The sequence below is a fragment of the Saccoglossus kowalevskii genome, chromosome 3 (assembly GCF_978046115.1).
Source record: "Saccoglossus kowalevskii chromosome 3, keSacKowa6.1, whole genome shotgun sequence".
In the NCBI taxonomy this organism is placed as follows: Eukaryota; Metazoa; Hemichordata; class Enteropneusta; family Harrimaniidae; genus Saccoglossus; species Saccoglossus kowalevskii.
The window spans coordinates 24,801,046-24,873,134 of NC_140643.1; the positions used below are offsets into that span (position 1 = coordinate 24,801,046).

Here is a 72,089-nt window from a genome sequence, read left to right on the forward strand (position 1 = left end):
ATAACTGATTTTTCCTTGTAAATAGAACGATCAAATATCGATGAATGTCCGGTCCAAAAATTAGTTCCAGATTCCTCAGACATTTTTGATGTTCTGGCGTGAGCCTATCATTGATGTTGAACGTCAGAATAATGGCATCCAGTCCACCACCTTCCATGTTGGCGATTTTGGTACACTTGCTGATTTCTAGAGCCACAGACTTCGGACCACCCTTCCCTCTATTAGTGCTGCCATCGCGTAGAAGTATAGGCGGGGTGTCGATGACGATCAAGTTATTTTCACCGATGTGTGTTCCCCAATCTGTTTCTTGCGTGATAGACACCAATGAACGCCGACTACGGAACCTTTCCACGCCGAGTAGGTTGTTGCCAGTTCGAACTTTTACCGTTTCCTATCATACCGACCAACACCATAGATACGGTGTCTTTCCTCAATGGACTTCTGCTATCGATACTCATGGCTATTATGTAAACCCAGTGGAATTGTTCTAACAGTATACAAAGTCTTAATCAGGCAATGTGTTTACTTGCGACTAGCGTTGGTGAGTTTAAAGGATAATACGTCGTGAATGCAACAAAATTATTACGATACTGTCAGTTATACCTCGTGACCACGACTATACGCAAGCGCCCTGACCTATGCCATATCAAACGACAAAAAGCAAACTATTAACCTTTAAACGTAACATGCAAGTCGTATCCAATAACTCTAATTTATTGGCAGAGGTGCATACAGGACACTGGCATTTAATAGTAAGTTCAAAGACGTTGATAGCGCTATATAGTGTTGGTGTGTATATGATTACATAAAACATTTACTATGATTATACTCGACTGCTGGCGAAACCGAAAATAAGGCATCTGCTCTTTACTCAACTAAAATTCTAGTTTATTCATGACGCACATCTACGGAGAACTAATTTACATATGAACGCTATTGTTTCAAACGACAGTACCAGACAATCTCGTACCACGCATGACATCATCCTTTATTCGGAATCTAGTACTTAGTCCTTGTTTATTTCAAAACATGTTTCAATATATGCAGGACAGATTGACCTTTCGCCTATACTATAAATAGACTTCAGTTTACCCAGGCTAGGTACGTGAAATCAACCAGTAGTTAGAGCAAAGTAACTTAAACAAACGATCATCAAATTAAATTAAATATTAACAATTATATTATATTGTGAGAAGTAAGGCGAATCAAAGGTCTGCAGGTCAATTGCGCCAAAATAGTCAATAATATTTGACAGTAGTGTGACAATACACTGTAACTGCTAACAATAATATTTAACAGTAGTGTGACAATACACCGTAACTGCTAACAATAATATTTAACAGTAGTGTGACAATACACCGTAACTGCTAACAATAATATTTAACAGTAGTGTGACAATACACCGTAACTGGTAACAATAATATTTAACAGTAGTGTGGTAATACACTGTAACTGCTAACAATAATATTTAACAGTAGTGTGACAATACACTGTAACTGGTAACAATAATATTTAACAGTAGTGTGACAATACACCGTAACTGCTAACAATAATATTTAACAGTAGTGTGACAATACACCGTAACTGCTAACAATAATATTTAACAGTAGTGTGACAATACACCGTAACTGGTAACAATAATATTTAACAGTAGTGTGACAATACACTGTAACTGCTAACAATAATATTTAACAGTAGTGTGACAATACACCGTAACTGCTAACAATAATATTTAACAGTAGTGTGACAATACACCGTAACTGCTAACAATAATATTTAACAGTAGTGTGACAATACACCGTAACTGGTAACAATAATATTTAACAGTAGTGTGACAATACACTGTAACTGCTAACAATAATATTTAACAGTAGTGTGACAATACACCGTAACTGCTAACAATAATATTTAACAGTAGTGTGACAATACACCGTAACTGCTAACAATAATATTTAACAGTAGTGTGACAATACACCGTAACTGGTAACAATAATATTTAACAGTAGTGTGACAATACACTGTAACTGCTAACAATAATATGTAACAGTAGTGTGACAATACACTGTAACTGGTAACAATAATATTTAACAGTAGTGTGACAATACACCGTAACTGCTAACAATAATATTTAACAGTAGTGTGACAATACACCGTAACTGCTAACAATAATATTTAACAGTAGTGTGACAATACACCGTAACTGGTAACAATAATATTTAACAGTAGTGTGACAATACACTGTAACTGCTAACAATAATATTTAAAAGTAATGTGACAATACACCGTAACTGGTAACAATAATATTTAACAGTAGTATGGTAACACACTGTAACTGGTAACAATAATATTTAACAGTAGTGTGACAATACACCGTAACTGGTAACAGTAATATTTAACAGTAGTGTGACAATACACCGTAACTGCTAACAATAAGATTTAACAGTAGTGTGACAATACACCGTAACTTGTAACAATAATATTTAACAGTAGTGTGACAATACACCGTAACTGGTAACAGTAATATTTAACAGTAGTGTGACAATACACCGTAACTGCTAACAATAAGATTTAACAGTAGTGTGACAATATACCGTAACTGCTAACAATACTATTTAACAGTAGTGTAACAATACACCGTAACTGGTAACAGTAATATTCAACAGTAGTGTGACAATGCACCATAACTGCTAACAATACTATTTAACAGTAGTGTAACAATACACCGTAACTGGTAACAGTAATATTCAACAGTAGTGTGACAATACACAATAACTGCTAACAATAATATTTAATAGTAGTGTAACAATACACCGTAACTGGTAACAGTAATATTCAACAGTAGTGTGACAATACACCATAACTGCTAACAATAATATTTAATAGTAGTGTAACAATACACCGTAACTGCTAACAGTAATATTTAACAGTAGTGTGACAATACACCGTAACTGCTAACAATAATATTTAACAGTAGTGTGACAATACACCGTAACTGCTAACAGTAATATTTAACAGTAGTGTGACAATACACCATAACTGCTAACAATAATATTTAATAGTAGTGTAACAATACACCGTAACTGCTAACAGTAATATTTAACAGTAGTGTGACAATACACCGTAACTGCTAACAATAATATTTAACAGTAGTGTGATATTACACCGTAACTGCTAACAGTAATATTTAACAGTAGTGTGACAATACACCATAACTGCTAACAATAATATTTAATAGTAGTGTAACAATACACCGTAACTGGTAACAGTAATATTTAACAGTAGTGTGACAATACACCGTAACTGCTAACAATAATATTTAACAGTAGTGTGGCAATACACTGTAACTGCTAACAATAATATTTATCAGTAGTGTGGCAGTACACCGTAACTGCTAACAATAATATTTAACAGTAGTGTGACAATACACCGTAACTGTTATCAATAAGATTTAACAGTAGTGTGACAATACAACGTAACTGCTAACAGTAATATTTAACAGTAGTGTGACAATACACCATAACTGCTAACAATAATATTTAACAGTAGTGTGACAATACACTGTAACTGCTAACAATAATATTTAACAGTAGTGTGACAATACAACGTAACTGCTAACAGTAATATTTAACAGTAGTGCGACAATACACTGTAACTGGTAACAGTAATATTTAACAGTAGTGTTACAATAATACGCTTGCATCATTCACACTAAGCTCTAACCATAAGGCAACAATGCAGTAACAATAATACAACCACAGTATTGCTCAGCAATAGTCTTAAACAATAGTCGGCGTGATAATAAATTCACAGATATGTATCAAGCTTCTCCTTGTAATACATAGTTCTACAACACTACCGATGAGCTTAATAGATGATGTGGATTTCACAGAATCAACGGATAGCGACTACCCAAAGTTAAATCACTACGTGAATATAATTGACATGGGCACTAACATATCGTTGCAATCACTGGATGCAATGTCCGATGCACCTCAATGTTACTTCATAGAACAGAGGTTGTATTGATACATACGATTGACCACCGCTGCTGCTGGCTTCCTATTTGCCGCCGAGTTGTCAGTCCTTGGATTATTACATCACTGGTGTGTTGCCATCTTGGAAATTTCCGACGCGGCAACCCGCTAACTTCAGAGTCGGCGAACGGTCGTTTTGCTGAGAGTTGCTTTCCCCAGACGGGAACCAAACCCTTCACTAAGTGTTCATCTGATACAATTCAGCCGGTTTGAACAACCACAAGCACCTTTTGTATAAACATTTCAAATAAAGTACAGGTAGACATCAGACTTTCACTTCGGACGCATCTCAGTTTTACACGAGAAACTTGTATACTGATCAAGGCGCAACAGTAAGTTGGCACAAATAGTCCAACCATGAATTGTACATACTGAATAGAAGCAAGCATTAGAACGTCTTTCTACAGCTAAACCAAGCAATAAGTATACAATTTTATATAAATAATACCAAGATACCAATAAACTTATAGTTGACTGATAAAAATCCGTTGGCGTATGCATACAACAGTGATCCACTTTCACCGGAAATGGCGGTTAAATGAAAAGTGCGCCACTAAAGACTGACATTGGGCACCATTTGTTTTCATAGCGCTTCTGTAACTGTTCAAATGCATCGAATACAATACACAAAAACAATACTATTTTCAACAGTCTATAATAACATAACATCCTAGTCGGCATCACACAACATTCTAATCGACGTAACATAACATAATAATCAACAAATCATAACATAATAATCGACATAACACGATATGATAAACGACATAAAACTTCATAACAATTAACATAATACTAGTCATGACAATAAAAGGAATACGACATAATAATCGATGTAACATCGAGTGATGTGTGTATCATTCTACAGTTGATGTTTATTGCTCCATGCAAATAGTTTCGAATCTCTGTCGACTTTTCGCTGAGATGCAAAGAGCGAAATATATTGAGAACGTCATATAATCATACGCGCTCGTTTTGTGATAACCATATACGATTTATAATATTGGGATGAAAAACACGCTTCGTATTACGGTTGATCGTATGATCCTTTTCCAAAAGTGCATCGCCACGACTGGCCTCGGGAACACGTGTAGGACGCCAATGAACGCTGTATAAGTGATTTACAAGGACGCAATAGTACACAATGTCAATGAATTGAATGAATAACATATCGGACGCTGTTTGTAGCAGACACTTTTTTTATGCCGGTGAATCACCTTAGCTTTTTTATTGCGAAATATTATAAACAGATCGTACTGTAAAATAAAGGTTCAAGTTACCTCGGCATGGCTTAGCACAGGGTTTCTTTGTATCAAGAGCATTTATACCGGACAACTTCTTGTTACACAATTATTAAGATTATATCTTCTTAGACGGAATTTATTTATGGAATGCGCCCGTGTGTAATCCATTAATTATCTATTTGTGAATTTTCGGGCGTGAATTTTATAATTAGTCAGTTGTCGGACATTGTCGGAAAACGCCTTGGTACAAAGCAGTTGTTGCATCTTTCCGAGATTATTATTTCGAGCCATCGCTGTGATACAACAAATAGCGCCACCAACGTAACATTGACAAATGAATCGGTGGATTCCAGTCTGCGGAAGATCGATTTTAACTCATGTGTACTAATACTACCCTGAACGTCAGCTTCTAGCAAGACTATTAAATATCTGTCATCTGTTACATACTTGTTTATTCAGCACTGCGCCACCATTTACCGACACGGCTGCACATCCCTGATGCCCGCCACATGAGTCATATTTAGTTGCAGGTTTCGCTGTGTTACCGTAAAATACGTTTCAAGCTGTTTATGACCATTTCATCCCGTTTAGCTAACTACCGAGTTAAGGTATGTGGTTTTGTTTTGTGTTTACCCAATCATTTGCTATAAATCCACAATGGTATTGAATTATTATGACGTATAAACATTACTCGTTGCATTGTGAAGCAAATTAATTAATGGTGGCCGTGAATTTCGAAGTCGGTGCAGCGAATTTCGTGAACTTCTTTAAAGAACACTTCCTGTTACTAATCATCCTAATTCTGTTTGCAGAGAAAATGGAGTTGCCGAATCGTCGACAGAAACTGGTACTTCTTGTACTTGGCCTGACCAAGAGCGGTAAAAGCGCAACTGGTAACATCATTCTTGGTGAACACAAGTTTCCATGTGGCCGATCTTATATCTGCACAACCAAAGTTACAGAATATGGAACATGCGGTGTTGAGCGAGAAATCGTATTCATCGACACACCTCCTATTCTGATCCCAGTGATGAGATGACAGCCGAACATGTAATACAAGAGATCGGAAAAGGCATGTCCATGGCGAATGCCGGGAGTTGCGGCATTAACGCCATTATTTTGACACTCAACGCCAGCGACCGACTTAACAAAGAACATGATGCCAGTGTTGAGTGGCTTCGATATTACTTCGGCGATGACAATTTGTCGAAATACGGTATTGTATTAGTCACGAGAAAAGATCAGTTGGACGAAGACGACCTATCAGTCAAAGATCTCTTAATGAAGACGCCACCCTCTGTACGTGGGTTACTAAAGAGAATAGACAACCGCGTGGTAGCGTTCGCTAACAATTCATGTAACAACGATGTCAGACAAACCCAAGTTTCAGAGCTCTTATTTATGGTGGAGAGAATTAGAGAAGAAAAGTGATATCATGAAAAACATAAGAAACTTAAGTTTATCATTGAAAAAGTGTTTCATTGTGTAACTTCGGAGAATTCAGATAGTACTTGGATACTAAGAAACCTACAGATTTCACACTTTATACTCCCAGCCACCATGGTTCAACAAAACACTCATTCACACTCTGTACTCTATTCCCCGGGACGAGGAAACGCATATACGAGGCGATTGCAGAATTGGATAATAATTTGCACAGAAAAAAATATGGATCACAATTAATGCAGAGATAATTATGCAAGAATAAACTATATTCAGATATTGTAGACAAAATTTACAGCAAATTCATCAAGCAAACAAAATATAGCAGAAAACTAAGCGAATAAAATAAATATTGTGCACAGATGCACAACGCAGATGTTCTTATCATCTACGCCTAATTGTATTCCAACAAATTTCTAGCGACCATACCCAATATAGTCTAACACATAGTGACACAATCGCCACAGCCCTGATCTTAAATATTGAACAAGACCGCTGCTAGACTCGTTGATACTCAGGCGACATCGTCTTTCCAGTTGTAACACGTTTTCCTCATTCCCTCTCATGTACAGGAGAGGGTCTGTGTTTTCTTCTCTAATTCTCTCCACCATAAATAAGAGCTCTGAAACTTGGGTTTGGCTGACATCGTTGTCACGAGAATTGTTTGCAAACGCTACCACGCGGTTGTCTATTCTCTTTAGTAACCCACGTACAGAGGGTGGCGTCAACAATAAGAAATCTTTGACTGATAGGTTGTCTTCGTCCAACTGATCTTTTCTCGTGACTAATACGATACCGTATTTCGACAAATTGTCATCGCCGAAGTAATATCGAAGCCACTCAACACTGGCATCATGTTCTTTGTTAAGTCGGGCGCTGGCGTTGAGTGTCAAAATAATGGCGTTAATGCCGCAAATCCCGGCATTCGCCATGGACATGCCTTTTCCGATCTCTTGTATTACATGTTCGGCTGTCATCTCATCACTGGGATCAGAATAGGAGGTGTGTCGATGAATACGATTTCTCGCTCAACACCGCATGTTCCATATTCTGTAACTTTGGTTGTGCAGATATAAGATCGGCCACATGGAAACTTGTGTTCACCAAGAATGATGTTACCAGTTGCGCTTTTACCGCTTTTGGTCAGGCCAAGTACAAGAAGTACCAGTTTCTGTCGACGATTCGGCAACTCCATTTTCTCTGCAAACAGAATTAGGATGATTAGTAACAGGAAGTGTTCTTTAAAGAAGTTCACGAAATTCGCTGGACCGACTTCGAAATTCACGGCCACCATTAATTAATTTGCTTCACAATGCAACGAGTAATGTTTATACGTCATAATAATTCAATACCATTGTGGATTTATAGCAAATGATTGGGTAAACACAAAACAAAACCACATACCTTAACTCGGTAGTTAGCTAAACGGGATAAAATGGTCATAAACAGCTTGAAACGTATTTTACGGTAACACAGCGAAACCTGCAACTAAATATGACTCATGTGGCGGGCATCAGGGATGTGCAGTCGTGTCGGTAAATGGTGGCGCAGTGCTGAATAAACAAGCATGTAACAGATGACAGATATTTAATAGTCTTGCTAGAAGCTGACGTTCAGGGTAGTATTAGTACACATGAGTTAAAATCGATCTTCCGCAGACTGGAATCCACCGATTCATTTGTCAATGTTACGTTGGTGGCGCTATTTGTTGTATCACAGCGATGGCTCGAAATAATAATCTCGGAAAGATGCAACAACTGCTTTGTACCAAGGCGTTTTCTGACAATGTCCGACAACTGACTAATTATAAAATTCACGCCCGAAAATTCACAAATAGATAATTAATGGATTACACACGGGCGCATTCCATAAATAAATTCCGTCTAAGAAGATATAATCTTAATAATTGTGTAACAAGAAGTTGTCCGGTATAAATGCTCTTGATACAAAGAAACCCTGTGCTAAGCCATGCCGAGGTAACTTGAACCTTTATTTTACAGTACGATCTGTTTATAATATTTCGCAATAAAAAAGCTAAGGTGATTCACCGGCATAAAAAAAGTGTCTGCTACAAACAGCGTCCGATATGTTATTCATTCAATTCATTGACATTGTGTACTATTGCGTCCTTGTAAATCACTTATACAGCGTTCATTGGCGTCCTACACGTGTTCCCGAGGCCAGTCGTGGCGATGCACTTTTGGAAAAGGATCATACGATCAACCGTAATACGAAGCGTGTTTTTCATCCCAATATTATAAATCGTATATGGTTATCACAAAACGAGCGCGTATGATTATATGACGTTCTCAATATATTTCGCTCTTTGCATCTCAGCGAAAAGTCGACAGAGATTCGAAACTATTTGCATGGAGCAATAAACATCAACTGTAGAATGATACACACATCACTCGATGTTACATCGATTATTATGTCGTATTCCTTTTATTGTCATGACTAGTATTATGTTAATTGTTATGAAGTTTTATGTCGTTTATCATATCGTGTTATGTCGATTATTATGTTATGATTTGTTGATTATTATGTTATGTTACGTCGATTAGAATGTTGTGTGATGCCGACTAGGATGTTATGTTATTATAGACTGTTGAAAATAGTATTGTTTTTGTGTATTGTATTCGATGCATTTGAACAGTTACTGAAGCGCTATGAAAACAAATGGTGCCCAATCCACGGTCAGTCTTTAGTGGCGCACTTTTCATTTAACCGCCATTTCCGGTGAAAGTGGATCACTGTTGTATGCATACGCCAACGGATTTTTATCAGTCAACTATAAGTTTATTGGTATCTTGGTATTATTTATTTAAAATTGTATACTTAATGCTTGGTTTAGCTGTAGAAAGACGTTCTAATGCTTGCTTCTATTCAGTATGTACAATTCATGGTTGGACTATTTGTGCCAACTTACTGTTGCGCCTTGATCAGTATACAAGTTTCTCGTGTAAAACTGAGATGCGTCCGAAGTGAAAGTCTGATGTCTACTTGTACTTTATTTGAAATGTTTATACAAAAGGTGCTTGTGGTTGTTCAAACCGGCTGAATTGTATCAGATGAACACTTAGTGAAGGGTTTGGTTCCCGTCTGGGGAAAGCAACTCTCAGCAAAACGACCGTTCGCCGACTCTGAAGTTAGCGGGTTGCCGCGTCGGAAATTTCCAAGATGGCAACACACCAGTGATGTAATAATCCAAAGACTGACAACTCGGCGGCAAATAGGAAGCCAGCAGCAGCGGTGGTCAATCGTATGTATCAATACAACCTCTGTTCTATGAAGTAACATTGAGGTGCATCGGACATTGAATCCAGTGATTGCAACGATATGTTAGTGCCCATGTCAATTATATTCACGTAGTGATTTAACTTTGGGTAGTCGCTATCCGTTGATTCTGTGAAATCCACATCATCTATTAAGCTCATCGATAGTGTTGTAGAACTATATATTACAAGGAGAAGCTTGATACATATCTGTGAATTTATTATCACGCCGATTATTGTTTAAGACTATTGCTGAGCAATACTGTGGTTGTATTATTGTTACTGCATTGTTGCCTTATGGTTAGAGCTTAGTGTGAATGATGCAAGCGTATTATTGTAACACTATTGTTAAATATTACTGTTAGCAGTTACAGTGTATTGTCGCACTACTGTTAAATATTACTGTTAGCAGTTACGTTGTATTGTCACACTACTGTTAAATATTATTGTTAGCAGTTACAGTGTATTGTTACACTACTGTTAAATATTATTGTTAGCAGTTACAGTGTATTGTCACACTACTGTTAAATATTACTGTTAGCAGTTACAGTGTATTGTCGCACTACTGTTAAATATTACTGTTAGCAGTTACGTTGTATTGTCACACTACTGTTAAATATTATTGTTAGCAGTTACAGTGTATTGTTACACTACTGTTAAATATTATTGTTAGCAGTTACAGTGTATTGTCACACTACTGTTAAATATTATTGTTAGCAGTTACGGTGTATTGTCACCCTACTGTTAAATATTACTGTTAGCAGTTACGTTGTATTATCACACTACTGTTAAATCTTATTGATTGCAGTTATGGTGTATTGTCACACTACTGTTAAATATTATTGTTAGCAGTTACTGTGTACTGTCACACTACTGTTAAATATTACCGTTAGCAGTTACGGTGTATTGTCACACTACTGTTAAATATTATTGTTAGCAGTTACAGTGTATTATCGTTACACTACTGTTAAACATTACTGTTAAGTGACTATTGTGCATTGCTTAGCTCTACTTGTAAGGAGTACTGTGAATGATAGTTGGTGCATTGCCATTTGTACATTATTGTTAGAACTTTGTTAATCAAAGATTGTTATACATTGTTAAGAATTACATAATTGTCCAGGCTACAAAAATTGGCGCCAAAACGTGGGGCTTGGAATTCTGTTTTGATTTGTGTACACATATTGCTCTGTTCCGGGGTTATAGGCATTTGTGATCTGGCGGTGGACGGCACTGGATCTGCATGGTGCTTATGTTGGCAGACTACCTGCAAACAAGTGTTTCCTTATTTGAAGAGAGTGAATTTCAAGAGTAGCAGTGGTGATTAGTTCAGCATAATAATTAAGGTGAGATTGCTCCTTCACTGTATGTATATATAGTATTATGGCTGAGCACGTGGATGATAGCAGGCCAGAGATAAGTGGGCCAATGGTCACTCCTACAAGTGGTGCAGTTCCAAAGCGTGCAGAGGGGGTCTGGTCAGAGCCAAATGGGGTTCAAGTGACACCTAAGATGTATCGCAGATGTTCTTTTTCACCATCGGGCATGAGCAGTTCCAGATCTCATAGTCAATCTCGGGAAGTAGGTGATAGGCGAAATGGTAGTGATAATGGTTGAGAGACACTCCTCATATTCCCCAGAACCCATCAGCCATGGGAAAGTCCATTGCTGAACCAATATGCAGAGAAGCTAACGCATCATTATACAGGGGACCTCAAAGACCATGCAGTGAGAATGGTGATGAATATTACACTGCTAGGGATAACTTGCATGGCCCATCAAATTACAACTATGATCGAAACATTATGTAATTGCATCCGACGTGGGCTGCAGGCATGTTCCAGTCTCCAAGGTTAGATACATTTTCAGGAGACCCATCTGGAAAAGGGGATGCTGAATTTGAGATATGGAAAGACATGTGGAGGTATTGTTGGAATCAAGAACATACCCTCACAGCATACTTCTGCCAGCAGTAAGACAGTCGTTGAAGGGGCGTGCAGCATGGAAACTTGAAACACTACCACGCGACGCATCCGTAAAACAAAAATCATAAATAAACTTGAGAGCAGTTTTGGTGAGATGGAAAAAGGCTCTGTTTTATTAGAACGCTTTTATCGAGACAGTCGCCAGAAAGAGGGAGAGACTATAGCAGAATTTGCTGACAGACTTGAAAGGAGTATCCATATTGTTAAAAGACGTGGAGGTATTAAAGATTCAGCAGTTGATGAAGCCCTGAGGACTGTATTCTGACAAAATATTCGAGAAGACAGAGTTGTTGATATCACTCGACTAATGAAAGCACTGTGTACTACATTTGAAGAAATGAAGAGGCATGTAATGAGTGCTGAACAGGAGGTGAAAGATAGAACAACAATGAGTAGTATGTATAAAAGGTCAGCTACTGGACCAGACACAGAGGTGATGAAAATGATGAAACTGTGTGTTGAGGGTATGGTAACAGTGACAGAAACCCTGAAGAAACTGGAACTGGAGATTCATCAACAAAACGAACTAACGCAGGTGTGACTCCAAGTGAGATTGATCGCTCACAATCAGATGATGATCACAAGACCAGGTCATGTAGATGCTACAACTGTGGAGTAGAAGGCCACATGGCACGTGAGTGTTCTGAGCCCAAGAAACCCCCATTCGCTGCTACAATTGCAAGGAGGAAGGCCATAAGTCAAATAAATGTCCAAAATCTAAACAAAACACGAAAGAAAGATCTCAGGACCAATCAAGGTCTGCCCAATCAAGAAAGCAAGTCAAGAATGAAAATCGATGTGTCATGGTAGAAACGCGCAGAGAAAATTTAGTTGGAGATCCAGAAGAAGAGAAAATGTTTGTAGAAGGTATAACTTGCTGTTGTCTGGTCGATACAGGTTCACAGGTTACAACCATTTGCAAGAACTTTTATGATCAGCACTTGTCAAAATTCCCAATCCGTGCCATAGAAGAACAGTTAACTGTAACAGGAGCCAAAGGACAGCCAGTGCCTTTCCTTGGGTTTATTGTGGTGCGAATGTCATTCCCTAGACATGTCTTTGGAGATACACAAGAAAGTAAGTATCATTCCTCATTGGTGTTGGGAAATGATGATTATAACAGAGAGGTACCAGTGACGGTGGGAACCAATTTGTTGGGTCTATACAAAGCTAAGCCATATAATAGAGGGAAAGGCAAAGCACGTTATATGCGCATTTCAAAGACTGGATAATTCAGACAAGTTTGTTGGCGTGGTGTCGTGGTGACATTGGTAATGTGCGTGCTATGACGAAACATCCTGTTCAATTGGAACCACAGCATGCTAGAATCATGTGGGGTCGACTAAAAAGGTTCCGTGTGGTGATCAATTTGTTGTGACTGTAGAACCCAGTCCAATGAAAACTGGCGGTGTTGTAATTAAACCGACAACAGCAGTGCTGAAGTGTTTGCAAGGCAAATCTCGAGTGCCAGTCTGTCTCCATAATACGTCCACTAGACGAATCACAATCAGACACGGACAGTTGTTAGCAAGAGCATATACAGTAACATGGATTGGAAAACCTGATGATCTGGATTCAGAATTGTAAAAAAAATTACAGAAATAACCACCAGTGATGCTGGGAGCAACCCGAAAGATATCAATCTATCCCAGGGTCGGAATCACCCATAACCGAAACACAGGTGAAGCAGGTTCATCAGCTACTGGAAGGCAAATCATCTGTCTTTCCTAACCGTGACAACAATTTGGGACATTGTACAGAAGAACAACATCACATTAGGTTAATAAGCAATGAGCTGATCCGAGAGCGACACCGGAGAATCCCACCTGGAATTATGAGGAAGCTCGACAAGTCTTGCATGGTATGTTAGAGAGCAATGTGATCAAAGAAACACATAGCCCTTGGGCTGCACCAGTTGTTCTTGTCCGCAAACGTGACAATAAGCTGAGATTGTGCATTGATTATCGAAAGTTAAATGAGAAAACGATCCGAGATTCTTATCCTCTCCCTCGTATCGAAGAGAGTTTGGATGTCCTTCTTGGTGCTTGATGGTTTTCATCCATTGACCTGAAGGTGGGGTACTGGCAATAGGATATGGCACCCGACGATATTGAGAAGACGGCACTCGTAACCCCACTAGGACATTATGAGTGTCTACATAGCCCTGTCACTTTCCAAAGGTGTATGGAGAAGTGTTTGGGGGACTTAAATTTCAACATTTGTTTAGTATAACTTGACAATAGAATTGTGTTTAGCAAGACCTTTGAGGAACACCTGGAAAGATTGAAGATGGTACTTGTCAGATTGGGAGAGAAAGGGCTTAAGATTAAAGCTAGTAAGTGTCAGTTGTTGCAACAACGGGTTAAATATAGTTTCAGAAGATTGGGTTGGCACAGACCTAGAGAAGACAAGAGCGCTCAAGGAATGGGGAATACCTACAAATGTTAGGGAAGTCCGTAGGTTTTGCTGGGTATTTCCATTGTTTTGTGAAAGGGTATGCTGGAATTGTCAAACCGCTTACTGATTTAACTGCTGGGTTGCCGACAAGACTAAGGAGTAGTAAGAAAGCACAGAAGCTTAAGCTGCCAGAATTCGTGTGGACTGAAGCCTGTCAAACAGCTTTTGATACCATAATTGACAAATTAACTAGTGGCCCGAACTTGGCCTATGCGAATTACACTCAGCCTTTCGAGTTGCATACAGATGCTAAGGGTTGTATTAGGTTGGAACATGGTAAAGACAAGAAGGTGATCATGTATGCTAGTCGTGCACTATCGCGCAGTGAGCAAAATTATCCTGCTCATAAGCTTGAATTTTTGGCCTTAAAATGGGCAGTTACTCAAAAGATGCATGATTATTTGTATGGAAATGAGTTTGTTGTCCTAACAGACAACAATCCCCTTATATATGTAAACACCACTGCCAAATTGGACGCCACTGGCTGCCTTGAGTGCATATACATTCAAGTTGGTTTACAGATCTGGTAAAAAGAACTGAGATTCTGATGGCCTCTCAAGGATGCCTCGCGCTAATGACCAGGATGTTACTGAAGTACAGATGTCAGCTGGGGACATGCAAGCTCACAAAGTTGCTAGTAATCCATGGGTTGAAGCTATGAGCCACGTCATAACTGCTGTGCCTGAATGTCTGGATGAACCTCCAATGTGGCCTGAGAAGCATGCATTGCCTCCAGTGACTATGCAGGAATGGAAGTTCTTGTAGGAATGCGATCATGATATAGAAGATTTAAGATGGTATGCAAAACAAAATGAACGGTCGCGCCCGGAAACCACCAAACATGAGACACCGTCTGTCAGAAAAGGACTGTGGGAATGGAAACGTCCATGTTTTCGGTGGAACGTATTGCATCGTACCAGACTAGATAAAGATGGTAACACTTATTACCAACTAGTTGTACCTTTGGAATACCGTGGTGTGGCATTAAAGGGAACACATGATGATGTTGGCCACCTAGGGAAAGACAGGGTGTTGGAATTATTGCGATCAAGATTTTATTGGCCAGATATGTACCGTGATGTACAACAAAAGATAGAAACCTGTCCAAGATGTAATGCACGAAAACTACACACCGAGTTAAAGCCCTGTTAGTAAATATCAAAACCACACAACCACTGGAGTTGGTATGTATTAATTATCTTTCCATAGAAGACTATAAGAAAGATCACTTTACCCGATATTTTGTTGCTATTGTGGCTACTTCTCAGAAGGCCAAACAGACAACTGATCATTTGTTGAATCACTTTCTAGTCCATTATGGAAAAGTTGCATTCCGATCATGGCAGGGAGTTTGAATCTAAATTAATCAAGCGCCTATGTCAACATGTTGGTGTACAGAAAACGAATAGCTCTTCCTACCACCCACAGGGCAACGGGAAATGTGAACGATTTAGTCGCACCTTGATAGACATATTGGCACTTTTCCTCCAGAGAAAAAGGTTGATTGGAAGAAGTAAGTCGCACCACTTGTACATGCGTACAATTGCACTGAGAATAGTAGCACTGGTTATACTCCATACTTCCTTATGTATGGTGTATGGAAGGCAACCAAGGTTGCCAATTGATATTTACTCAGGTTTACAACCAGAGAAAACAAGTAGCTACAGTGAATATGTTGAGGAAAAGATTAGCCACAGCATACAAGTTAGCTACCGCTATGTCCACACATAAAGCTGAACAGAACAAAAAAAGATATGATTGCGGGGCTAAGGATGCTGTCTTTAGACATGGTGACAGAGTGTTGGTTAATGTGCGTGGAAAACATAAAATCGCGGATCGCTGGGATCCCAAACCTTACTGGGTAGAGAGGAGACTCAATCCCAATGTACCTGTATATGTGGTTGTATCAGAAGGACGATGTGGGACAAAAATCACACTTCACCGTAACTTGTTGTTGCCATGTAGTACACTGCCAATCCCATATCTGACCCACCCAAGAGAAATTCATCGGGTACAGCATCCACGAAGACTAATGATGTTGAGGATGACTCGCATTCAGTCTCTGACTCTGATGAAGAAGTTGATGGTATATTTGTTGCAGAACCGATCATACATGAAACTTATCCTGTGACGGTAAACCAAACTGAACCTCTACAGGTGGAAGACGTATTGAGTATAGAATCTTCTGAAGAAGCCCAGGGAGCAGGAATTCATTATTGGAAACTTCTAGTCCTGTTACAGATGACTCGTCTGATGTTCCTGCTTGGGAGGAAACCTTGCGTTTTGATTTCCCTTGGCCATAGATGAGTCAGTGTCTTCAAATCAGCAGAAGTACACTGAAGTATCAGGAGATGTAGCTGCCAGTAATGCAGATGACATAGAAACAGTTGATAGAAGTGAACGGTCAGCTGATACACCAGAAGACTCGATTGAAAATCCGGAAGTGGATGAGGATGAAATTACAGAAGAAAACTTGATAGAAAGTGATCAGAGTTATTCGCAAAGAAACTGATATCCCAAGACGATCAACACGAACTCGGAGACCCTTACTCTGTTATGGGTATGATCAATACTGTTTTGTGAAGAAGTTTTCACTGAATAAAGACCAGGAGAAATCAAGATAATAATCTTAATCAGGAATAAGAATGAAGAGAAAATAAACAAGATTAGAAACAAGATGGTCATGCATTAGTTGCAATGCATAACTCATGCAGCTCACCCATTAACATCTATATACTGTATCCAGATGAAATTGGAGAGAATTGCAGGAGTGTTCACTGAGGTATTACTTGGAAAACGGCTGTTCACAGAAAATGGTACCGGGAACTGCGCAACTCTGGGTACCAAGCTAACAACATTGATTAGAAACAACTTGCTTATCTTGTGGAAGTGAATATTTGTACCTTCTTTCTAGTGTTTAGTGTGTGACAGATGACGAGGATATATGATCTTTTTTTTCAATAAATTACATATGAGTAAGTATTTAGGGTACATAACACTCGTTTCATACTTGATAGACATATGTTATGAAGTAGGATTTGAATGAATTTGTTGAAGGATTGTATGAATATAATCAGTGGAGTGTATCAGTATGCGATATGTGCGTGAAAGTACTAATCGGGACAGCCGTTCCCTTCTTTTCTCCTTATTGTTGCAGGAGATACTACATGAGCTGCCTTGTTGTGAACTCATACTGGACAAGACTGACTAATGTAACTTGGCATCTATGTGGCAACAGTCGCTGGCATCCTGCCGTGGTGCAAGTGATGTGGCTGCTAGGTCAGGGCTTAATGTGACACAGTATTTCATGTGAACTGGAACTGAGTTACTTGGTTTACCCACATTGAAGGTGACGCATGTAAGGATGGTACTGTTTTGATGAACTATTTGTATTGTTATCCAATGGTCACAAATTTTTATGTGGTGTTATGGCTGAGACAGCCTTCTCTGTCCCAGGAGAGAGATATAGACTGTTAAACATAGTGTTATTTTTGTGTATTGTATTTGATGCATTTGAACAGTTACAGAAGCGCTATGAAAACAAATAGTGCCCAATGTCAGTCTTTAGTGGCGCACTTTTCATTTAACCGCCATTTCCGGTGAAAGTTGATCACCGTTGTATGCATCCGCCAACGGATTTTTATCAGTCAACTATAAATTAATTGGTATCTTGGTATTATTTATTTAAAATTATATACTTAATGTTTGGTTTAGCTGTAGAAAGACGTTCTAATGCTTGCTTCTATTCAGTATGTACAATTCATGGTTGCACTATTTATGCCAACTTACTGTTGCGCCTTGATCAGTATACAAGTTTCTCGTGTAAAACTGAGATGCGTCTAAAGTGAAAGTCTGATGTCTACCTGTACTTTATTTGAAATGTTTATACAAAAAGTGCTTGTGGTTGTTCAAACCGGCTGAATTGTATCAGATGAACACTTAGTGAAGGGTTTGGTTCCCGTCTGGGGAAAGCAACTCTCAGCAGAATGACTGTTTGCCGACTCTGAAGTTAGCGGGTTGCCGCGTCGGTAATTCCCAAGATAGCAACACACCAGTGATGTAATAATCCAAGGACTGACAACTCGCCGGCAAATAGGGAGTCAGCAACAGCGGTGGTCAATCGCATATATCATTACAACATCTGTTCTATGAAGTAACATTGAAGTGCATCGGACATCGCATCCAGTGATTGCAACGATATGTTAGTGCCCATATCAATTTTATTCACGTAGTGATTTAACTTTGGGTAGTCGCTATCCGTTGATTCTGCAAAATCCACATCATCTATTATGCTCATCGTCAGTGTTGTAGAACTATATATTACAAGGAGAGGCTTGATATATATCTGTGAATGTATTGTTATGCCGACTATTGTTAAAGTATATTGCTGAGCAATACTGTGGGTGTATTATTGTCAATGTATTGTTGCCTTATGGATAGAGCTTAGTGTGAATGATGCAAGCGTATTATTGTAAAACTACTGTTAAATATTCCTGTTAGCAGTTACAGTGTATTGTCACACTACTGTTAAATATTACTGTTAGCAGTTACAGTGTATTGTCACACTACTGTTGAATATTATTGTTAGCAGTTACGGTGTATTGTCACACTACTGTTAAATATTACTGTTAGCAGTTACAGTGTATTGCCACACTACTGTTAAATATTATTGTTAGCAGTTACGGTGTATTGTCACACTACTGTTAAATATTACTGTTAGCAGTTACGTTATATTGTCACACTACTGTTAAATATTATTGTTACCAGTTACAGTGTATTGCCACACTACTGTTAAATATTATTGTTACCAGTTACGGTGTATTGTCGCACTACTGTTAAATATTATTGTTACCAGTTACGGTGTATTGTCACACTACTGTTAAATACTATTGTTAGCAGTTACAGTGTATTGCCACACTACTGTTAAATATTAGTGTTAGCAGTTACGGTGTATTGTCAAAATACTGTTAAATATTACTGATACCAGTTACGGTGTATTGTCACACTACTGTTAAATATTATTGTTAGCAGTTATGGTGTATTGTCACACTACTGTTAAATATTATTGTTACCAGTTACGGTGTATTGTCACACTACTGTTAAATATTACTGTTAGCAGTTACAGTGTATTGTCACACTACTGTTAAATATTACTGTTAGCAGTTACGTTATATTGTCACACTACTGTTAAATATTATTGTTAGCAGTTACAGTGTATTGCCACACTACTGTTAAATATTATTGTTACCAGTTACGGTGTATTGTCACACTACTGTTAAATATTATTGTTAGCAGTTACGATGTATTGTCACACTACTGTTAAATATTATTGTTACCAGTTACAGTGTATTGCCACACTACTGTTAAATATTATTGTTAGCAGTTACGGTGTATTGCCATACTACTGTTAAATATTACTGTTACCAGTTACGGTGTATTGTCATACTACTGTTAAATATTACTGTTACCAGTAACGGTGTATTGTCACACTACTGTTAAATATTATTGTTAGCAGTTACAGTGTATTGCCACACTATTGTTAAATATTATTGTTAGCAGTTACGGTGTATTGTCACACTACTGTTAAATATTATTGTTAGCAGTTACGGTGTATTGTCACACTACTGTTAAATATTATTGTTACCAGTTACGGTGTATTGTCACACTACTGTTAAATATTACTGTTAGCAGTTACAGTGTATTGTCACACTACTGTTAACTATTACTGTTAGCTGTTACGTTATATTGTCACACTACTGTTAAATATTATTGTTAGCAGTTACAGTGTATTGCCACACTACTGTTAAATATTATTGTTACCAGTTACGGTGCATTGTCGCACTACTGTTAAATATTATTGTTACCAGTTACGGTGTATTGTCACACTACTGTTAAATACTATTGTTAGCAGTTACAGTGTATTGCCACACTACTGTTAAATATTATTGTTACCAGTTACGGTGTATTGTCACACTACTGTTAAATATTACTGTTACCAGTTACGGTGTATTGTCACACTACTGTTAAATATTAGTGTTAGCAGTTACGGTGTATTGTCACACTACTGTTAAATATTACTGATACCAGTTACGGTGTATTGTCACACTACTGTTAAATATTATTGTTAGAAGTTATGGTGTATTTTCACACTACTGTTAAATATTTTTGTTAGCAGTTACGGTGTATTGTCACACTACTTTTAAATATTATTGTTACCAGTTACGGTGTATTGTCACACTACTGTTAAATATTACTGTTAGCAGTTACAGTGTATTGTCACACTACTGTTAAATATTACTGTTAGCAGTTACGTTATATTGTCACACTACTGTTAAATATTATTGTTAGCAGTTACAGTGTATTGCCACACTACTGTTAAATATTATTGTTACCAGTTACGGTGTATTGTCACACTACTGTTAAATATTATTGTTAGCAGTTACGGTGTATTGTCACACTACTGTTAAATATTATTGTTAGCAGTTACAGTGTATTGCCACACTACTGTTAAATATTACTGTTAGCAGTTACAGTGTATTGCCACACTACTGTTAAATATTATTGTTAGCAGTTACGGTGTATTGTCACACTACTGTTAAATATTACTGTTAGCAGTTACGTTATATTGTCACACTACTGTTAAATATTATTGTTACCAGTTACAGTGTATTGCCACACTACTGTTAAATATTATTGTTACCAGTTACGGTGTATTGTCGCACTACTGTTAAATATTATTGTTAGCAGTTATGGTGTATTGTCACACTACTGTTAAATATTATTGTTACCAGTTACGGTGTATTGTCACACTACTATTAAATATTACTGTTAGCAGTTACAGTGTATTGTCACACTACTGTTAAATATTACTGTTAGCAGTTACGTTATATTGTCACACTACTGTTAAATATTATTGTTAGCAGTTACAGTGTATTGCCACACTACTGTTAAATATTATTGTTACCAGTTACGGTGTATTGTCGCACTACTGTTAAATATTATTGTTACCAGTTACGGTGTATTGTCACACTACTGTTAAATATTATTGTTAGCAGTTACAGTGTATTGTCATACTACTGTTAAATATTATTGTTAGCAGTTACGGTGTATTGTCACACTACTGTTAAATATTATTGTTAGCAGTTACAGTGTATTGCCACACTACTGTTAAATATTATTGTTAGCAGTTACGGTGTATTGTCATACTACTGTTAAATATTACTGTAACCAGTTACGGTGTATTGTCATACTACTGTTAAATATTACTGTTACCAGTAACGGTGTATTGTCACACTACTGTTAAATATTATTGTTAGCAGTTACAGTGTATTGCCACACTATTGTTAAATATTATTGTTAGCAGTTACGGTGTATTGTCACACTACTGTTAAATATTATTGTTAGCAGTTACGGTGTATTGTCACACTACTGTTAAATATTATTGTTACCAGTTACGGTGTATTGTCACACTATTGTTAAATATTACTGTTAGTAGTTACAGTGTATTGTCACACTACTGTTAAATATTACTGTTAGCAGTTACGTTATATTGTCACACTACTGTTAAATATTATTGTTAGCAGTTACAGTGTATTGCCACACTACTGTTAAATATTATTGTTACCAGTTACGGTGTATTGTCGCACTACTGTTAAATATTATTGTTACCAGTTACGGTGTATTGTCACACTACTGTTAAATACTATTGTTAGCAGTTACAGTGTATTGCCACACTACTGTTAAATATTATTGTTACCAGTTACGGTGTATTGCCACACTACTGTTAAATATTATTGTTAGCAGTTACAGTGTATTGTCATACTACTGTTAAATATTATTGTTAGCAGTTACGGTGTATTGTCACACTACTGTTAAATATTATTGTTAGCAGTTACAGTGTATTGCCACACTACTGTTAAATATTATTGTTAGCAGTTACGGTGTATTGTCATACTACTGTTAAATATTACTGTAACCAGTTACGGTGTATTGTCATACTACTGTTAAATATTACTGTTACCAGTAACGGTGTATTGTCACACTACTGTTAAATATTATTGTTAGCAGTTACAGTGTATTGCCACACTATTGTTAAATATTATTGTTAGCAGTTACGGTGTATTGTCACACTACTGTTAAATATTATTGTTAGCAGTTACGGTGTATTGTCACACTACTGTTAAATATTATTGTTACCAGTTACGGTGTATTGTCACACTACTGTTAACTATTACTGTTAGCAGTTACAGTGTATTGTCACACTACTGTTAAATATTACTGTTAGCAGTTACGTTATATTGTCACACTACTGTTAAATATTATTGTTAGCAGTTACAGTGTATTGCCACACTACTGTTAAATATTATTGTTACCAGTTACGGTGTATTGTCGCACTACTGTTAAATATTATTGTTACCAGTTACGGTGTATTGTCACACTACTGTTAAATACTATTGTTAGCAGTTACAGTGTATTGCCACACTACTGTTAAATATTATTGTTACCAGTTACGGTGTATTGCCACACTACTGTTAAATATTACTGTTAGCAGTTACGTTATATTGTCACACTACTGTTAAATATTATTGTTAGCAGTTACAGTGTATTGCCACACTACTGTTAAATATTATTGTTACCAGTTACGGTGTATTGTCACACTACTGTTAAATACTATTGTTAGCAGTTACAGTGTATTGTCACACTACTGTTAAATACTATTGTTAGCAGTTACAGTGTATTGCCACACTACTGTTAAATATTAGTGTTAGCAGTTACGGTGTATTGTCACACTACTGTTAAATATTACTGATACCAGTTACGGTGTATTGTCACACTACTGTTAAATATTATTGTTAGCAGTTATGGTGTATTGTCACACTACTGTTAAATATTATTGTTAGCAGTTACGGTGTATTGTCACACTACTGTTAAATATTATTGTTACCAGTTACGGTGTATTGTCACACTACTGTTAAATATTACTGTTAGCAGTTACAGTGTATTGTCACACTACTGTTAAATATTACTGTTAGCAGTTACGTTATATTGTCACACTACTGTTAAATATTATTGTTAGCAGTTACAGTGTATTGCCACACTACTGTTAAATATTATTGTTACCAGTTACGGTGTATTGTCACACTACTGTTAACTATTATTGTTAGCAGTTACGGTGTATTGTCACACTGCTGTTAAATATTATTGTTAGCAGTTACAGTGTATTGCCACACTACTGTTAAATATTATTGTTAGCAGTTACGATGTATTGTCATACTACTGTTAAATATTACTGTTACCAGTTACGGTGTATTGTCACACTACTGTTAAATATTATTGTTAGCACTTACGGTGTATTGTCACACTACTGTTAAATATTATTGTTAGCAGTTACAGTGTATTGCCACACTACTGTTAAATATTATTGTTAGCAGTTACGGTGTATTGTCATACTACTGTTAAATATTACTGTTACCAGTTACGGTGTATTGTCATACTACTGTTAAATATTACTGTTACCAGTTACGGTGTATTGTCACACTACTGTTAAATATTATTGTTAGCAGCTACAGTGTATTGCCACACTATTGTTAAATATTATTGTTAGCAGTTACGGTGTATTATCGTTACACTACTGTTAAACATTACTGTTAAGTGACTATGGTGCATTGCTTAGCTCTACTTGTAAGGAGTACTGTGCATGATAATTGGTGCATTACCATTAGTACATTATTGTTAGAACTATTGTTAATCAGAGATTGTTAACATTGTAAAGAATTACATAATTGTTAAATTTTATTGTTTGACTTACTGATTTACTTTCACTGTAATGATCAGTAATAGTTGTTAGCTAGGGATTATTAGTACGTATCAATGATCCATTCGTGCACGTGCATTAGTTAGGAAATAATTCTCTATTATTTTGGATATATCAAGTTATGACACTTAATGAGAGGATTGTAACTTCATTTATTGAGTATTGAATAAAAGTTCATGTTGTCTTTAAACAGATACCTGTGTCTGTGTTGTAATGTTGTTATCTGATATGTAAATATCGTATTTGTTCCTGCCATCTGGCGCATGCATGAGTCATGGTGATTGCTATAAATAAATCACTTGTACTTTAGCATTGAAACGGGTTGTATCTAGTCTTACTTGCTCCCCATTACCCAGGCATTGTTATACGGAGTTGTCAATACGTTATATTGGCGACGACTGATTCAGGAACTCATGGCGTCCGAAAGCATCCCTCACTATGAACCATTCCAAGTCCACGAGAAACCTAGCACCTGTGGAAAAAGGTGGGAGGAATGGTTGGAAGGATTTCAAATCATGATGGTCGCGTGTGACATCACGAGCACTAAGAGACAACGAGCTCTACTTATCCACTACGCGGGGAAAGAAGTACGACGTGAAATCAAAGCACTCCCAGACATCGGCGAAGAAGACGATGTCAAGAAACTCATCAAAACTCTCAACAAACGTTTTGCTCCAAAACGAACGAAAGCGTACGAAAAACACATGTTTCGTCAAGCAAAGCAAAAAGATGGTGAGTCGACGGATCAGTACCACGCCCGGTTACAACTTCTTGTGCCAAACTGCAATTATGCCAACCCTGACGAGGAAGTTTGCACACAAATCATTGAACACTGTACGTCGCAAAGACTAAGACGGCGAGCATTGAGAGAAGACATGAAGCTAGAAGACTTGTTAAACTTTGCCAGAACGATGGAAGTCTCTGAGTCACAGGCTGCGGACATCGAGGGCAACCTGCATGCGTCAACAGTCAACGCAATTAGCCGAGGCTTCAAGTCTAAACATAATAAACGTGGAAAACCAAAACGGGTGACTGTCAATGAATCGCGATCAACCTCTTGATTATGCTACCTTTGTGGAGGCGATTATCCTCATGACAGACCGTGCCCGGCAAAATGCAAGAAATGTAAATCATGCGGGAAAGATGGACATTTTGCCGAAGTTTGCAGATCCAAACCAAACAAGGAAAGAGACCGCAAACCAATACGATCTATAAGGCGAGTGGACGCTGACACATATTCGAGTAGTGAGTCCAGCCAAGACACCGACCAAGCGAAATACGTATTCGGTATACGCACGGAAACTATTCACGCAACCAGGGCAAAGTTTCCAACAGCTGACATCACAATTCACGGTAAGGAAATTAAATTCTTGATTGATACTGGTGCAGCGATCAACATAATGGATGAAAGTGACTTTGAAAAGCTTAACGGGAAAGTCAAGTTGAGACGGACTTATACAAAAGTATTTCCATACAAGAGTCAATATCCAATCGAAACCCTAGGCGAATTCCGGACAGACATCAAATGTAAAACGAATAATGGAAGAAAATCGCTATCGAATATATTAATTCATGTCGTCAAGCGCAATGGTAATTTCGGTGAATCGCTACTAAGTTTTCAGACAGCAGAAGATTTGGGACTCGTACAAATAATTAAACAAGTCATGGGACAGACCGCAACAGACAAGCTAGTAAGCGAATACAATGATTTATTCACAGGCCTAGGCAAAATGACAGATTTCCAAGTAAAGCTACACATAGACGAGACTGTTCAGCCCGTAGCCCAACCGCATCGTCGCATTCCGTTTCATATTCGCAAAAAAGTCGAAAAGAAAATTGCAGAAATGGAAGCCGCCGACATAATCGAAAAGGTCGACGAAGCAACACCAACACCTGTGCATCTATTTTGGGTTTTGTGCATTTTTCTGTTTTCTTAATTCTCGTGACATATTCTTACAGTTGTCCACTTTTTTAAGCGAAATATACATATTGTTCTATAATGATTTTGCTACTAGTATGGATATGTAAAGAAATAAAAAACACTGATTGATTTTAATAGAATTGTCAGAAAGAAAGTTTAGGTTTATTGTTTTTTTTCTGTAATAATACACGTTTGCCCATTATACTGTGTTTTCACCATATTATTCTTATTGTGCTCTACCACACTATAAAATCAAAATTTGATGATCCACAATTTAAAATAATAGGCGGCTTTTTATCAGTCTTTGCCAAGTTCCATTGAGAGCATACTTATAATGTGAAAATATAACCTAACTATTATTGATCGACAAAGGATTATATTAATTAGACAGCCAGTACTAAAAAATATTGACCTTAAAATTGAGATTACAATCCACCCAGCTTATTTTGAAATTATCTCTTGCTAATTTGTTATATACATTCATTTTTACTTATACATGTCTAGTCAGAGTTATAGCTAGACAGAAAAGCCTCTGTGTAGAGAAAGAAATGGTTTTCGATCTATAGGGCCAGTAGAGAATGAAATGTTTTTCGACCGGAAACCCTCTGCTATAGGGCCATTAGAGAATGAAATGTTTTTCGACCGAAAACCCTCTGCTACAGGGCCTTGAGAGCATGAAATGGTTTTCGCTCGAAAACCTTTCGCTATAGGGCCAGTAGAGAACGAAATGTTTTTCGATTGAAACCCCTCTGCTACAGGGCCATGAGAGAAAGAAATGTTTTTCGATCAAAACCCCTCTGCTATAGGGCCGGTAGAGAATGAAATGTTTTTCGACCGAAAATCCTCTGCTATAAGGCCATGAGAGCATGAAATGGTTTTCGCTCAAAAACCTTTTGCTATAGGGCCATGAGAGAATGAAATGTTTTTCGACCGAAAACCCTCTGCTATAGGGCCAGTAGAGAACGAAATGGTTTTCGATTGAAACCCCTCTGCTACAGGGCCATTGAAGAATGAAAAGTTTTTGGTCAAAAACCCACTGGCATTAGACACGGTTTTTAACAAAACACTCCAGATATGAGGGCGTGAGACAATTATCATTCTTTATGGACTGGATGCAGCTTTTGTGGCCCATGGTTGTGTGGCAGAAGCGCCCAAGCTTGCGAGGGCACGTAACAGAGCAGCAAAAGCAGTATCTAGTCTATAAAGGTTTCACACTATATAACTTTTATGTGCATTTACAATTTTACCACGACATGACCTTCAAACACACAACGTAATTTAGAATGACAAGTTTTGTTTTGAATGATGAAAGCTGGGCATGCTGGGCCAGGCACGACACAGGAAAATATTGTCTAGATGTGAGAGCCCACTTCCTTTAGCGTTACAAGGTCTGGCAATACAAGGTATATGATAAGGAATGTTTTTGATTTCTCTGGTATAAAGCTCAACTAAAGGCCACATAAAACAAGTAAATAATTGCAAGACTGTATATTAAAATAGCAAAATAGTTTATTGTAACAGATTACAATTCGTAGCAAGGGAAAAGCCATCAAACTAACAATAAAATTACAAGCAGCCTGTCAGCAGAGATAGCTCCGCTGTTAGCAATGCACATTGCAATTAAAGAACAGAAGATATCATTAGAAAATGAACAATGTGTATAGTATCAAACCAATCAAACTTGCTGTTCAAAAGAAAACAGGAATTCAAAAATATCACTTTTCACCAAAAATTACAAAAATATTCATTAAAATTAGATAATTGAAGATATCATCACGAAATGAACGAATCTGAGCAATGTCCACATGTAGTACCTATATGTAAAATATTAAAGCAATTGGACTTGCGTCTTTTTAAAAGAAGTCGAAAATATCACTTTTTACCAAAAATATTCACCCAAATTAGAGAATTGAAGATATCATCATAAAATGAACAAATCTACTAGTACATATACACCAAGTATCAAGTATCAGATGCCGATGGACAATCACTCATATGATAAGCTCTGCTCGACAAAGTCGACAATGAAGCTAAAAAATCACCAGCTGCATCAAACACGAACGTGACACTATGAGATGCTGTCATGGATTAAGTAGACTATTTTGATGAACCTCTGTTTTGAGCAAACAAGTGTCATAAATAACATATCGGTAATATGAATAGATTTAGATTTATGCATATGAAGTTTGTTTTTTTAATTAAAACAGTCAAAAAAGTGAAACATTGACACAGATGCCCGACAATCACTCATAATAAGTTCCGCTTGACAAAGTCGACAGCGTAACTAATAAAACATGACCATGCCTATTTTGAATCAATGGTTCATTCCGGGTCAGTGGTGCGATTATCTTCCATTTCCTCTTTAAACACCGACATAATCCTTGCCACCATGTGGTCATGCATAGTGTCGTTCTTCTCAATGGCAATAGTGTTCCTTCCACATTGCAGCGCTGCAATAGATGCAGTTCCTGAAATGTATAATTTAACAGATTTGGTTTAGCCACATTAGATAGATATGGCGATGAGGTTTAGTGTGTAATATTCCTGAAAATTAAAATAATGATGAATAAATATACATTTTCACACAATTTTGGTACAAGCATGATGTGCAGTCTTTGACTCCTTAAAGTTTGTTAAGTTGACAACGACGGACAATCAGTAATATGAACAGCTCTGCTGTGTCAACACGGCCATTTTGAATCAAATTACTAAACAATTCCATATGTCTCCAACATATAAAGTACTGAGCACATGCAACAAACGAGAGCATAATAGCAGAGGGTTTTCGATAGAAAAATTGTCATCCTCTAATGCCCTATACCAGAGGGTTTTCGACCGAAAACCATTTCATCCTCTAATGCTCTATACCAGAGGGTTTTCGACCGAAAACCATTTCATCCTCTAATGCCCTATACCAGAGGGTTTTCGACCGAAAACCATTTCATCCTCTAATGCCCTATACCAGAGGGTTTTCGACCGAAAACCATTTCATCCTCTAATGCCCCATACCAGAGGGTTTTCGATTGAAAACCATTTCATCCTCTAATGCCCTACACCAGAGGGTTTTCGATCGAAAACCTTTTCATCCTCTAATGCCCCATACCAGAGGGTTTTCGATTGAAAACCATTTCATCCTCTAATGCTCCATACCAGAGGGTTTTCGATTGAAAACCTTTTCATCCTCTAATGCCCTATACCAGAGGGTTTTCGATCGAAAACCATTTCATCCTCTAATGCCCTATACCAGAGGGTTTTCGATCGAAAACCTTTTCATCCTCTAATGCCCTATACCAGAGGGTTTTCGATCAAAAACCATTTCATCCTCTAATGCTCCATACCAGAGGGTTTTCGATTGAAAACCTTTTCATCCTCTAATGCCCTATACCAGAGGGTTTTCGATCGAAAACCTTTTCATCCTCTAATGCTCCATACCAGAGGGTTTTCGATCGAAAACCATTTCATCCTCTAATGCCCCATACCAGAGGGTTTTCGATTGAAAACCTTTTCATCCTCTAATGCCCTATACCAGAGGGTTTTCGACCGAAAACCATTTCATCCTCTAATGCTCTATACCAGAGGGTTTTCGACCGAAAACCATTTCATCCTCTAATGCCCCATACCAGAGGGTTTTCGATCGAAAACCATTTCATCCTCTAATGCCCTATACCAGAGGGTTTTCGACCGAAAACCATTTCATCCTCTAATGCCCCATACCAGAGGGTTTTCGATTGAAAACCTTTTCATCCTCTAATGCCCTATACCAGAGGGTTTTCGACCGAAAACCATTTCATCCTCTAATGCTCTATACCAGAGGGTTTTCGATCGAAAACCATTTCATCCTCTAATGAATGCCCTATACCAGAAGGTTTTCGATTGAAAACCTTTTCATCCACTCCTGGCATTATACCAGAGGGTTTTCGACCGAAAACCTTTTTATTCTCTCATGGATATATAAGAGGGTTTTCGATCAAAAACAATGTCATTCTCTCATGGTCCTATACCAGAAGGTTTTCGATTGAAAACCTTTTCATCCACTCCTGGCATTATACCAGAGGGTTTTCGATTGAAAACCTTTTCATCCTCTAATGCCCTATACCAGAGGGTTTTCGACCGAAAACCATTTCATCCTCTAATGCTCTATACCAGAGGGTTTTCGATCGAAAGCCATTTCATCCTCTAATGCCCTATACCAGAAGGTTTTCGATTGAAAACCTTTTCATCCACTCCTGGCATTATACCAGAGGGTTTTCGACCGAAAACCTTTTTATTCTCTCATGGATATATAAGAGGGTTTTCGATCAAAAACAATGTCATTCTCTCATGGTCCTATACCAGAAGGTTTTCGATTGAAAACCTTTTCATCCACTCCTGGCATTATACCAGAGGGTTTTCGATTGAAAACAATTTCATCCTCTAATGCTCCATACCAGAAGGTTTTCGATTGAAAACCATTTCATCCTCTAATGCCCTATACCAGAGGGTTTTCGATCGAAAACCATTTCATCCTCTAATGCCCTATACCCGAAGGTTTTCGATTGAAAACCTTTTCATCCACTCCTGGCATTATACCAGAGGGTTTTCGACCGAAAACCTTTTTATTCTCTCATGGATATATAAGAGGGTTTTCGATCAAAAACAATGTCATTCTCTCATGGTCCTATACCAGAAGGTTTTCGATTGAAAACCTTTTCATCCACTCCTGGCATTATACCAGAGGGTTTTCGATTGAAAACAATTTCATCCTCTCATGGTTCTATACCAGAGGATTTTCGATCGAAAACTATTTTAAACTCTCATGATCCTTACCACAGGCTTTTTTTAGAAAAAAAAAACATTCCATAGCCCATGGCCCTTCACAAATAAGATTTTGAATGAAAAAAAAACACACTTAGTTAGTTTGGCAAGTAAAGGGACTTCATTTCAAATTACATCATATTAATTAATCAATCTTTCATTCCGATATACATATTTACTCTTTTGAGGAGGGAAAAATACTTATTTCAATAGCAGAGGAACAGAAATTACCAAACACTATTTTATATCAATATTTTGCATGGCTGGCAATATCTAGTTCTCAAAGTCATTTTATTTAATAATAAAACATTCTAAAGACTAAATGCACAAAACCCAAAATAGATGCATGGGTGTTCACCATGGATATCGCCAATTGTTGTTGTTCTTAAACCAAAGAATCCAGACGACATACGGATATGTATTGACATGAGACGCGCGACACATCATGCCGACGACTGATGAAATCATTCAAGATCTGAACAACTCCACAGTGTTTTCCAAACTTGATCTGAATCAAGGCTATCATCAACTTGAGCTAACACCGGAATCGAGGTACATTACTACGTTTAGTACACACGTTGGTCTACGCCGTTATAAGCGACTCAATTTTGGAATATCATCGGCATCAGAAATATTCCAAAACGCTATTAGACAAGCAATCGAGGGTATACCAGGCGCAAAGAACATTAGCGATTATATACTCATACATGGCAAAACGCAGGAAGACAATCAAAACAGTCTGAAAGCTGTATTCCAATGACTACGCGAAAGAAAACTTACTCTAAACAAACGAAAATGTGAATTCAAGAAATCAAATCTCATATTCTACAGTCATCGATTTTCAGCGGAAGGTATGTCACCAGACCCAGATAAAGTCGCGGCTGTCAAGAATGCCGAAGCCCCAAATGCAAACAAATGCAACTGAGGTAAGAAGTTTACTCGGTATGGTATTTCTCACGATTTATACCCGACCTAGCGACTATTACGCAACCCCTTCGATTATTAACCATAAAAGACGCGGTATGGGAATGGTCGAGCACTCATCGTAATGTGCTCGAGACGATCAAAGATCGATTAACATGCAATTCATTCATAGCATACTTTGATCCGAATAAAGACACTGAAATCGTAGTAGACGCAAGCCCTGTTGGTCTAGGAGCAATGCTCACTCAGAAAAATGGTGATGAAGACGCACCACGAGTTCTGAGTTACGCGAGCAGATCACTTACTCCAGTCGAACAGAGATGTTCTCAGACAGAACGCGAGGCGTTAGCTGTTGTACGGGCTTGTGAGCATTATCATTTATACGTATAGGGCAAACCTGTAACCATAGTAACCGATCACAAACCGCTTGAACGTCTCTACAACAATCCAAACGCTAAACCGCCAGCCAGAATCGAGAGATGGGCTCTACGGTTACAAGATCGTGTATAGGCTGGGAAAAGACAATCCAGCTGATTACATGTCGAGACACCCGAACACGAAAAGCACGCCAAACAGAAGACAAGAGAAAGTCACTGAAATATATATTAACTTCATCGCTGGTCATGCAGCACCCACGGCGCTAACCTTGGATGAAATCAAAGAAGAAACGCAATCTGATCCTACACTGCAAGCCGTAACCATGGCGATTAAAACTGGTAGATGGTACGACCACACGAATTCTTCAGACATCGATTCTACAGACATCGACCGAATTTCTTTCGAAATGCTGCGAAAAGAAAGAGAATCACTAACACTGGTGTCAACTCAAGATCTAATTTTACGCGGATCACGAATTATCATTCCGAAATCGTTACAAGAGCGGACAGTTAGTCTTGCCCACGAAGGACACCAGGGTGTAGTCAAAACGAAAAGATTACTGAGAGAAAAAGTTTATTTTCCCAACATTGACAAGCTGGTTGAAAATAAAATCAAAACCTGCTTAGCCTGTCAAGCCGCCACACCACAAAATAGGCGCGAACCGTTACAAATGATGTCACTTCCTGACTATGCATGGCAACACGTGTCGATGGACTTCTGTGGGCCGTTCCCCAGCGGGGATTATTTACTCGTGATAATAGATAACTATTCCAGATTTGTTGTTGTTGAAATAATACGATCTACTTCATCGCGAATCGTAATTCCGATACTCGACAAAGTATTCTCGGAATATGGTATCCCTGAAATCGCAACATCGGACAATGGACCGCCGTTCCAGGGCCACGATTTTAGAGACTTTGCAAGACATCTTGGTTTTAAACACCGTAAAGTTACTCCCCTATGGCCACAGGCAAACGGACAGGCGGAACGAATGATCAGAACGCTAGGAAAAGCCATCCGCACAGCGCAAGTTGAAGGGAAGTCGTGGAAACACGAAATGTACACATTTCTGAGAAATTATCGTGCGACACCACACAGCTCTACTGGTATATGCCCAGCTACAGAGGTATTTCAACGTCCAATAAACATAAAATTGCCGACTTTCAATACTTCTAAGAAGCGGGGGGAAATACAACTTCAAAACAAAAGATGAAGAAATATGCGGATAAGAGCCGAAATGCGAAAAAGTCGGAAATAAGTGTCGGTGATTCCGTTCTCGTTAAAAACACAAAGAGAGGAAAACTGGAAACGTCGTTTCTCGCCAAGCCATATGAGGTCACAGAAAGGAAGTATGATAAAAGCTAAACGCGGTGCACACAATATTACGCGCAATTCGTCATTCTTCAAATTAATACCTGAAGTTGAAATTGATCACCGTGTCAGCGATCGAGATACTGCCAACTCTGGGGATGAAGAGGAAATTTCTCCTGTACCAATGTTATCCCCCGGGACACCACGATCGCCCATCGCTGATGATAAACCTCTAACACCAGAAAGGAGATACCCGACTAGACAACGCAATCCTCCAAAATACTTGGGATGGGAAAAATGAAATAAAGTAACAGTCATATAGTATAGATAATTAGCATCATAGGAAGTACTTAACTCATTGTGATGGAGCAGAATAAGCCTCCAGACTTAGTATATCGAGAAAGGAAAAGTCTATCCTTTTCTCATAGTTAGTTTTGTTGTTTTAAACTTTGTATTCTTTCAAACATTTTTACAGTCTAGTTAGCAAGCAACCACGAGTTGAGTTTTGGAACAATGCAGACTGTAGATACTGAAATGCGAAACATGTTGAACTTTTATTAAGATAAAGAGAGATGTAATGTTGTTATCTGATATGTAAACATCGTATTTGTTCCTGCCATCTGGCGCATGAGTCATGGTCATTTCTATAAATAAATCACTTGTACTTTAGCATTGAAACGGGTTGTATCTAGTCTTACTTGCTCCCCATTACCCAGACATTGTTATACGGGGCTGTCAATACGTTACAAGTGTGTTTGTTGTTCTCCCCTAAGACTGTTACTTGTACTGGGTAGGTAGACCAACCACGAATTCCTTGAACCCAGTGGAAATTGCGTAGTCAACTAGTTCGGAAACTGTATTTATTTTGTGTATGGACTCGTGCCGGGTGAGTCCAGGCTACATTATGTTGATTATTGTGTCGTGTTATGTCGATTGTTATGTTCGATTATTAGTATCCTGTTTGCTCGCTGTCACCTTACAACAAAATGCATTTCATAACGTGAAACGATAAATTCGACAATAGTCTAACGATTTCTGCCGAGTCAAGCTGTACCAGTGTAGAACTCCTGGTTACTATTTATACATAAATTGTGGCGATTAGTAAGTCGTGTTATGTCGAATTATGGCGATTATTATTGTCACAGTGTAAGACCTGATGATTGATGTTGAGAGAGATACACACAGAACTCAAACTGGTCAGGAGTTTCTTTCACTGCTAAAATGGGGTAGACAAGACAATAGTACAGGAAATGAAATGAAATACACATACACAAACATATCTAGTTAAAGCTATTGGCTTTAATACTTCTCAAAATACTTAAAATAAACAAAGCACAGAATAATAAAATGAGTCAATTCACTAAAATAGGGGATTGCTTGGGGAAGTGTGCATTGGTGATAACTCAATCACAGTTCTAGGATGCAGAAATTGATAACAGTCAATGGCTTGTGCAACACAACAACGAAGAAATACAGGAGTCTTGCTTGCAGGGGAATGCTGTTATTCTGTAGGGCACCGTAGATAGCCGTAGATAGCCGTAGATCGCCGAGCAGTTCATACATGTCTCACAGAATGACGATTGAAGCCTGTATCACTTGTCTCACACTATCGCAGTAGCAACGCATAGAGTACTCAGTTGAAATGGTGGTCCCCAACTGTCCTCAGTCTAGCCTATTTCTAGGGAATAAATGGCCCAGTTTCAGGTACACTACCTGGGTATCCACAGAAGCCAATCAGAATGTAGTCTTGTCAGCAGCTGTCTCGCAATGACATGTAGGCACTCAATGTATGTAAATCACAATCACACAAGCACAGTTATCCTTCCCGTCAATCCCTTTATGCCAGTTATCACATGGCAATCCACACAGTTTATTCCCATGATTCCATGCTCACTCCTATTTGCAGGGTTTCAGGTAATATATAAACACATATAGTAAAGGATGCCGACAATTATGTCATGTTATGTCTTGCAATAGCGATTATTATGTCGAGTTATATCGACTGTTATTAAATTAAATCTTGTTATGTCGATTGTTTTGTCGTGTTATGGAGATTATAACATGGTGATATGTCAATTATATCTTGTGTTCTGTCAATTATTGTGTCTTGTTATGTCGGTTATTATGTCAATTATAATGTCGCGTTACATAGATTATGATGTTCTTTTATGTCGACTGTTTTGTCGTGTCATGTCAATTGTTATGTCGAATGTATGTCGTGTTATTTGTGTTTGTATTATGTCATTTTTGTGTCACGTTACATCGATTATGATGTTCTTTTATGTTGATTGTTTTGTCGTGTTATGGCGAATATTGAGTCTTGTTATGTCGATTGTTTTGTCGTGTTATGTCAATTATTATGTTGATTGTATGTCGTGTTATGTTTGATTTTGTATAATGTCAATTAATATGTTGCGTTACACCATTAGTTTACATTATTAGTTTCTTGTTTGCCAACAGTTACTTTATAATAAAGTGTGTTTCATTTTGTGAGACACTAAATTCAATACTTAACAGTCGATTACCGTCGAATAAAGGCGTACCAGTATTGGATCCCACGATTTTCTATTTATAAATCAATTATAAACCATTGTCTCAATACAAACTATCCCCCTGTATTGTGTTATTCACAATACTGACTTCAACATGGCTGAACATATCACTGTCGAAAAGATGCAACAGATGCTTTGCAACAAAGAGCTGTCTATGAGAGAGCGTTTTCGTGGAATGTCCACCCTGCGTGATATAGGCGGCAAGGAAGCCATAGATAGTTTGCTAACATGTCTAGACGACCCATCAGCACTGCTAAAACACGAGGCAGTATTTTGTATTGGACAGATACAAGACCCATACGCCATACCATATCTGATCAATGTACTGGAAGACACAAGTCAAGAACCAATAGTGCGACATGAAGCAGGTAAGAATTTTCACCAATCGCTCGTGTTTTACTGTAACAGTATCTGTTTTAGAATTTGATTATTATTTTCTCAACGTCTACTCAGCTACTTTTTGATATCACTCAACTCCTTTTCCGACCTACGTTAAAACAATACGGGACTTCAAATAAAATTATGACAATTCATTTTCCCATGATATAATAACTGTTTGTGCTCAATAACAATGCTTAATTCAAACTAAGTCTATTATTATATCAAGTTGCAAATAAAATATGTTGTTGTTTTTTTACTACAGCTGAAGCTCTTGGTGCTATTGGTTCCAAGGAAGTGCTTAATATACTTGAAAAGTATAGATTTGATCCAGTGATCGAGGTGATAAGTAGAAGTTTCTATAATACGTATGTTTTTCTGCATGTTTGAAAACAAAATGGCCGCCATAATATTACAATAAGTCGGCTTAGAATGACATTTCTGTAGTAGTACCAGTATATGTACAATATTTGAATGTATAATCTACATATTTGTGAAGAGATGCAATGAAATGTTGGAACCGCCCTCTCGAGAATACACGTCGCATAAATTAGTGAGATACGTTTGGAGTTAACAACATAAAGGAGTTTCATAATGATTAGAACTTTCGATATACTAGTAGTTACGGAAATTCCACTTGAACAAACTTGAATTGCTACCCCTGACAATATGGTGAGTATATTGTGGTTTATAAGAATGAGATTTGTTTACATCCCCTGTACATAAAAGGCAGTTTAATCATCTGTCACAAAAGCTGGGAGCTATAGATTACCCGACTATTGAAGTTTCGAGTGTTTGATTAATAATAAAGATAATAATTCTGAAATAATATACTTGAAAAGTATAGATTTGATCCAGTGATAGAAGCGAGTTTCCGTAATATGTATGGTTCGTCACAAGTTTAGAAACAAAATGGCCGTCATGATATTATGTTAAGGTAGAGATGCAGTTTACCTGACAGGTATTTTAATTAGTTAATTAGGAAACCAAGATAACCTCCCTTGTCCACAAAACTATATATTTTTGGAAAGCTTATTGTATGAATTTTAAAGTTTTGTTAGTATTTTATTTTTATTGACACTGTAGTTTGAAATATGCACAAAAATGTGCTTTATTTGGACAAAAGTGATTTAAAAAGAATTAGCTGCTAAACCATGCTTCTGTTTTCTGTCAAAATTGGTTTACGGGTACATCTGTTTACTATAAAGAAAGAGCCGTCTTGAAAACTGTCTACCAGTTGTCAATTTTGTAGGGCAGCAGCTCAAATTTCACTACTTCAAGTTTATGCATAAATTAACTCCCAGGCTAGTTGTCTGTACGATTGCTGTAACACTATTCAACTAAAAACAATGCCCCAACGGCGTTTTGAAGATAAACACATTATCAATAATTTGTGAAAATTTCAAAACAAAAAGTCAAAGCGTCTAGGAGCTATTTTTTTTAAAGTTCTGGAATGTGCACTAAAAAGAAGCTGAGATAATTGCTAATTTGCATAACAATTCACACAGTAAGAAGTTTGCTAATGCTCATAATTAAAATGGCTGTTACAGTTTCAAATTTAAATTTAATATCGTTTTGTAAAAAGTTAAATACAGTGCATAATATGGAGATCTCGTCATTTCTTTTTTTCACCATGTTTTTTTTATATTATTTATGTACAGCCTTGCTAAATCTTGCTAAGCATTCAAAGGAGATAATTTTGCACCTATTATCTATATTTTAAAATCGTTTTTTGAGTATGTTCAACTATTCACAATTCTAAACAATTTCAACAGTCTATAGCCAAGACTTTTTGGATAATAAAAAAAGCAAAAAAAAAGTTTCACTCCAAAGTGCCCACGAACCTGCATCTCTACCTTAAATCGGCTTTGATTGAAATTTCTCTAGTAGTACCAGTCATTGTAGAGTAATTGAATGTATAATCTACTTATTTCGATAGAAATACAATGAGAAATAGAGTCACCCTCCCGAGAGTACATGCTCGCACAGATTACTAGTAGTGATATACGTTTAGCGGGTAAAAATAAAAGAGTTTCAAAATTAGAAATTTCGCCATAGCAGCTAAAATCTCATTTGAGCAATTTCGCTACCCCTGACAATGTGGACAGTATAGTGTGGTTTTTGAAAAGGATTTGTTTTTACATCCCATAAAAACATAAAACATCCCAGGTAGTTTGATCATCTGTCCCCAAAACTGTAAAATATTGATGAAACTGTAAAATATTAATCATGAAAGACAGAACAAAGACTCAAGATTTCCTAGTGTAACCTAATAGCTTGAATGCGCGACAGTCAGACGCATATTAAAACATTTAATTTTGTATTTAAATTAGTAAGCCGAATAAAGGATTTGAGCGAATCAACTAATTGGTCATACAGACTCAGTTAGACGAAACAACGACATAACATCAACTAAATATACTATTGCGGAAAGCACATGTTAATTCGTCTACAATCTACTTTGTTCAGTCCCACACGTTTGCCACTAAAATCGTTTACGCATAACATTTTACTGAATCTTAGATTGCTGAGACCTGTCAATTGGCACTGGCAAGAATCAACTGGTTGAATACTAATAAACATATTCAAGTCGAGAATCCATACAAAAGTGTTGATCCTGCTCCAGCATCAGATGACGACAATGTTGAGTCATTGAAAAGCACATTGCTGGACGAGTCGTTACCATTGTTTGATCGATATAGAGCTATGTTTGCATTAAGGAATAAGACAAGTGAAGAATCAGTCCTGGCACTTGCCGAAGGTATGTATTGTCTTGATAGATGTATTATTTGTAATGCGCTACAGCACAACAATCTTTTCTGGATTTGTTAGTGTTACGCAAATAGAACAGTTATGTATCAGTATATATTTGAGAGACTAGTTACTATGGCAATGCTGACAACGAGGCTGATGATGTACTCAGACACACATATCTCGTGAAAATAAAAATGGTCTACTTTTATATTATATAACAGTACGTTTTCTGTACGAAAGCACAAACAATATTGATAACCTGTTTATCATATATATTCTCTAGGTATGAAAGCCAGTAGCATACTTCTGCGACACGAATTGGCGTTTATACTTGGGCAAATGAGAAACAAGGCTGGCGACGCACTTGGAAGGAAGGCCGATGACACGATAGTTACAGTGTTGACTGACGCGTTGAAGAATTCTACCGAGAGTTCAGTCGTTCGCCACGAATGTGCGACTGCTCTGGGAGAAATGGATAAAAATGATTGTATGCAGGTCTTGAAAGAATATTTGCATGACGAAGAGGCTGTTGTCAGTGAAAGCTGTCAGCTTTCATTGGATATGTATGCTCAATCTTTACTTAGCAAGTAATAGGAATGAATCCAATGCAACGGATATTATTAAGAACCACTAAACATTCCCATGCATAGGAAACTAAAACTACACACACTCGCCCTAATAGATGAGATAGATAGTCAACTGGATTATTTTTTGTTTCAGTCCATGTAATGGATAACTTGGTTTATTGATCGTTATTTGTTTTATTACCGCTCACCTGATAATTACACACAGTATAATTGATAAGGTAAATTAAATTGGGTATAATGGTTGAACACTCTTATTCAATTGTGAACACGTTATTGCATTTCTCACATGTCCCCGTGGCATTATATCAACTAAAATGTATTATTTATAAAGTATTGCAAGGTATAGTTGTCTGTTAATCTCAAGAACAATTGTGTTTAAAGTTGTTTGTTATTGTTCTTATGTTCTCAAGATATTTTTATAGATCATAATATCTAATTGTTGTTTATCGGGTTATAGGTATGCTTGAGTAACATTAAATAGTTCTTATCTTCAATAATGGTTTGCACACAGTTTGAATCTAACTTTAATTTGTAGAATAACAAATCCCAGCTTCCCATTACAATGTACATGTTTCCAATTGTGAAATAAGCGCAGTAGTGTTTCCTCTTTCTCAACACATGAGGTATTTTTTTCTTCTTCCATTATTGGTACAATTTAAAACCAGTGGTGTTGAAGTTTATTTATGATTGTTATGAAGGGTAAGCAACAGTCAATTTATGTAATTAATAAAGCTGTGAATAAAGTTTCTAATTCGGGAAATGGAGTAGTCATTATTAATAGATTTTTGGGATGTGGCAAATTATTTAGTATAATTGTATCAAAATGTATATGCTGTAAAGGCACTTCAAAATCATCCGTAATATCCTTTTTTGATTCTGTCGTACGCGTGTTTTTCGCCTGTGTCAATTTACCAATAATACGTTTGGTTTGTATTGTGTTCCAATATATCTATTTTTGACAAAGACTGTGTGAGTAATAAGACCAAAATGCTCGAATTCTGTGAAAGAGAAACTCGTTAAAAACGTTTTTTAAGCCACTATTTTGGTATTTGCCACTATTTTGGTACCGTGTCAATAATGAGCGGCCTAGGAGGTGGCAGTAAAGCCTATTGAATACTACTAATGAGCAAGCGGACAATAACTACTTCGACAATAAAGACCGCCACTAGTAACCAAATTACTTGCAGCTTATTTGGACATTGGTGGATTGTAAAAGTATCAACGTTTAGCATGAAAATAAAATAAACTAAAGGTGTGTTCCAAATTAAATGTTTCTTGAAAATGGATTTGATGACAAAAATTCTTTAACACAAATTATACTTCACCATAGGAATAGTACCAAAATAGTAGCAAATATGATTTAATTGGTGGGAACTGCTATACTTCACAATAGGGATGGTACCAAAATAGTAGCACATATAATTTAGTTGTCGGGAATTGCTATACTTCACTATAGGGATGGTACCAAAATAGTAGCACATATAATTTAGTTGTTGGGAACTGCTATACTTCACTATAGGAATGGCACCAACATAGTCGCACATATAATTTAGTTGTCGGGAACTGTTATACTTCACTATAGGGATGGTACCAAAATAGTAGCACATATAATTTAGTTGGCGGGAACTGCTATTATACTTTACTACAGGGATGGTACCAAAATAGTGGCAAATATAAATTAGTTGTCGGGAACTTCGGGAACTGTTATACTTCACTATAGGGATGGCACCAAAATAGTAGCACATATATTTTAGTTGGCAGGAACTGCTATACTTCACTATAGGGATGGTACCAAAATAGTAGCACATATAATTTTGTTGTCGGGACTGTTATACTTCACTATAGGGATGGTACCAAAATAGTAGCACATATAATTTAGTTGGCAGGAACTGTTATACTTCACTATAGGGATGGTACCAAAATAGTAGCACATATAATTTAGTTGGCAGGAACTGTTATACTTTACTATAGGGATGGTACCAAAATAGTAGCACATATAATTTAGTTGTCGAAAACAGTTATACTTCACTATAGGGATGGTACCAAAATAGTAGCACATATAATTTTGTTGTCGTGGACTGCTATACTTCACTATGGGGATGGTACCAAAATAGTAGCACATATAATTTAGTTGTCGGAAACTGCTATACTTTACTATAGGGATAGTACCAAAATAGTATTATTCTGTGGACGGGGTCTGTTATTATTCGATATAGGATTGGAACCAAAATAGTGGCATGTATTATTCTGTTGTCGGGATCTGTTAACATTCGATATAAGAATGGTACAAAATAGTGGCATGTATTATTCTGTTGTCTGTATCTGTTATTATTCGATATAGGAATGGTACAAAAATAGTGGCATGCAATATTCTGTTGTCGGGATCTGTTATTATTCGATATAGGAATGGTACAAAAATAGTGGCATGTATTATTCTGTTGTCGGGATCTGTTATTATTCGATATAGGAATGGTACAAAAATAGTGGCATGTATTATTATGTTGTCGGGATCTGTTATTATTCGATATAGGAATGGTACAAAAATAGTGGCATGTAATATTCTGTTGTCGGGATCTGTTATTATTCGATATAGGAATGGTACAAAAATAGTGGCATGTATTATTCTGTTGTCGGGATCTGTTATTATTCGATATAGGATTGGTACAAAAATAGTGGCATGTAATATTCTGTTGTCGGGATCTGTTATTATTCGATATAGGAATGGTACAAAAATAGTGGCATGTATTATTCTGTTGTTGGGATCTGTTATTATTCGATATAGGAATGGTACAAAAATAGTGGCATGTATTATTCTGTTGTCGGGATCTGTTATTATTCGATATAGGAATGGTACAAAAATAGTGGCATGTATTATTCTGTTGTCGGTATCTGTTATTATTCGATATATGATTGGTACAAAAATAGTGGCATGTATTATTCTGTTGTCGGGATCTGTTATTATTCGATATAGGAATGGTACAAAAATAGTGGCATGTATTATTCTGTTGTCGTGATCTGCTATTATTTAATATACGATTGGTACGAAAATAGTGGCATGTATTATTCTCTTTCAATATACGAAAGGTTCCAACATAGGAGTGTGCATTCTTTTGTTGTCACATGACCCCTAACAATTTTTAATTCCCTTTGTTAATGTACTGATCATTGCATTATCAGATTCCCGGGGAATTATTCGAAATTTTGTATAGTGAAGCCATACCTACCTTGCCAAAACCAATGTATTGTATGCATGTTCAATGGGTACAAAGTATACCCTGGTGGTGGCTGAACTGCGGGAGTTCAAGCCCATTAGTGACCCTCAAGTAAATCCCAAAATGGGGAAAGGGGCGCAGCTAAATAATTATCTATTCAAAATTACAGGCACATATATGAACATATAAACTGAAAAACGAGATTGGAATGTGAAACACGGCATTGCGCGTTGTGTTGGCCACACTGTTTCTAATCCCTGCCAGGTGGGCTTCAGCTCAATTTCCCACTCTTTATCTCCTCCACTAGCTGGCTAGTTTGTGGGATTTGTCCACCCATGTTTTGTAATATATGCTAATACAGTTGTGTTGTCGCAATGGATGGGAACTGTTTTATTCTATACTTCATCTAGAAAGCAATCTAGTGCCCTCCCAACATATTAGGTATGTTTATGTGGAGCTGTGCTTTGCAAGGGAGCCACTCCCCATTCTATTTTCAAGGCGTCCATGACCAGTGTTATAGCCGCAGTTGATGAAGCAATCTGTTATCTCCGTCTTATGTTGGTTAAGTCCATCCACTTGATGGCAGTCAAGCTTTGTGGGGTCCATGATATTTCTCATGTGGCGATCCACACAACTGGAGTGTGTGGACCTGGACGAGCATACCTTTGAGAGCTGTTTGAGGCACAAGGCCTCTCATAGATGAAGCCATTTCCAAAAAGCTCAATAATTGTCTGAGCTGTGCGTGCATGCAAAAAGTGTGGCTGCCGGGTCTCTCAACCTGAAACACTCCCAAGAATACATTCCCGGAAATACTAAATGTGGGATATGATTGTTTGAAGGATGTGTGCTAAAATTACTGCTCTTGTATCAACCAGATATTGATAAAATGGATTCACATTGTTGGCCTGCTGTGCAGCCACAAAACTGGCACTGCCATTAATTTTGGGAAAAAAAACTGTGAGGCTACAATGGGCAAACATTGAACTAATATCTTGAATCAAATGTTTGAGTGATATCTGGAAATCCCCTGATGTACACAGCAGTGTACCTCTGCTGGGGTCACCATCACATAAAATGCTCTGAGAGAATATACTGATTCAGTTGGCTTGGGTCCATATTGTTCTTTATTGTTCACCAAAAATATGGGGGAATAACAGGCACTGCACTTCTGCCATTTGCCAATAATTCTCTCACTTCCTGGAAAATCATGCCTACCATTACTCGTGGCAGAGCCATTGACACTGGTGATGGAGTCAACTGAAGCTTTTTGGCCAACTTGATCTTGTAGCTGTGCTTGACTTCTGAAAGGTCCTACAGGGTCATTGTGGTAGTTTGCTACGGTAACCGAACAATTTAACGTCACAGGAAATAAGGGTTGGGAAACAAAATGAATCCTTTAATTCATACCACTGAAAACACCTGACCCCAACCACATCCACCTCAACGATCATTTCCTTGGTTGATATGTTTGTTCCTGTATTCCCCTCGACCAGACTGTCATTATTGGGCATTCTGACCCTATGAATGAGATTATTGTTCGTGTGTATCTGTCTTCAGTTTATCATATTTAGAACACATATTATATTGGTGCATCTATGCCTAGCATCATTGGTTCTGGCAATATGTTTGACTGCTGCCTCTGTTGAGGCCCTCAAAATGGCAAACTACCTAGGCAGAACTGGGCTAAACTAATTCCTTATATTTGGTCCCATTGAATCAAAATAGTTTTGCAGGCCCCTGTTCAGTGAATATCCTTTTACCATAAATACAACATTCTGGGTGATGTTAGCCATGTAAAAAAAGGGACACGTTACGATCAGCAAATTCTTGTATTGTCCATTGAGTGCCAGCTTAAAGCCAGAGACTGCAGCAAGCACTTGGTAAATCAGAAAAATGCAACTTATGTGGAAATTAAAATTTATTTAACATGGTGCCCAAGGTTAGACATTCTTCCTTGCAAAAGAATGGTACATCTGGGCCCACCAACAGTACTGGATCATATGATACAGGGTCCCCTTTAAAATCTGGTTTGTCACCAGAAATACAGTACTGATGTTCCCACTTGTAATCAAATGGTGCTTTGGCGTGGTGTGGAATTTGCAACCCTACCTAATATCCCTGCCCTCTGCTCGACGAATGAATCAACAGCAGGTGGAAGTGGTATAACAGTGGATCTACACTGAGGTTATTGTACCATCTCAGTCACCTCATATACTTATCTATCCCAAGAATTTTTCTATTTGGGCTACATTTTTTGAGTAGACTTGACTCATCAGAAAATATAGAACTAAACTAAAGGGCACTGGACCCCACACATGATCAATTTTATTGTCATATTGAATGATCCCATGTTTAAACCAAATTTGAAAGAATCCCATACACACGACCAAGATCTGGTTTCAGGACAATGTATATATCGGTACATACATATTGATATATACCGGTATATCACAAGATGTTTGATGCATGTGTACAGTTAGAATGTTAGCAGTCCTGGCATGTTAACGATGCAGCTTGAGATGTACGCTTGTACACACACACAAAGATCAATCCCAATCAGTTCCCATTTTTGAACAAAACAATGTGACATAACAACCCACTATGTATGATGCTCATATCAAGTTTGTTGTAATCTGCCTTTACACAGCTGGGAAATTTGTGTGACCATGCCAACCACAATTAGTGTACACCATGAACCTAGGTCAAACTGTAAGCCCCTAATTTGTGCTACACATGAACAGTTGTTTTTAAATTATTAGACATAAATCATAGAGATCAAAGCTTTATGCTTCAATCAAGTTTAAATTTTTAAAGCAAACATTTTGTAGAATATAAACACAACACAATGTGGTATTGCAAGAAGCAGAAATAATATATTTTTGTCTTGTAGTTGTACAAACTATATTATTTGCCCAATTAAAGAATCTAACACTGCAATTTCAAATATTATAGAATTTTCCATAGTACTGAGCAATTTAATATATAGCATGTTTGAAAATAAACAATGCACCATCTTACTTATCATCTCACTCATTTGGAAAATATTGAGAGTTCAAATATTATAATTGTTGACAATATGCATAATGCTGACATGATCACATGCTTTACTACAAAGTGACCAACACTGACAAGGGTCCAGAAGAGAAACGTTATTTCTAAATTAAGTATAAATTTATAATCACACTTTAATTCTTGTTGTTATACTGTATGGTACCTTTGTAATACAGTTTTATAATATTTTTGTTATTATCATTATAACAAAATACACCATAGAGTCACAAAATAATCAGAAAACTGAAAAAGTGGTATACAAATACAATTACTAAAAAGTCATAAATCATTGTTACAGGTACTGAAGCCATTGATACCATATTCTTTCATTTCTCTGTATAGTATTTCCAAGTTTCCTACAATAATAAAAAAAAAATTGTTAAAATATCCATCAAAATACAAAGCTTGTATGTTATGCTAATTTATCCCAGTATAGGGCCTAAGGGTTATCGGTAACAAGTCTTCCATTAGTAGTTAGTGTAGTGAGTCAGGTCAGGGAATTAATATTAATACCGGTAGTACCCAGTTCTAATTATAGGTAACAAATGACTCATTGGTCATTAGTGCAGTGAGTTAGGTCAGGTTCTCTGGGATTAATAAAACCCAGTCCTCATTAACAAATGCCAGAACAGAGCCCCAGGGATTAATAATACCCAGTATTAGTATAAGTAACAAAAGTCTGATTTGTACATGAAGTTAGTGCAGGGAGTCAGGTTAGGTTCCCTGGGTATAATAATGTCCAGTCCTAGATATAGGTAACAAAAGTCCCATTGGTAGATAGTGCAGTGAGTTAGGTCAGGTTCTCTGGGTATAATAATGCCTAGTCCTAGATATAGGTAACAAAAGTCCCATTGCTAGTTAATGCAGTGAGTTAGGTCAGGTTCCCTGGGTATAATAATGCTCAGTCCTAGATATAGGTAACAAAAGTCCCATTGGTAGATAGTGCAGTGAGTTAGGTCAGGTTCTCTGGGTATAATAATGCCTAGTCCTAGATATAGGTAACAAAAGTCCCATTGCTAGTTAATGCAGTGAGTTAGGTCAGGTTCCCTGGGTATAATAATGCCTAGTCCTAGATATAGGTAACAAAAGTCCCATTGCTAGTTAGTGCAGTGAGTTAGGTCAGGTTCCCTGTGTATAATAAAGCCTAGTCCTAGATATAGGTAACAAAAGTCCCATTGCTAGTTAATGCAGTGAGTTTGGTCAGGTTCCCTGTGTATAATAATGTCCAGTCCTAGATATAGGTAACGAAAGTCCCATTGCTAGTTAGTGCAGTGAGTTAGGTCAGGTTCCCTGTGGATAATAATGCCTAGTCCTAGATATAGGTAACAAAAGTCCCATTGCTAGTTAGTGCAGTGAGTTAGGTCAGGTTCCCTGTGTATAATAATGCCTAGTCCTAGATATAGGTAACAAAAGTCCCATTGCTAGTTAGTGCAGTGAGTTAGGTCAGGTTCCCTGTGTATAATAATGCCTAGTCCTCATTATAGGTAACGAAAGTCCCATTGCTAGTTAATGCAGTGAGTTAGGTCAGGTTCCCTGGGTATAATAATGCCTAGTCCTAGATATAGGTAACGAAAGTCCCATTGCTAGTTAATGCAGTGAGTTAGGTCAGGTTCCCTGGGTATAATAATGCCTAGTCCTAGATATAGGTAACAAAAGTCCCATTGCTAGTTAGTGCAGTGGGTTAGGTCAGGTTCCCTGTGCATAATAATGCCTGATCCTAGATATAGGTAACAAAAGTCCCATTGCTAGTTAGTGCAGTGAGTCAGATCAGGTTCCCTCGGTATAATAATGCCCAGTCATAGATATAGGTAACAAAAGTTCCATTGCTAGTTAGTGCAGTGAGTCAGATCAGGTTCCCTCGGTATAATAATGCGCAGTCATAGATATAGGTAACAAAAGTTCCATTGCTAGTTAGTGCAGTGAGTCAGATCAGGTTCCCTCGGTATAATAATGCCTAGTCCTAGATATAGGTAACAAAAGTCCCATTGCTAGTTAGTGCAGTGAGTCAGATCAGGTTCCCTCGGTATAATAATGCCCAGTCATAGATATAGGTAACAAAAGTTCCATTGCTAGTTAGTGCAGTGAGTCAGATCAGGTTCCCTCGGTATAATAATGCCTAGTCCTAGATATAGGTAACAAAAGTTCCATTGCTAGTTAATGCAGTGAGTTAGGTCAGGTTCCCTCGGTATAATAATGCCTAGTCCTAGATATAGGTAACAAAAGTTCCATTGCTAGTTAATGCAGTGAGTTAGGTCAGGTTCCCTGGGTATAATAATGCCCAGTATTAGTTATAAGTAACAAAAGTTTCATTGCTAGTTAGTGCAGTGACTTAGGTCAGGTTTTCTGGGAATAATAATACCCAGTCCTGGTTATAGATAACAATTGACCCATTGGTAGTTAGTGCACCGAGTCAAGTTAGGTCCTCTGAAACTAATATACCCAGTTCTAGTTATGTGTCCCATTGGTCATCAGTGCAATGATTATGGCCATGGCCTCAGGATTAATACATGTAAAACCCAGTTCTAGTTATAGATAACAAATGTCTCATTGCTTGTTAGTGTAGTGATTCAGGTCAGGGCCTCAGGATTAAAAAAATTCAGTCCAAGTTCAGTGTTCTCCCCAAACCCCAAGTCAAACACTGTATCTAATTTGCATAATTTTCCCATTGAATATTGTGAAACAATAACTGTGTTAGTATAAAATTAGTTAAAAAACTATCTACAATTAATTAAAGACGAGACAGTCTGATATTTTATATCATTTTACTCCATTGTCTTTTATGTATTTATCAAGTCAAATAAAGTTTGAAATAGAACAGCAAAACAAGCAGCCTATCGGCTGAGATAGCTCCGCTGTTAGCAAGGCACATTTCAATTAAAGAACTGAGGATATCATATAAGAAAATGAACAATATGTATGGTATTGTATAGCAATCGGACTTGCTGTTTCAACAAGAATTCAAAAATATCACTTTTTACTAAAAATGACAAAAATATTCATCAAAATTAGATAATTGAAGATATCATCATGAAATGAACAAATCTGAGGGAGGTTTACCTGAGGTACATATATGTATAGTATCAAAGCAATCAGACTTGCGGTTTTTAACAAGAAGTCGAAAATATCACCTTTTATCAAAAATTACAAAAATATTGACTAAAATTAGAAAATTAAAGATATCATCACAAAATGAACAAATCTGAGAGAGGTCCATATGTAGTACTTATATATATATAATAGCAAAGCAATCAGACTTGCTGTTTTCAACAAGAAGTCGAAAATATCACTTTTTACCAAAAACTACACAAATATTCATCAAAACTAGAGAATTAAAGATATCATCACAAAATGAACAAATCTGAGAGAGGTCCAGGTGTAGTACTTATACATGTAATATCAAAGCAATTGGACTTGCGGTTTTAAACAAGAAGTCGAAAATATCACTTTTTACCAAAAATATTCACCAAAATTAGAGAATTTAAGATATCATTATGAAATGAACAAATCTGAGAGAGATCCACATATAGTACCTATATATGTAATATCAAAGCAATCGGAATAGCGGTTTTTAACAAGAAGTCGAAAATATCACTTTTTACCAAAAATAACAAAAATATTCACCAAAATTAGAGAATTTTAGGTTTTGACAGTCTGCTATGCACCATTCCACTAATGCCTAGCTGTGTCGACTTTGTCGACAGTGGAGCTAAAATGCAATAGAAATAGTTAATATGTTATAGCCAGTCAGTAAATATATTGTTATCCATGGAGATAACTGTTTATCATTATTTCGTGTCAACAAGTACAGTCAGTTTTAGTGCCCATGTCACTGTCGGTTCATGAGACATTAGGGCAAACATTTTGTTGTTGTGAGATTGCGAGTTATCAAAATAGGATGAAAATAATAAATCAATAATGACAAAATTTCAAACTAAAGTCAACGATTTTTCATTGATCTATACCTTATGTGTAATGCTATGATCACCCTAACCTTGTCAGCTGAACCGTAACATTCTTGCATTGAACAAATTTAGAATGTTTTGTTAATTAAAATCAGGGTTTTTTCTTGAAAAAAACTGCAAGAGGGAGCACTGCAATTCAGCGGCACCACCAAGTAGGGGAGATGGGGTTTTCCCTATCAGGGTGTGGAACATTCTCTGGCTTCCTTTGGACCAACATTTCTGTCAGACAGGTCAAAGTTGAAGACTGAAGCCACTTGTGATCCCTTGTCATTCAGAATTTTGTGGTTGCCAGAAAATCTGCCCCCTAGGGTAAGGGGCACATGGCCATGGCATGAGGGCGATGCACCCCTGTTTCTTGTTTAAAAAAATTCCTGAAAATGATTCATTGGCGATTATCTTAGAACCACTAATAAGCAGACTGGCAATCCAGGTATTTCTTTTGATCTAACGTGTGTCTCGAGTTAATGTTTTAATCTTAGAAAGAACTGGGGATGATAAAAAAAAATGTCCACAAAGTCATGTGATAACATACGACTTTGTGAGGAACTATGGTGTTTCAACAGGAAGTGATGCAAAAGGTCAGACCGAAGTTTCATATTTTATCTTACATTTTGCCCTGATGTATCATATTTTTCCAGAGTTTTTTTAATACATGATCAGCGAAATACAGTGACATAATACCAGCTCTGTTGTAGACATGGCGACGTCAACTATCCTAGAAAAATCGACTAACTATCAGAAAAAATATTAAGGTAAAAGTCGTTCATTTTTCTTTATTATACATTCAAGAACATTACTATAAAGATGGTTTATACATTCAAATAATCATTACTTTCCTAAAATATGGTCAATTTTGGCTATAAAATATATTATTTGGCAAATCAACTTAAAACTCAACTCGCCATTCGGCAAAATTTGGCAAAGCATGAGCCACCAGCGTAGCCGAGACACACAATCGTTAGGCAGATGGACACCTCCAAACAACAGTGTTGCCAGTCAGTTTTTTTTCTTTGGCGACGCCTGCAGTTGAATAATTTTTGCTTCGATTTATGTACAGTTTTATTTTCAATGGGACCTAATTTCACTTGTTTTTTTTTGAATTAAAGTACAAACTGCAAATAATAGCAGCAGTGTACCAAATCAGTATATTTTCCGGACATATGCAGCATTTGTGATTTGTGAGACTTGTTTTGTCACATTGTTGCTGTTACGTGCAATGGGCAAATTATTAATATTCTAGTATTTGATTTGGATTTAGAGGGGCCACACCCTTGAAAGAACATCTCACAGGGTCACATCACTGTACCATTACGCTTTAGAGGTGTGGAGAGAACACTGTTGTTATACATGTAGGTAAAAATGTCCAATTTGTTGTTAGTGCAGTGAGTCAGGTTAGGTTCTAGGGGAATAATAATACCTTATTATTAGTTTTATAGTTAGTGCAGTGAGTCGGGTCAGGTCGTCTTCGATTACCAGGTAATAATACCTAGTCCTACCGGTCACTGGTAGTATACCGTAGTGGTTGTCGCATCAGACTCATGATTTGTAGACCCAAGTTCAAATCCTACTAAGGCTGAACACGGAAAGCCCAATTCCACTGGCCAAGATTTATTCACTAACGAATGCGACTTTGGGGGAACTTTGATTAAGGTCGGATAGTGCATTAAATTGCCATTTGATAGGAAAATGGCCGCACAGCCCTGTCATGTAGTCCCAAACTTGAATATTGACTTCTGTGGCAAAAATGCACTATGTGTCAGCACTTGCAATTTGCACATAAAAAAAGTCAGGAGAGTCAACAGTGAAATTTAATGTCCGGAACTGTTGCCTGGCACAAAAAAATTATTAAAAATAATAATAATACCTAGTCCTAATTATGAGTAACAAATGTCTTATTGGTTGTTAGTGCAGTGAGTCAGGTTAGGTTCTGAGGGAATAATTATACCTTATTATTTGTTTCATAGTTAAGACAGTGATTCATAATATCCAGTTTCAGTTATACATGTACATGTATAGGGTAGGGAAGAAATGTGTTATATACATGTATAGGGAAGAACTGTGTTAACTCCATATTTGATTTTGCAAAAAGTTGTGAGATAGAAAATTGAACTGTAGATGGCATTTGGGGGGCTCACATCTTTTCCATAGAGCCCTCCGTTAAAATAAGCTTTTTACCTCTCCTGTTTTCAAGCAACGTGCAAGTTATTTTTAAAAATTTTATGGTTATATTGTTCAGTTCAATTTTCAATCCCACAATTCTTTGCAAAATCCAATATTGAGTTAACACATTTCTTCTCTATAGGAAGCCATTATCCCATTGATCATTAGTGCAGTGAGTCAGGACAACGTTGTTAGATACAAATAGATTGAATGGTAAACTTTTGATTTTCAAAGGATTTTTTTTAGTAATATTATTTATTCACTTATGGAACATGTATAAATGATTGTTTAAACATTCATCTATCACAGCAAGTATTTGGAAATGAAATTAAGAAAGCATTTCTGTGAATTCGTGGCGTCCCAAAATTCAGTAGGAATTACAAGTGGTTACTCACATTCTGGAGCTACATTTGTATCCACAATGCACCAATAATAAAGATGGTTTTTGTATTGTAAAACTTACTAAACAAATTAAAATGTAATACAAAGATTGAAATAACCATGAATGGTTGTTATTAGTGAGATTAATAACAAGTGTATAATGAGATTAATAACAAAATTGTATGTCTTTTCTAAATGACTATAGTATTGCCTAGGCTGTTTTATAGTTGTGGAATCATAGCCCTATGTTGCCGACCGCATTATTTACGTGACTGACTCTGGCCGGCCCATAGGGCTATGGGGCCTTGTGCGACTGAATACCGGTTAAAATCCACATGCCAAATTTGGTCGTCGCGAAAATCACATTTTAAGACCTTCGAAAGTACTCACTATGTTTATTTACTTCCAAACAATGACCAGAACCTATTTGCACTGTGAAATGATGACGGTGGTCATAAAAAAATGACTTTATTTACCGTCCACTGAGTCGCAGAAAAATAACAAGACGAAAGACGCCATTTTGTATTCCAGGGTTTATAGCAAATTATGCGAGACCTATAATTTTGTACCACGTGACCGAAATCAGTAGATAAATTGCGTTTATGCAACTAGTTTCTATTATTAAACAAAAATCATACAATTATAAATACTGTATGTGATTGCTTTCTTGGAACAATTAGAATAACAGGAAGAGTGATTTTTATTCTTCCACCACTGTATCACATGACCGCCAAACGAGATTACATTTATTCTGTGCTAGGGAGTGTGGGATGTCAATGGCTGCCGTTTTCTCGTAATTTGCTTGGTTTCCGCGGTAATTGTAAAATATCACAAATTATTGCTTATTTATAAACACAAATTGCAAACAAAAGTTTGTATGTTATTCATCCAGCAATCACAATAAAGGTACGTCACACCATAGTAATCGAAAGCAAAAGCGATTTAATTTACGTATGCCAGATTTCTGTTATTAAACTGTGATAGATCCCGTAGCTCTATGTTCGACGTACAACTACAAAATTAAAAAAAAGACGTTCAAATGAAATTGTTAGGGCAAAATTCGATTGTAGGTCGCACCAAAGAGCTACGGAACCGCAGCTAGCTGTTTTATTGACTATTGACACACCTTTGTCATTTACGCAAGTGTATAATATATTATACAAATTGTTCTATCTCGTCATGTTATAGAGAAAAAATATGATAAAATAAGAAAGTGACTGACATGTTTTATACAAGAATATCATTCAGGTTATGGGTATAAATTACTAATATCAAGACCTCATTAATTACTTAAATCTTGCGTATTAAAACATTTTAATTTCAAGAAAATAAATAGCTGCTAAAATATAAAAATTTCCAGAATGGATGCTACAACTTGACAACACCAGCGAATTCTGTCATCATATACGGAATATTTTACAGAAATGCATCTCAAATGGAAGAAACACAAAACGGAAAATTAGCATATCGCTCGGTGGCTCTGTTGTTGTCCGCCTGCTCAACGTCCGCATATAGATTATTTAAATTCAAGCTGGACATGTACATGAAGTTTAAACTATCACTTTCTGGATCAGATGAACTATATACATGTCTATAAATTACTGTTTTGAGAAATCGATGCACATTCGAAATTGGAATTGAACACAACATGATGATGATGATAGAATCAAATGGACGACTCGAGACGCCGCAGCAGTCTGAGCAGGCACACTAAACAAGTCATAGTGCGATAGCTATCTAGTAAATATCAATATTAGTATTGAATCGTCATATACTTACCTAGCAGCTTCGCCGAACAGTTTCGATACACTAACAGCATTTCAATCGGCGACGGATATGCTATGCAATTGATTTTTAAAAGTACGACAGTTGAATTGAGCTCCGCGATATGGCTGTTAGGACAGCCGATTGTAATACCCCCTAAGTTAGCGTCACTGTGTCTGCGTCAAAAAGATGACAATTCGGTCTGAAAAGATGCGCAAGTAAAGAAAACTTAAATTAAACAGAACAAATTACTCCAAATTATACACAAACTGTCCAGAATTATTCAGAATTATGAGATTTATTGACTTGTGAAGAAAAATAATAACAAAGAGCAAGAGAACGTTGGTTTTAATTTTCGCGGGTACCAAAATAGTGGCAAATACCAAAATAGTGGCTTAACAAACGTTCTTAATTTTCATCATCTCCTCTCCATTTAGCCTTATTATTCACCCAGTATTCGTCCCCCCCCCAATTGAAATGGTCTCATTTTTCAGGGCATGCCTCAATATTTTTATTAAACTGGTAATATTTTATTAACACCATAAAGAAAGCTGACATTTCTGTAAATTACTAAATTATAACATTTATAAAGTTATAATAGAAAAAAGTGCAATACTATTAATAATGAAAATAATATTATTGTTATATGACACGAAGAAACTCTTGAATAAGTTTTTTTTTCTATAATTAATATACCATAATTCTTATATTGAAATATTCTTTATATTTTTCTGATTAATAATTGTTGACTTATAGACAGCAAATGCCGCTACAGAAATTATTTGATTTAGTGTCACGAATGTCAAACATTAAATCATGTTTATGTTGTATGTCGTGATGGTGGCGTTTTGTGTTTGTCTTACGGCGATAGATAGGCAATGTTGTTTTTGGCGATAGATAATTGTTAAATATAGAGTGGCAAGATGTTTCTTTTAGTCAGCACTAGGGAAGCGGACTTTGATAGAACCCGATCTGAACGTTCATGTGATCAAATGTGGATGTCCGATCTTGTAGGTACCACAGTAAGCCATTGAATAATATTGCATCATGGGAGTTTGTGATCTATTCTGGAGGACGTCGGTTCGCCGTTGCTGGCAGTATAAATTTTTTACGTGTCTACTAATCACGCGTTTGCAAGTAACGTTAGAACAATACACTGTTTATTGTCATACAAATTAATGTATTGTGATCTACGGAATGTGAATCATAAAGATAATTCTATTGGCCAATTCCGGCCTACTGCAGTTAACTAGTGGGGAAACTCGCCAGTGAATGACATTCCCGATTTTGGTTCTGAACTGGATGTGCCTTCTAATTTATGTTACTGGCTACGGAGGTGTACTGCGGTGCAAGGGAATCCACCCGGACCACTCTCCTTCTACAAGTTACGAATATTGGACAGATAAACTCTGTAATTGATTGGTATCGTGCTCGACTGAGTGTGCAGCGTGTATTAGACCCGTTTTCATCTACTTTGAAGAAACTGTACGTAGGTAGGGCTGTGTCCGATCGCCAGTATATTATTTGCGTCCGTTGTTTGTTATGTATGTTTGTCTCTTAGTTTTATGCATGCATGCAAGATTCTATGTTAGACAATTATTTACATTATCGATTTAGGCATTTCCCCGTAATAGTATAACGTAATCCACTACCCATTTATAGAGGGTTTGGCATTTCTTGCCTACCCTTTTCCCGTCTGGAAATATTACAATATTATTACTGAATTATATTTCTAGTGTTATATTTTTGTGTAACAAAACAACGTGTACCCCACTACCCCTTATAACGGGTCAGGCATTTCCTGCCCATCTTTTAGGTGTGTGGAATAAAGTACGTTGTTTAACCCTTACTCATGTAGCGTGTACTTGTTGTTTATGTCGCATATAAATTATACAACTGTCTTAAGTTTCGAATTATTAAAATACCCAGTTCACAGGGGTGTTATGGGTGTCATTTGTTTGGGACAATTTGAAACCTTAGCTCAACCCAACTAGCACCCTGTGACATTTAGTGTTTCTGATTCTTAACCAACAGTGTCTACACCAAATAAAATGATTGGTAATTTTAATGGAATGTTCTGGTTTATAGCAAAATGTAATGCCCCCCCCCCCACTCACTGCTTCCCAAAATATGTGTGCACAAGAGCATTATACATAGTGCTGGCTGTCATCTCTGACTTTATAAGTATCACACAGTGATGTACTAGAAATCTTCCATTTACAAAGATTGTACGCATGTGGAATCTTGTCGTACAGTAACATGTAATTAAATTGAGCGATCTTTTTGCATGGCATTTTCTTAATTTTGATATTCCAAAATTTATTCCAAATTAACTGGGCATATAATACTCTTTACATGGCTTTGGCCCCAATTTCAGCATTAAAGTCACTCATGTTTTTCATTATATCATGCCAATGCTCGGTATTGCTTTCTTTAATGAAAAGTACTGTGTAATCCACTTTGTTTTATTTGGGAGCTTATTATTTAAAAGGTAGTTTTGATCTAAGAACTTGCCTTTTGGGAATAAATCAGCTGTACTTATGAAACCAACCTCAATCCATTTCTTGTAATATAAACACCCTCCATTGTCTGTTAACTGGTGATTCCCCCAAATTATTTGTTCATTTAATGGAGTCGGTTTCATACATTCAACATGTAGTTTATATTCATACCAGCTATTAAGTACATTCTCTGGTAAAAACTTAATTAATTATTTAACATTACTCTTTTTAAATTTAATCTGAAGATAATATCATTCCCCCAAACTCACTGAAAAAATCTCAGTCCAGGCAACACCCTTTCCTGCAATTATTCTTTGAACCCATGTACATTGCAATGCTGTTATCGTTGCTTTAATATCAATCATTTGTATCCCCATTCTCTATCTTATTAATCACAATTCCACGATTAACTTTCCCCCTTTTTCTACCCCACGAAAAATCGTAAGACAATTTTTTAACTTTGGCTATGACATGTCTGGGAATAACAATCACTGATACTGTGTATGTAATTAAAGAGATTATTAATGTTTTTAGAACAATTATTCTACCAAATACTGTTAAAAAGAATTTCCTTTCAGTTCCTAAATATATGCCAAGTGCCTTTATTGGCGAATTTGGCCAGGATATAATACCCAAGTCCCTCCTCTTTTTCCACTTGCCGATCTTGAGTCCCTCCAATTTGTGTTTACTCTATTTTAACCCAGCATATTTGCCATACTCGTCAATTAAATTGAGCAGACTCGTAACATATTTGTCTGTTCTTATGTAAATTTGGGTATCATCCGCCAACTGGCTAATCTTTTTTCCTGTTATATTTTCCCATTACTCACTTTAATTCCTTTAATATTTTTAACAATCTGAGATAAAACTTCGGCAACGATTAAAAACAACAGAGCTGACAGGGGACATTCCTGACAAATTCCTCGTTTAACCTCGAAAAGGACAGATCCATCCAGTTTTTATCCATCCAAGGAAAGATTGTCCAAATCCGAAGTTTTTAAGACTTGCTAACAGGAAATTGTTTTCTACCGAATCAAACGCCTTATAAAAGTCAAGAAATAAAATAGCGCCCTCTTTCTTCTTTTTCTCACCAACTCTATGACATTCTCTATAAGTCGCACATTTTGCCCAATGTAGCGCCTCTTCATGTAACCGACTTGGTCGTTGTTAATTATTAGAGGCAATACCTTTTTAAGTCGACTGGCATGCACAGTAGATAGTATTTTATAATCCTGATTCAATAAAGATATTGGCCTCCGGTTTTGCAGGTCGCTTCTCGGTCCTTTCTTATGAATAATTGTAATTAATGTAATTAACTATCATTCAACGCGTCGACTACTAAATGTTTTAGCTCCTCCCAAAACGTACGGTAAAATTCAACCGGAAGACCGTCTAATCCTGGAGTTTTATTTGTTTTCATATTACCAATTGCCTTTCTACACTTTTCTTCGGTTATAAGCCCCTCACATTTATCCGCCTCTTTCTGTTTTAGTTTATTTTCTAACTCCGTATCTTTTACTTGTTTTGAATTATATAAAGCGTTATAAACCTTCACTTCCTCTTTTAATATTTGTTCTTGATCAGTAATAATATTATTGCCTAATTTCAATCTATTAAGATGTTTTGACTTGAAGCCTTTCTTCTCCAATCCCAAGAAATATTTGGTATGTCTTTCTCCTTCCTCGTACTATTTGACCCTTGACCTTACTTGTGTACCACATATTTTGGTTATGTAGATTGTCTAATTCTGCTTTATAGACTGTGTGCTGTTTTTTTTTCTAATTCTTTATTATTCTTCTACTTATCTAGTTGTAGTTCTGATTGTTTAATCTTTTCTTCCAGAATTCTATACTTTTCCCGCATATTTATGGCTTTACTCTTTGGATACTTTATTGATGTTTCTTTAATTTTTATCTTAACTACTACATCCAAAAAGATATGGTTGTCATTGATATTTTTATATTCATTTATAGTGACATTTATTAATTTTTTGATTATTTCTTTGTAATTATTGTCTTCCAGTAAACCAGTGTTTAATTTCCAATATCCCGCCCCTCTCGAGCAATTATTTAAATTGAGTTTTAGTGAAATGGCGTTATGATCTGCTTTGATGGCAGGTCTGATATCGGTGGGTGGACTGTACGTTTGATAACATGTGTGCTGAAATTAACCAGAAATCTAGCCTGCAAGCAATACCTAGCATAGTGTTTTTTGTATTAATTTCCCTCCTAATATCAAGTAATTTCAGCGACTTTATCATGCCATATAATTTATTTGGTTTGGTTTCATTATATTATTGCGGCGATTCGATCGCTTATCAATGTCGGAATCAAGCACACAGTTATAATCCCCACCCAAAAAGGTATCTTATCGGTGTGTTCTTTCTGTGCTGATATATGCGGGTTTTCATCGTAAATTACTACCCGCTTTCCACGAAGGTTTAAGCATTCGATTGATAAAATCAAGCGATCTGAACTGTCTTTGACGTACAAACGCCATAGCCTACGTATTCTCTGTATACCAGTTATATCGGTTTAAACAACTCCGAACACGACATATTTAACGCTCCTTCCGTAACCACAGCAACATGTTTTAGGAAAACTGGTTTAACCTCATCACTGTTGTCACTGCTATTGGTCTCTCTCCCACTTAACGCTGCTGTATACCTCTTTCTTGCGTAATTCTGGCTGGACGTCATTGATATGCTAATGACTGTAAGCGCTGATTTCACTCTCAAACTTTCAACAAAGTGAAACTTTTTTCACTCTTCTTTTTAACTTTCTCACTTTCGTTATTCCACTCAGCTTCTCTCCCAGTCTGACGACTACAACTGTCTCTTACATTGTGATGTTCTCGCTACCGATCACGATTATTTCACCAACGATTATATTAAATTATTCAACACGAAGCAAAAGTTCTATTTCGTAGTACAGCCTCGCTTTCACTCCTTGGCATGCCTCAATATTTGAATATCCCTAGAAAGTTTAAATGTTCAAATACGAATATGATTCTTATATTTCTTTGTTGATATGTTCAGTATGACCTCTGTGTCATCCATTAATTTATTGAGCTGATGTTTTATATTACTCTTTTCTAATTGCAGTAAATTTGTTTTCACAATAGTCTAATTATTATTATCATTTTTATATTATATTAGGGGTTCTCTTGTAATTTTAAGCTCACTATTTATTATATTATATATTTCTTATAATCATCACTTTCATTCGAAAAAAACCGTTAAAATTAACCGTGATTATATATGCTTCACCATTAAACAACAGACATTAAATGAACAGTATAATGGCTCTACAATCACTCAACTTGTATTTTAAAAACTGATTCGTATTTAAGACAGCATGATGCTATATTTTTATTAGCTCCTCTGTCGACTTTGTCGAGCGGAGCTTATCATATGAGTGATTGTCCGTCGTCGTCCGTGTCAATGTTTTACTTTTTCGATTTCTTCTTGAAAACTACAAGCCTGAACCTCTCTCAGATTTGTTCATTTCATGATCATATCTTCAATTATCTAATTTTGGTGAATATTTTGTCATTTTTGGTAAAAAGTGATATTGATATTACATATATAGGTACTACATGTGGATCTCTCTCAGATTTGTTCATTTTGTAATGATATCTTTAGTTCTCTAATTTTAATGAATATTTTTGTCATTTTTGGTAAAAAGTGATATTTTCAACTTCTTGTTAAAAACCGCAAGTCCAATTGCTTTGATATTACATATATAGGTACTACATGTGGACTGCTCTCAGATTTGTTCATTTTGTAATGATATCTTTAATTCTCTAATTTTGGTGAATATTTTTGTCATTTTTGGTAAAAAGTGATATTTTCGACTTCTTGTTAAAAACCGCAAGTCCAATTGCTTTGATATTACACATATAGGTACTACATGTGGACCTTTCTCAGATTTATTCATTTTGTAATGATATCTTTAATTCTCTAATTTTGGTGAATATTTTTGTCATTTTTGGTAAAAAGTGATATTTTCTTCTTGTTAAAAACCACAATCATTTATGGTGAAAAATGATATTTTTGAATTCTTGTTGAAAACAGCAAGTTCCATTGCATTGATACTATGCATATTGTTCATTTTCTAATGATATCTTCTGTTCTTTAATTGAAATGTGCATTGCTAACAGCGGAGCTATCTCAGCCGAGAGGCTGCTTGTTTTGTTATTGTCATAAGGTTATTAACAATATTTCTCTAACATGCGTAAGAGCCTTTACTATACGCACATTGGCAAGTTAAATTGGGCAACGCCAACCTCTTGTTTGGGTTATTACTGTCACTGTGTAAGGCCTCCTTGTTGATGTTGCGAGGGACACCCACAGAACTCAAACTGGGCAGGGGTTTCTTTCACTGCTAGAATGGGGTAGACATCACAATAGTACTGGAAATGAAATACACACACACACCAAAATATCAAGTTAAAGCTCCTGGCTTTAATACTTTTTCAAAATAATTACAAGAAAAAGCACGGAATAATACAATGAATAAATTCACTAAAATGGGGGATTGCCTAGTGAAGTGTGCATTGGTGATAACTCAATCACAGTTACAGGATGCAGAAATTGTTGACAGTCAATGGATTCTGCAACACATCAACGAAGAGATACAGGAGTCTTGCTTGCAGAGGAACGCTGTTATCCTAGAGGGCACCGTAGATAGCAGTAGATCGCAAAGCAGTTCATACAAGTCTCACAGAATGACGATTGAAACCTGTATCACTTGTCTCACAATATCCCAGCAGCAACACAAAGAGTACTCGGTTGAAACAGTGGTCCCCAACTGTCCTCAGTCTAGCCTATTTATACCCGGGTTCCGCAGGAGCCAATCAGAAAGTAGTCTTGTCAGCAGCTGTCGCGCAATGACATGCAGGCACTCTCTTAGGCAGGCAGGCAGGCAAGTCGGTAGATTGTGAACATCCTTAGTTATGTAAATCAAAAGCACGTACGCACAAGCACAATTATCCTTCCTGGCAATCACCTTAATGGCAGTTATCACGCGGCAATCCACACAGTTTATTCTCATGATTCCATGCTCACTTCTATTTGCAGGGTTTCAGGTAATATAAAACACATAGAGTAAAGGATGTCGACAATTATGTCATGTTATGTCTAGTTATAACGATTATTATGTCGAGTTATATCGACTGTTATTAAATTAAATCTTGTTATGTCGATTGTTTTGTCGTGTTGTGTCGTTTATTATGGTCGATTATCAGTTACTTGTTTGCCAACAGTCACTTTACAATATAAAAAGTATTTCTTTTTGTGAGACACTAAATTCAACATTTAACAGTCTCAGGATTACCGTCGAATAAAGCCGTACCAGTATTGAATCCCACGTTTTCTATTTTTACACAAATGATACACCATCGTCTCAATACAAACTACCCCCTGTAATGTGTTATTCACAATACTGACTCCAACATGGCTGAAAATATCACTGTCGAAAAGTTGCAACAATTGCTTTGCAACAAGGAGCTGTCTATGACAGAGCGTTTTCAGGGAATGTTCAGCTAGCGTGATCGAGGCGGCGAGAAAGTCACATATAGTTTGCTCACGTGCTTAGACGACTCATCAGCACATCTAAAACACGAGGCAATATTTTGTATTGACAGATACAAGACTCATACGCCATACTATATCAATGTCCAGGAAGACGCATGTCAAGAACCAATAGTGCGACATGAAGCAGGTAAGAATTTTCACCAATCGCTCGTGCTTTACTGCAACAGTATCTGTTAAAGTTTCCGACCTGCTTTTAAACAATACAGGACTTCAAAGTGAAATTATAATAATTTATTTTTCCATGTTAGTTCGTCTACAATCTACTTTCTTCAGTCTCACACGTTTGCCATTAAAATCGTTTAAGTATATCATTTTACTGAATCTTAGATTGCTGAGACCTGTCAATTAGCACTGGCAAGAATCAACTGGTTGAATAGTAATAAACATATTTAAGTCGAGATTCCATACAAAAGTGTTGATCCAGCCCCAGCATCAGATGATGACAATATTGAGTCATTGAAAGGCACATTGCTGAATGAGTCTTTACCATTGTTTGATCAATATAGAACAATGTTTGCATTAAGGAACAAGACAAGCGAAGAATCAGTCCTGCGCCACAGCACAACAATTTCTGTATTTTGTAGTGTTACACAAAAAAAATAGTGTCAGTATATGTTTGAGAGACTTGTTACTATGGCAATGCTGACAACGAGACTGATGACGTACTCGGCCACACATATCTCGTGAAAATAAAAATGATCTACTTTTATATTATATATTATATTCTGTACGAAAACACAAACAATATTGATAACCCGTTTATCATATCTATCCGCTAGGTTTGAAAGCCAGTAGCAAACTGCCACGACATGAATTGGCGTTTACACTTGGGCAAATGAGAAACGAGGCTGGTGACGCACTTGGAAGGAATGCTCATAACATGATATTTATAGTGTTGACTGACGCGTTGAAAAATTCTAACGAGAGTCCAATCGATCGCCACGAATGTGCGACTGCTCTGGGAGAAATTGATAAAAAGGATTGTATGCAGGTCTTGGAAGAATATTTGCATGACGACGAGGCTGGTGTCATTGGAAGTTGTCAGCTTTCATTGGATATGTATGCTCACTCATTACTTAGCAAGTAAAAGGAATGAATCCAATGCATTAAGAACCACTAAACATTCCCATGCATAGACAAATTAAACACACTCGCCCAAATACAATAAGATATTGGATACTGGATTATTTGTTGTTCCAGTCCATGTAATGGATTACATGGTTTATGAATGGTTAGTTATCAACGCTTACCTAATAATTAACACACATAGTATAGTTGATAAGGTAAATGAAATTGCGTATGTGAAGAAGTGAACAAAGTATCGAACATGTCTCTGTGGCATTGAATTAACCGAAAATTAGTATCTATGCAGTATTGCAAGGTATAGTTTTTTTGTCAATCTTAAGAGCAATGGTGTTTAAGGTTGATTGTTATTTTTCTTACATATTTGTGTAGATCATAATATCTAATTGTTGTTCATCGAGTTTGGCATATACTTGCATGTAACATTGAATAGTTCTTATCTTCAATAATAGTTTGCACACAGTTTGAATCTAACTTTAGTTTGTAGAATAACAAATCCCAGGTTTCCATTACAATGTACATTTTTCTAATTGTAGAATACGAGTAGTAGTGTTTTTCATAGTTCTCTTGTAATTTTAAGCTCACTATTTATTTTATTTTATTTTATAGTTCATGTAATCATCATTTTTATTCGGTAAAAAAACGTTAAAATTAACTTTGATTATATAAGCTTCATCATTAAACAACAAACATTAAATGAACAGTATAATGTCTCTCCAATCACTCAACTTGTATTTTGAAAACTAATTGGTATTTTAGACAGCATGATGCTATATTTGCATTTTGTAATCAGTCACCGGTCATACAATAGTCTAATTAACCTTTTATTATTTCAGGTATTAGCTCTTTTTTATCAAAATTCCTGATTACCAAAAATACAAGGTCTTCATTGATGATTTGAACATTACATTATATGATTCCCCAAGTTCTATTAGCGTCGTGTTGTTCCGGCATAATTAAGAGTGTTACTTCACTTTAAGCTGAATGGTCGATACAAGTGGACCAAGGCATGGAATAATTTTAATTGCATTTTATTTTAAAACATATCACATCTGTTTTCATTTCATTGATATCGAGAAAATTGACAAAACATACATGAACATGCATGATATACATGCTAGTAATGCGATACGAATTAGGGCACATGTCTTGAATAACGATATTATAAAAGAAAGAAAAAAAAATATACAATCTGGTTACTTGTTATTAAAGTTATATTGTTTCTAGTATACCGCACATTTTGTACTTAACAGTTACAGTGCTAAAAAGTATCACAGCAATTACAAAAAAAAAATCATCTGTGTATAAACATACATAAAATGAACAACGTGTGTTTATATCGCGTTAACACTCCCATGATATTTTATTTCATTGAACAAAAAGAAACAATAAATAAGAGACAAGAGTCCAGAGAATGTATGCAAGTCTAACCGCGACCAACATTAACGTATGCTTGTTATGCACGTATGCAAGTAATAATGCACATTGGAGGCGTACAAGTAGGCAAACATACAATGAAATACAGTGACGTTTGAATATATATATACATGTATGACATACCTACATTATCTATAATTATATCGAGTGTAATAATACGACGACCTGCCCTGCCAGTTTAGTTATAATATTGTCTGGCGACTATATTGTTGCTAGGCTACCATGATCGTATTATAAAAGCTAGACTGCTCCACGACCATCATTATATGATAGTTATACTGTCCCAGACCAACGTATTATGATAGTCGGACTGTCCCAGACCATCGTATTATAATAGTCAGACTGCCCCAGACCATCGTATTATAATAGCTTGGTTGTCCCAGACCAACGTATTATAATAGTCGGACTGTCCCAGACCATCGTATTATAATAGTCGGACTGTCCCAGACCAACGTATTATAATAGTCGGACTGTCCCAGACCAACGTATTATGATAGTCGGACTGTCCCAGACCATCGTATTATAATAGTCAGACTGCCCCAGACCATCGTATTATAATAGCTTGGTTGTCCCAGACCAACGTATTATAATAGTCGGACTGTCCCAGACCATCGTATTATAATAGTCAGACTGCCCCAGACCAACGTATTATAATAGTCAGACTGCCCCAGACCATCGTATTATAATAGCTTGGTTGTCCCAGACCAACGTATTATAATAGTCGGACTGTCCCAGACCAACGTATTATGATAGTCGGACTGTCCCAGACCATCGTATTATAATAGTCAGACTGCCCCAGACCAACGTATTATAATAGTCAGACTGCCCCAGACCATCGTATTATAATAGCTTGGTTGTCCCAGACCAACGTATTATAATAGCTTGGTTGTCCCAGACCATCGTATTATAATAGCTTCACTGTCCCGGACCATCTCATCTCAGTCGTTGTATGTAGGCCAATACTTGCATAAACAGACAATAATTTTGACCGCGTTCACTAGCTATTCCCATAAACAAGAAGAATGCAGAATGTAATGTAAAAATTTAGTTGAGTTGAATTCACGAGCATACACGTGAATACAGAATGTACATTACGTACAGTCACATACAATCATTGAATCAAATAATTAAATCAGAAATCAATGAAAAATAATTTATTGCACGTGTTTAGAACATCGTATTTTTGTTTCAAACAAAATCTTTGAATTTTGTTTCCTCTTTTTGCTTTCTATCTTTACTCTTTCCCTTTCTGTTCCTCTATCGTGTATCTGTAGCTATTCCACTAATATTGTGATTTCTAATAAAATAAAAAGGTGGAAATGTTTAAAGTACTGTGAATACTTGACATACGAAAGTTAGTCCATCATGTAAAATAACCATAAGTTGTTTTCATATGCAAACCATGATTTGTAATTTCCCATATCGTTTGACCCAATTTAATTTGAAAATAGGTCAAAATCTTGGGGCTTTAAAATAACCAATGACATGAAATAACATGTGATCTGCGACCAGCATTGATAAAATTTATGATATCGATCAAAACAAAATCTCTTACAGATAATTTAATTTATTTTAAGATAAGTGGCACGTATATTATGCAGGTCACAAAATGCAACGTGTTTTAGGTGTATACAAGTCAAATCTGTACAAACCGAGTAACGAAGGAAGATGGGTGCCGTATGCGGCGAATTATCTGAATCATAACAATAGGTGATAGAGACGTCATAAAACAAATTGTAATCAGAGTATTAACGTTGCTACTGGTGTCGTTCCTCGCATATTACTGGGTTCTTCCGCCGAAATGCGATTGTTGACGGATTAATCGACAAACAGGGCCCTTCAAGGTGACAACAGGGAAAAATGTTCTGGGATTCAGACATTCTTCGAAAGTTAGTGAGCCTTCTCCTTTAATATGCGAACATGGTAGTGCATATTCAGCGCCAACGGCTATATAAAAGGTTACCTGGCGGCCAATTTTACCAGTGTCGTTTGTGACTATTCCGACTACAGAAAACACAGTGTTAACACAATTAGTCAATTAGGAATGACAAGGAAATTTGCAATGTTTTAGGATGCAAGTTTGTGTCTTCTTTTCTTCAGCTGTTGTTGTTACTACGCTACGACCAAAAATACTACAGAAAAGCTATTGGCAATCTGTTGAATATTCCGTATGTATAAAATATTGAGATGCAGATTTCTTGTACATTTTTACGAACAAAATGTCCACAAAAACACCACTCTTGAATGAACGTGGAGTCGAAAACATGGAGTCACTAAACGTAAAACGACCTTCAGATTTCTTTCACTTACGAAATTGGCCGTCAAAAGCCTCCTTAGACAAACATTATTACGTCAAATGCACAACCATATTTGCATATATTTAAGTATTAAGATGATATAGAGATTAATAAATAAGTCACATTGGCCTGTTGTCTAGAAAGACGTTATTAATGTTTCATGATAAACCTCTGAAAAAAATTAGTAACTTTTATAGAATGTCTGAATCACAGATAACTATTTTCTTTTGTGAATAAATAATTCCGTGCATATTTTGTTTAAACACCAGTTACATATTAATCCTCATTCAAGGTAAAACAACTGCATGTACGTTACATACTATTACGCATAAAGGTGCACCGACACGGTATAGCTGTGATAACCATTAATGCCAACAAACACAATTAAGGGAACAAGTTTTCAAAACAAGACGTTTAATGTAGGAACAACAAATTTCAAACATAATTCAAATTTGACTGAATGTTTGTATTGTAACTTTTTTTCATCAACATATTTACTTGTAACGTCACATTATAAATTATCACAGCGTGTTTACGAAAGTTGTGTGACTGATCACCACATTTAGCTATTGTTTGACTTTAAGACATCTACCAGCATTTCTATAATTGAGTTAATTAGTTGTATACATTTTATTTTAATAACTCATTGTACCGGAAACACCAGTGTCAACGTGATGGAAATGCAATAGCGTAAAGTAGCTGCTGAGGAGCTAGAATGATTATAATTTGTAAATATTGTTGACGTATTCTATAAAACAATTTTTGATATAATTAAACAGGTAGTTCTATGATCGAGGTTCTATCACTACTCGCACCTGTCAGAATTCTGTGCGGAAACAATTTATGAGATAATATTGAGCGTCCTCACAGTTTAATTTATTCCCTTTTTTTCCCAGTGATGTGTCATATGCGTGTCATCCATGATGTGTATAGGAGGATTATTGTTATTTGGCGAGGCAATGATTGCGCTAAACCATTCAAGTCTGTTGATTTCCTGTTAGTTGGCCAGACATTTATAAAATTGAAAAACGATAAGCATTGGACCTTTAAATGTGAACTGTGAATGAAGTTACATACAACCATTGAATCAAATAATTAATTCAGAAATTCAATGTAAAATTAATTCAATGTAAAATAATTAATTGCACGTGTTTGGGACATCGTATTTTGTTTCAAACACAACCTTTGACTTTTTTTTTAAACTCTCATTGCTTTCCATCTGCACTCTTTCCCCTTCTGTCCCCCTATCTTGTAGCTGTGGCTATTCAACTGATATTGTAATTTCTAATAAACTAAAAAGCCGGAAATGTTTAAAGTATCACGAATACCTACCATACGAAAGTTAATCCATCATGTAAATAAAAAGAAGGAACACCATAACTTGTTTTCATATGCAAACCATGATTTGTGATTTCTCATATCTTTTAAACCCATTCTTTGATAGCCGGTTTGAAAATAGGTCAACATTCTTACAACTGAGGTTCATAATCTTGGGGCTTTCAAAGAACCAGTCACACGATTAAATATTTAATTTCAGATACACTGATTTTAAAGATTAAATATAAATATGTTGTTTTTCACATATTTACTTACTTTCGTGCGGTAAATATAATGATAAAACCGAAATCTAGTAGCAAATACGTTTCCTTCAATAAATTTATTGTATTGTAGGTGCAGTAAAAATGAAGACTACTTATGCATTGGTGCTCTGAGATACTCTACATACCGGATGTGTTCAAGGTTGAAATTCTTGCATAATAATTATGAAATATGCAGAAATTAACTATTTTTATTTACGTTATATCGATATCACTCATGAGATTTCATTGGTTGACGCTTGATATTATAGGTGATCTAAGGTAATCCAGAGACGTAATTTTTCAGGGTTTTAACAATGCATGTTATATACTTAATTTGCATTATCGCAACAATTAGATATTAATAAAACATATGTGGAATACTTCACATACGGGATTAGTTTATGGTGGGAATCAGTGTTCATTAAAATTGGGATTGAAGCCTTCGACATTTCAAGTAATATGTTTAGTGTAATAATTTAAAATACAACAGTTACGGTATTCACAAGATATATGTGTCAGTACCTTCTTGTCAATAGCCGAACATCGCCAGGAAGTAACTTGTTTCCTGTATAGATATTAAGTCTTCGCGTTTCGAATTTATATTATTATTATTATTATTATTATTATTATTATTATTATTATTATTATATGTTACTATTTCTACTTCGGGAACAAAAATTTGGCATCGGTTGTCGGGAGTGCAATTGGCTTGACGCAAATTAAATTCCTAGGTAACTTTTTTTTTACGATTTAAAAGTCCCACATTTTGCAGCAATTGTCGAAGACACTAATGTCGAAAATATAGCTATGAACATTGGCATGTATAATACGTTTTATGACAATCCTAGTTTGCGTTAGAAGTATTGTGGTTTTGGGTTTGAAGGGAGCCTGAAAGTTTAGCTTTCAGTATTAAAACAGGACAACATTCGGCTCCTGTTGAGCGCTATTCATATAAACTTCACGAATAGATAATTATTGGTGAAATAATGAAATCACGTATTTTACAACTGTGTATTCCTAGCCGTGTTGCACTTCAACTGATGCGATCTTGGCCGGTTAATTTCCAGAAAGAATAAAACAATTGGAGTCCTCAAATTTTGACTCATTTTACTTCAAAGCCAGGCAAAGAGACGTGAACACCGTGGATAATGTCGGACATGACAGAGTTGCTGCTACCAATAGTTAAACGCTGAAGTACATGGCAATGCGAAAATGCTGATTGGTTCAGCTTGTTCGTGCACACTAATATATAATTCAGCAATGTACCGGTTTATTATAACTTATCAATGCTTTACCAAATATGTGTTCAATGATTATGAGCTATGTAGTATTGTTATTCGTACTGGGTTTAAAATATATTGACTTGGAACGAAATTGTAATACAACCCTCACATGTACATTGTGCACACATCTTTACAATCGCTGACAGAGGGCGCTACATACAGTGGTGCCACAATTCTTACACAATATTTTCACACCAACAATACAATATATAATAGCGTATCTCTGTTTGAACACGCCTTTCTTTGTACTCCTATAAAATGAAGAAAGCATGGTATTCAATAATTTGTGGAAGTTGTTTTTGACTTTGCAGAACACACCCAAAGGAACACAATTTAACCCGTCCTGAAAAAATAACTAGATCATTATTATTATATCGATTACAAAATTAAATACACAAACTTCTAGTAAAAATTATTTGAACTTAGAAAAGATAATTAGCACTAAATATTTAAAAACAATATTTTACGACTTGGAAATTTAAATAAATATTGAATAATTAATAATTAGACAGGACAATGTCAAAGCAGTGTCACTGGTTTGGTATTTAGGTAAACGTATTATTTCGAACTAAAATGATGTATGAGTATTCCAAGCAATCTCGAAGTGTTCTGAAATCATATAATAACATACTGCAGCTGTTGGCAACACGCAAAGCAGCCATGGCTGAACTCATTCCGGCTACTGTACATCGCAACAACGTTCTCCCTTATATCAGTGTCGTATGGTTTATTGTTATTTTTTTTATCGCGTGAATCATACTCAACAAGGAACTAATCTCAGCCTGTCGAGTGTTCTTATCTTTTGTCTTGTTAAACTCCAATACTATGTTACCGAACTTATAAAATAAAGCAAATTTCTTAAATATTCTGGAGTGTCTTGCAGGACTTCTGTCAGAGAAACATCGTCGTCCAATTACTGATCTTTTGTTGTAAATAAAACGATCAAATATCGATGGAAATTCGGCTGACAATTTGTTCAAGATCCCTCAGGCATTTCTGATGTTAACCTGTCATTGATGTTGAAAGTCAGAATGATGGCATCTAGTTCACCACCTTCCTTGTTTGCGATCTCGGTACACTTGCTGATTTCCAGAGCCACAGACTTCGGAGTTGGACCACTCTGTTCCCTATTAGTGCTGCCATCGCGTAGAAGTAAAGGCGGGGTATCGATGACGATCAGGTTATTTTCACCGTTGTTTGTCCCCCAGTCTGTTTCGTGTCGACTTTTTCACCTGTGTCAAGAACACAATGTATAAATGGGGTAAATTCATTATTAGAGATCTAGACGTCGCCACGACCGACTCTCCTTGCTTGTTCGCTTCCCGCAGAAATGTATCGTGAAGCAAGAAGGAGAAAAGTCAAAGAAAAGATTATAGCGGACCAGGCTGTAGTGACAGAGAGTGGAGAGATTGCAAATGGATTCAACATTAAAATCATTAGAAGTATCATTTCAATAATTATAGAATTTGGGCAGAAAGTGCTCGTATTATCCAGCCAAAATGATATTCGAGATCAGTCTTAATCATTGTCCAAAGGAATAGTCCTAACATTGTTCATTAATCTATTCTGCCTCTAATCATGACAGTAGACGTTTTAAACCATGTAATTGCATATATTTAAATAAAAAAGACTATAATTCACACAAGATTACATTTTTAAAATTTCACTGAAGCAAGCCATTCGTTCGATTCAGGCAACATTTTTATCCTTATTATATATATCTACAATAATATTTTACATATTTCGGATTTGAATATCGCATTGTTTGAAACAATAATGATAATTAATTAAACATTACACAATTTTTCAGATTTTGAGAGAAAAAATCAGAGCGAACGAGATGAATATTGTTAAAATTTTGTCCTGTTGATATGAGGTAATATTCGTTCAGTGGGCAGAATCTATGCCAGAAGAACTCTGGTTCTATACAT

At 36.5% G+C, this 72,089-nt stretch overlaps 5 protein-coding genes and 1 long non-coding RNA gene across 6 annotated transcripts in view; 3 read left to right on the plus strand and 3 right to left on the minus strand.

Moving 5' to 3' along the window:
- LOC146747594 (uncharacterized) overlaps positions 1-157 on the minus strand; it is a 417-nt gene extending 260 nt beyond the window's left edge. The window contains exon 1 of the mRNA XM_085497387.1: positions 1-157. This exon is cut by the window's left edge and continues 260 nt beyond it. Coding sequence (XP_085353513.1) covers positions 1-157 — 157 coding nt within the window.
- A 6,156-nt stretch (positions 158-6,313) lies between these two features.
- Positions 6,314-6,709, plus strand: LOC146747595 (uncharacterized). The gene has a single exon (XM_085497389.1). The coding sequence runs from the start codon at positions 6,314-6,316 to the stop codon at positions 6,707-6,709; it is 396 nt and encodes a 131-aa protein (XP_085353515.1).
- Positions 6,710-7,137: 428 nt separating this feature from the next.
- Positions 7,138-7,698, minus strand: LOC146747596 (uncharacterized). Its single transcript, XM_085497390.1, has one exon. The coding sequence runs from the start codon at positions 7,696-7,698 to the stop codon at positions 7,138-7,140; it is 561 nt and encodes a 186-aa protein (XP_085353516.1).
- A 17,954-nt stretch (positions 7,699-25,652) lies between these two features.
- LOC146747597 (uncharacterized) lies at positions 25,653-26,189 on the plus strand. Its single transcript, XM_085497391.1, has one exon. It carries the CDS (start codon positions 25,653-25,655, stop codon positions 26,187-26,189), a length of 537 nt encoding a protein of 178 aa, XP_085353517.1.
- A 9,998-nt stretch (positions 26,190-36,187) lies between these two features.
- LOC146747598 (deoxyhypusine hydroxylase-like) lies at positions 36,188-40,611 on the plus strand. Its single transcript, XM_085496532.1, has 4 exons — positions 36,188-36,500; positions 36,776-36,852; positions 39,034-39,271; positions 39,548-40,611. Exons 1-4 carry the CDS (start codon positions 36,227-36,229, stop codon positions 39,853-39,855), a joined length of 897 nt encoding a protein of 298 aa, XP_085352658.1. The 5' UTR covers positions 36,188-36,226; the 3' UTR covers positions 39,856-40,611.
- A 5,303-nt stretch (positions 40,612-45,914) lies between these two features.
- Positions 45,915-54,426, minus strand: LOC146747599 (uncharacterized). Its single transcript, XR_014928878.1, has 2 exons — positions 54,397-54,426; positions 45,915-46,470 (listed from the first exon to the last, which is right to left on the minus strand). It is a non-coding gene; the product is annotated as an uncharacterized LOC146747599 (long non-coding RNA).
- Positions 54,427-72,089: the final 17,663 nt, after the last annotated feature.

Excerpts from the sequence above, each read along its gene's own strand:
- LOC146747595 (XM_085497389.1), top strand. The coding sequence starts at position 6,314 with ATGACAGCCGAACATGTAATACAAGAGATCGGAAAAGGCATGTCCATG.
- LOC146747596 (XM_085497390.1), bottom strand. The coding sequence starts at position 7,698 with ATGACAGCCGAACATGTAATACAAGAGATCGGAAAAGGCATGTCCATG.
- LOC146747597 (XM_085497391.1), top strand. The coding sequence starts at position 25,653 with ATGGATGAAAGTGACTTTGAAAAGCTTAACGGGAAAGTCAAGTTGAGA.
- LOC146747598 (XM_085496532.1), top strand. The coding sequence starts at position 36,227 with ATGGCTGAACATATCACTGTCGAAAAGATGCAACAGATGCTTTGCAAC. Across the intron at positions 36,853-39,033 it reads GATTTGATCCAGTGATCGAG|ATTGCTGAGACCTGTCAATT; the intron begins GTGATAAGTAGA and ends ACTGAATCTTAG. Across the intron at positions 39,272-39,547 it reads AGTCCTGGCACTTGCCGAAG|GTATGAAAGCCAGTAGCATA; the intron begins GTATGTATTGTC and ends TATATTCTCTAG.